This window comes from Polypterus senegalus, chromosome 17 (assembly GCF_016835505.1).
Source record: "Polypterus senegalus isolate Bchr_013 chromosome 17, ASM1683550v1, whole genome shotgun sequence".
Lineage (NCBI taxonomy): Eukaryota > Metazoa > Chordata > Cladistia > Polypteriformes > Polypteridae > Polypterus > Polypterus senegalus.
In genome coordinates, this window is record NC_053170.1 from 64,902,071 (window position 1) to 64,974,159 (window position 72,089).

Here is a 72,089-nt window from a genome sequence, read left to right on the forward strand (position 1 = left end):
TGCTTTATGAACTTATTTTAAAATATTACTGATTAGATCCTGCCATGTTTTGAAAAAGGTCTGTACAGATCCTCTAACTGAGTATTTGATTTTTCCAATTTCAAATAATATAACACATTGGTTTCCCACTGACTTAAAGAGGAGAGTTTGGGTTCTTCCAGTTTATCAGAATGAGTCTGCGTGCCAACAGTGTAGTGAATGCAAACACGATTTGTTTGTCTTTCTCCACTTTAAACCCCTCTGGAAGAACCCCAAACACAGCTGTTCATGGGTTAGGAGGGATTGTGAGTCCAAGGCTGTCTGACAGGTAATTAAAAAATTTTGTCCAGAATAATGTTAATTTGGTGCAGGCCTAGAACATGTGACCTGTTGAGGCTGGGACTTGGTTGCAACGTTCACAGGTTGGATCATGCCCTGGAAACATTTTGAGAGTTTTAGTCGAGACAGATGTGCTCGATATATAATTTTGAGTTGTATAATTGTATGCTTTGCATATGGAGCTTGAGTGAATTCTCTGCATTGCTACTTTCCACTCCTTTTCTGATATATTAATTGAGAGATCTTTTCCCAGTGTCCTCTTGGATCTTTGAAAGGAGGGATTGTAAAAGGATTTTATATATTGTAGAGATGGAGTCTAACTCCTTGAAATTGAGCAATAATTTTTCCAGCATGGATGAGGGTGCAAGATGAGGAAAATCTGGAAGGTTCTGTTTAACAAAGTTCCTGATTTGAAGATAGTGAAAGAAATGTGTAGCTGGAATGTTAAATTTGGAATGTAATTGTTCATAGGATGCAAAGACGTTGTCTATATAAAGATCTCTAAGCAAGTTAATTCCAAATTTTTCCAGATATTAAAACTGCATATGTTTGTGAAGGTTGAAAGAGGTGGTTCTCTTGCAGAGGTGCCACAGATAGAAGCTTCTCCGTCTTAAAATGCTTTCTACATTGGTTCCAGATTCTAAGTGAGTGGAGCACAATTGGGTTATTAGTGTATTGCCGATAACGTGTGTTTATTGGAGCACAGAGCAAGGAATACAAAGAAGTACTGCAGGATTTTACTTCTATTGCGGTCCAAGCCTGTGTATGTTCTTCTATTTGTGTCCAGGTTCTTATCGCCTGTATATTTGCTGCCCAGTAATAAAACTGGAAGTTAGGTAGAGCCATGCCACCTTCTGCCTTTTGTCTTTGTAGGGTCGCTCTTTTGATGCGTGGATGTTTTGAATTCCAAATAAATGAGGTTATTGTTGAGTCTAATTGCTTAAAGAATGATTTATTAATGTATATTGGGATGTTTTGAAATAAAAAGGAGCTTAGGAAGAATATTCATCTTAACAGTGTTAATTCTTCCAGCTAGTGTGAGATGAAGGGTTGACCATCTATGCAAGTCTTGTTTAATTTTTTCCATGCAGACTGCGAAATTTTGTTGATAAAGAGCTTTATGTTTACTTGTGATGTTTACCCGAGGTATTTAAACTGTTCTGCAATGATAAAAGGTAGGGTGTCTAATCTAATATTATATGCTTGAGAATTCACTGGAAAGAGTACACTTTTATTCAGATTAATTCTGAGACCAGAGATCTTTTGAAATTCTGTGAGTGCTGCTAAGACTGCAGGCACAGAATTTTCTGGGTCCGATATATACAGTACCATGTCATCTGCATATAATGAGATTTTCTGTTCCAGTCCTTCTCTGCTAATCCCCTTTATCTGATCAGTATTTCGACAATGTATTGCCAGTGGTTCAATGGCAATCGCAAACAGCAGTGGTGACAAGGGGCATCCTTGTCTAGTGCCACGTTCTAGTTTAAAGTAGTCTGAGCAAATGTTGTTGATGCAAACTGAAGCTTCTGGGTTAGTATACAGTAATTTAATCCATGCACAAATGTTCGGGCCAAACCCAAACTTCTCCAATGTAGTAAAAAGGTATTTCCATTCAATCATGTCGAATGCTTTTTCTGCATCCAATGATAATAATATTTCTGGGGTGTTTGGTTTAGTTGGTGAGTATATTACATTAAACAGGCGTCGAAGATTTGAAGATAAGTGTCGGCCCCTAATAAATCCAGTTTGGTCTTGTGATATTACAGAGGGGAGCACTTTCTCCATCCTTCTGGCTATGATTTTAGAGAGTATTTTAACGTCATTATTCAGAAGTGAAATTGGTCTGTATGATGCACATTGTAATAAGTCCTTATTTTGTTTTGGAAAGACAGTGATTAGTGCTTGGCGAAAGGTTTGCGGGAGAGATTGGTTATCTCTGGCTTCTGTAAATGTTGCTAATAGGAGGGGAGCTAGCTGAGCGGAGAATTTCTTGTAAAACTCTGCAGGGTAGCCATCAGGGCCTGCTGCTTTTCCGCCTTGGAGTGACTTTATAGCATCTAGTAATTCTGAAAAAAGGGCTTTTAAAGGCGGTGATCAGCATGAGCTCAAGCGTGTGCAGAAGGAACTCCGAGTCCAGCTCAGGGCAGCGAAGGAGCAGTACAGGAGAAAGCTGGAGAAGAAATTGCAGAATAACAGCATGAAGGAAGTGTGGGATGGGATGAAGATCATCACTGGCTGCAGCTCGAAGCGGGGTGCTACCATCGAGAGAAGTGGAGAGAGCAAACAATTTGAACAACTTCTTTAACAGGTTTGACTACCCTAACCCACTCTCACCTCAGCATACTTCATCCTCCAACCATCCTTTTGCTGATACCAGCATAGGTGAGACATCCCCACCCACAATTACAGCAGCACAGGTGAGCAGAGAGCTGAGGAGACTTCATGCCAGCAAAGCAGTGGGTCCAGATTGTGTATTGCCACGACTGCTGAAGGCCTGTGCGTTGGAACTGGGAGTCCTCTACAGCACATTTTCAACCTGAGCCTGGAACAGGGGAGAGTCCTGAGGCTTTGGAAAACATCTTGTATCACCCAAGTCCCAAAGATATCATGTCCTAGTGAGCTGAATGACTTCCTGGCTGTTGCTCTGATGTCACATGTGATGAAGACCATGGAGCGATTGCTGCTTCACCACCTGAGGCCACAGGTGCGCCACGCCCTCGACCCTCTGCAGTTCGCATACCAGGAGAAGGTGGGAGCGGAGGATGCCATCATCTATATGCTACACCAATCCTTCTCCCACCTGGACAGAGGCAGTGGTGCTGTAAGAATTATGTTTATGGACTTCTCTAGTGCCTTCAACACCATCCAACCTCTGCTTCTTAGGGACAGGCTGACTGAGATGGGAGTAGACTCACACCTGGTGGCATGGATCGTGGACTATCTTACAGACAGACCTCAGTATGTGCATCTTGGGAACTGCAGGTCTGACATTGTGGTCAGCAACACAGGAGCGCCACAGGGGACTGTACTTTCTCCGGTCCTTTTCAGCCTATATACATCAGACTTCCAATACGATTCAGAGTCCTGCCACGTGCAAAAGGTCGCCGATGACAGTGCTACTGTGGGCTGCATCAGGAGTGGGCAGGAGGAGGAGTACAGGAAGCTAATCAAAGACTTTGTTTATGGTCTGACTCAAACCACTTACACCTGAACACCAGGAAGACCAAGGAACTCGTGGTGGATTTTAGGAGGCCCAGGCCCCTCATGGACCCCGTGATCATCATTGGAGACTGTGTGCAGAGGGTACAGACCTATAAATACCTGGGAGTGCAGCTGGATGACAAATTGGACTGGACTGCCAATACTGATGCTCTGTGTAAGAAAGGTCAGAGCCGACTATACTTTCTTAGAAGGTTGGCATCCTTCAACATCTGCAATAAGATGCTGCAAATGTTCTACCAGACGGAAGAGTGCCCTCTTCTACGCGGTGGTGTGCTGGGGAGGCAGCATAAAGGACATTTCACGCCAGGACAAACTTGTTAAGAAGGCAGGCTCTATTGTAGGAATGAAGCTGGACAGTTTAACATCTGTAGTAGAGCGACGGGCACTAAGCAAACTCCTGTCAATCATGAAGAATCCACTGCATCCACTTAACAGTGTCATCTCCAGGCTGAGGAGTAACTTTAGTGACAGACCTTTGTCGCTGTCTTGCTCCACTGACAGACTGAGGAGATCGTTCCTCCCCTATACTATGTCACTCTTCAATTCCAACCAGAGGAGTAATGCTAATATTATTCAAAGTTATTGTCTCTTTTTACATGCATTTTTATTACTCTTTAATTTTTGTTTTTTTTTATCAGTATGATGCTGCTGGATTATATGAATTTTCCCTTGGGATTAATAAAGTATCTATCTAACTCGAGGCTCGACCAATCCGGTATGGAAATTTATATTTCTGCATGCCCTTCCTGAGATAACCCTCCCCATTTATCTGGGCTTGGGTCTGGCATGAAGAAACACACTGGTTTGTTCATCCCCTGTGGCTGGGTTTTATTATTACATTTATTCATGTACAGTATGTGTTTTATATCCATGCTAACCACACTACCTGTCAAAGACAGGTAATAGAATAATAAAAAAAATTAGCATTCTCTTGCCCTTCAGCACCTTTTCTCTATATTTGCGTGTGTGAATGTTTCTTAACTGGTGCTTCCTCTCTCGAATGTGATCCTGTAAAGACCGCTTCTCAGACTCTATTTTCAAGGTGCTTTTCTTAGTATGGTTTTATACTTGCCGTCTTTGAACATGACACTCATGGCGGGTTTCATTTTCCTTAATGTGTCAAAACCAGCACTCCTTTTTTTGTGAGAGAGTTTTCGTAAAGCCTGACTCTCAGATTATTTTCCAGGTTTTCATACTTTGTCTTGGAAGGAGACTCTCGGTGTGCCTCCTATGCCTTTTACTAAGGTCTCTTCAATGACATTCCCACTCTCAACCATGTTCCTATAAAGCCTGCTTCTCTGACTCTCATTATTTTCCAGGCACCTTTCTTACCTCTTATTTTATACTTACTGTCTTTGAAGGCGTTTTTCTCAGACTGTCTCTTATGCCTTTACTGACATGCCTTAACTGGTGCTCCTTTTCTCATGCTTGTGTTTAGGTAAAGCCTGCTTCTCAGATTGTTTTTGAGATTTTACATTTTCTGTTTTTGAAGACTTTGTGTGTCTCCTAAACCTTTATTAACGTTTCTTCAACAGCACTCCCTCTGACAAGCTTGTTCCTATAAATCCTGCTTCTCAGACTCATTATTTTCGAGGCTCCTTTCTAGCTTCCTGTGCAATTTTTCTACTTGACGCTTGACTCTTTCAGCCAACCTCCTATGCATGTATTCTCTCTCTCTCTCTCTCTCAATCAAAACTGTCCAATCAGATTGCTTTGAGGGACTGGACACAGCCCTTGGTGTTTTATTACATGGTAGATGTTTGGGCAAAACTGAAATGAAAAATTTGAATTAAAAGCTGATCTGACTGAAAGTGGTATCATTTATGGAGATGGGTCCTCATCATTTCAGCTACTGCATCTAAAATGTCTCCTTCTGTCTTTGCAGGTTTTTGAAAGTTCCTTCAGTTTACAAAAGACATTCATATTATGTTAACTGGCAATTTAGCTCCAGTAGAGCTTTTGTGTGTGTCCTGAAGGGGACGAATGTGTCCTGTACATGAAGCTGAGATGATAAATCCCAACTTCCACAGCATGATGATGGGGAAAAACTTTAATACGTAAATGGACGAATAATGTTATTTAACAGTTTCTTTGGAATGACAACTTCTCATGCATATGTGAAAAACATAATACTGCTACATAAAGAGAAAGGGCAAGATGAGAGAGAAATATTTTGTGAAAGTAAGAATGGGGTTCAGAAAACTGCCTTTATTTCCTGTTAGATTAAGCACTTGTCTATTGGAAATACTTTGTCTATTAAACAATGTTAATAATTCTTGGAGGAAAAAAACCCTTACTTTCAGTTGCTTTTCTGACTAGTTACTTTGTGTTTTGCTTTTGGCTTTCCTTTTCTTCAGGGTGACGATCTCATTTCCCTTCTTTTTGGAAAATAAACAATATCTAGTCCATGATCTAAGAGACGTGCACACCCCTAACAAACAGGAGACTGTTAGATATTTTTATTTCTCACATCTCAGCCTCAATAAGTTTGTTTACAACATGTCATAATATAAACAAGAATTTTTTTTGCACATTTCCTGTATTCTAGGTGGAGTGAGCTGAATACAGCAAAGGGCAGGATAAGGACAGAGAAAAGTCAGAATTTAATTCCTGCAATTTATTGTCAAGAGGCAGAGAAGGAGTACTTCATTGTTGTCTCCTTCTTTCAGCTGTTCATATTAGGGTTTGCCACAGCAAATTTTTTTTCACATCCTGTCCTCTGCATCTTATGGAAATAAAATGGACCTGGGTGGATTAAATGCATTCTAAAAGTAAAGTACATTAGTGCATTTTCTGTATCTAGACTTTGTGTTTGTCACTTAAGCATTTTCACAAATACAGAAAACAATTATGTGCAAACAATATATTAAAAGGTCAGTTATGTCAGGCTCAAAATGATGGCATAAGCAAACTGCAGAGCCCAGAAAGATTTTGGGGGGAGAATGAGAGAACTTCCTTGGAATACTAGAGTGCTGCGAAAACAGCGGGTACCAGGAGAATCAGAATCTCCTCAAATAAAGTTTAGGTTACGTTAATAGACCCCTTGGTTGATAGAACATACACAGGGTCCAATGCTTGTAGAACAGGAATCCATATTTTGGAGTTTCAGGCATGGCAAAGGGTTTGTGGCACCTAGAACAACCCAAAAAATAGGTAAAAGATTTCACTTCTTTGCCCAGAAGAGGCTCTCCCTATGTCAACAGCCCTTCAGCTGCTACCTGCAAGCTTTGGCTTATGTAAGCCAAAAATGCAGAACTGGTTTTGAATGTTCAAAAGTACACTCCAAATTCTGAAAATATGTGAAACTGTTTGTCAAGGGAGAACAAACAAGTAAAACTTGGGCTGTAGAGTTGATCCAAAATAATCATTTTAACAGAAGAATGTATTAAAAACTGAAAAAGGAAAATTAGGGCAAAAGGGATTTGCTTAAAAGGTATAAAACCTTTAACCGGCTAACAAATTCTGAAACACTAACCCAAATACAAAAATTCAGCATCGGAAGCAGAATACTGAAATTTCAAACAAAAAACCGTGTAGGTAGAAGGCTGAAATTTGGCAGGGTCATTCCTTACAGATTACTTACAAAAGTTGGGCAGGTTTCATTTCGAAATTCTACGCGTAATGGTCATAACTGGAATCTATTTTTCTCCATATACTGTAATGGACTTCAGCTTGATGGCCGTGGAGGGCGGAGTTGCGTCTTACATCATCACGGCTCCCACGTAATCACATGAACTGACGTAGTACGTAGAAAACAAGGAAGAGCTCCAAAGCTTATTCATAAGTGCAGCTACTGCGGAAACAAAGCACGGTGTAAACTGTAAGTTTAAATGAAGATTATAGACACGCTCACGCTAATGTTTGTCATGCCTTCGACAAATACTTAATTCGCGAGGTAGAACTTTAATAAGAAGACAGGAGGTATAAATGAGACTTTGGATCACTTTGTAACGGAGTTAAAATTGCTGTAGCGAGAAACTTTTAAGTGCCGGGTCTTAGCTAACATTAAATAAAGCCAAACTTCTTTAACACACTACTTCTCCGCTGCGAAGCACGGGTATTTTGATAGTACTGTAATAGAAAGCAGCTCGATAGCTGTGGGAGGCGGAGTTTCGTATTAAAATATTTAACCAATCTCATTTCAGCCGTCATTTGCTGTCAGGCAGAGAGGCTTTCAGAATCTGTTGTGGAGGCACTCTAACACAGAATAAATGTCGATTAACCTATTGCTTCAACCAATCAGATTTTGAGTTGGTGTCAGTAGGACAACTTCACCGTATTCAGACACATTGATTGGATAGAAGCCGATATGAGGAAGTCTACAATGCCATTGAACGCACCACAAACGCTACGAGTGAAAGATCATCGTGTGCACTACGGCCAACTCCATGGCAGGATTCTGGACAATATTATTTGCCAGACACAGACCAGATTTCAAGACCATGAAAGCCTAATGTTTGTCACATTCCTTGAGCCCCAAAAGTTTCGGGAATACAAGAAAAATTTCACGCATGCAGCCTTCTACACTTTAACACAACAGCCACGGAGCGCTTTTTGATCTGTCTCGGCTAAAAACGGAACTGACTGTAATGTATGCTATGGATGATTTTGCAGGAAAATCTTCCACTGATCTCCTTGACTTCCTTCATCAGAAAAATCTGAATGAGAGCATGGGGTGGCTGTTCACATTGGTATATTTGGTGGTGAGCATTCACGTGTACACTGCTTCTGTCGAGCGGACATTTTCAGCCCTAAAGCAAATTCAGACTTATGCCAGGAATACCATAGGGCGGGTTCGCCTTTCACCATTAGCTTTGATGGCGATAGAATGTGAGGTTTTGATGGAACTGAAGCGCTCGGATAATCCGTACGACAGAGTAATTGAACTGTTTTTGAGGAAAGAGAGGACGATGGATTTTGTTTACAAATAATCCGAATTTTTGGTGAGTAAAATGTTGCGATTTTCCAAAATGATATTGCACGTTTATGAGTTATTATTAATGTTTTTTATGTGTCTCGCGGCTGTGGCTGCAGTAGAAAGGAAGTTGCTCATCCCTGGTTTGTCTATAAAATAAAGGCATTTATTGTGGCTACAGGAGTATATATATTTATATATATATTATATATATATACTGTATATATATATTGTGGTCCCCGGCCGGGCTGGAGCCCGGCCGGGACGCCCAGGAGGACCGGAGGAGGGCTTGTGCCTCCTCCAGACCGCGAGGGGGCATCCGCCCTGGTTATGTTGGGGGCCTTAGGTAAAGGGCTTGGAAGCCCAGCCCTGTAGGGACCCGTGGCCACTGCCAGGCGGCGCCCCAGTGCCTGAATATCCTGGGCGCCCAGCACTTCCGCCACACCAGGAAGTGCTGGGGGGAAGATGACAGGGGACACCTGGACACACTGGGGTGTGGCTATGGAGGAATGCCGGGAAGCAGCTGGAGCCCATCCGGGTTTTTATTTAAGGGGCCGCCTCCCTCCAGTCATCGGCAGAAGTCGGGTGGAAGAGGACGGAGCTGGAGGGAGGAGTAGAGGCGCCAGGAGAAAGGCAGTGGAACTGTGTGGCCCGGACATTGGGGGAATCGGTGCTGGAGGCACTGGGGTTTGTGAGTGCACGAACATTGTAAATATTGTAAATAAATGGGTATGTTGGGTGAGAAACCGTTGTCCGTCTGTCTGTGTCCGGGCCAGCGTTCACAATATTCATATATATATACCCCAATTTACATACTGTCAAATAAACGAAACACACGCCGTGGTGCAACACGAGAGGCTACACCTCTAGCGCTGACATCCGTGGTTCGATTCCCGAAACGGGGTGCAGTGAGTTACGCCTGATGAGCCCAGAATTAGGGCGAAACATGTGCTGCGTATTGTTTGCATTATTTGACAGTAAAACTATTTCAGTATATTCAATATATATAAATCAGCGCTTCCCGATTCATTTTACCCTCGCACCCCCTTGGTTTGAGAAGAAGTATGAAAAAATATGAGGTTAACGCAGAAAAAAACATCACCAATTGAAGTTTTATGAATAATGGATACTTTATTCGCCATCAATAATTATTTTGGTAAAGCCATACTCAGTGTGATCCTCCTTCCATGTTCTATTTTTTTCGCGACTAGCCATGATTACATGAACGGTAAAAAAGTAAGAGCAAAACGAGGGTGACATATCCAGTCAGGCAGGTGATAGCTCAATAGCTCGAATTTGGATATAAGTAGGTTTATTTAGTCGACAGAAATATCTTTGGTAGGAATGTAAGTTGAATTTACTCTTTAAATTTCTATGGTGAAGAAAAATTTATGCAATGCTGACTAAAATTTACATTCCTTCCTACCAAACATATTTCTGTCGACTAAATAAAAATTACTTATATTTAAAATTTAAATAGAACTTGAACAGATACGATACTTCATAATACCCACAGAGCACTACAGTAAGTGCACGTAAGAGCAGGAGTCATCTGTTTTTTTTTCATTTTTCTTCCTCGATGGATTCTGGCACCCCCAGCAACAGCTGTTCGCACCCCATGGCCATCGGGCTAACGTCCATTACAGTATATGGAGAAAAATAGGTTCCAGTTATGACCGTTACGCGTAGAATTTCGCCTTCTACCTACACGGGAAGTTGGAGAATTAGTGATGAGTGAGTAAGTCAATGAGGGCTTTGCCTTTTATTAGTATAGATATATATATATATATATATATATATATATATATATAATATATACAGTATGTGTGTGTGTATATATGTGCATATATGTATTTATATTATTGAGTGTCTGGCTATCCTTGTATATATATCAGTTGCACATTTCAATTATATCTGCACTTAATTTTACAAACTAATTTGCATTGCCTCCAGACCAGTCAGACATACCTCTTTAGGGGGTATACTGCCTATGGGATATCCCTGTGACATGCCCCAACCCCCTTAACTGGCTCTTCTTCTCATCCTATCCTGGAGTGTCAATCTAGCAACCTTTCAAAAGAAACATTTCTGCTACTTGGACTAGCAATCTCACTGTTGAGGACACAGATGTGGATTAATAAGTAAAGCGAGAGTCTTTAGACTCAGTTCCTGCTTTACCACCATGGTACAGTGCTCTGACCCTCATGAAAGCACAAGGTAAAAAATGTGCACCCTGCCTAAGACAGGGTTACTAGGACACACTTCTAGAGCCAGGCCTGGGAGTGACGTTAACCTGCAGTGGCTTGGTGGTTGGGCAACCCACATAACCTGGCTGGGCTTAGCCTACATAAAATGATGTGTTTCCAGCTTGTGGTCTTGCCACCTGCAACATGAAGGCAGAGGATTGTAAGCAATGCCAGTTTAGTAGCAGGCCCAATGCAAAGCACTATGTTCTCCAAAGGCCTTTTCTTAGCTTTCTCCTTCCTTGTGATCATGTGCTCTTGGACTCCACTAATAGGAGGCTGGCACACTGAGACTGACTTACAAATATTAATATGGCGGCACTCCTTCATGAGGGGGCAGCGCACTTTTCTTGGAAAACTCTCTCAGGAAAGCGCTGTGAAATGCTTCAGTTCACCCAGTGAGCAAAGCTTTGAACCACAAACCCCACAGGTTTATTCCTAATTCTTTAATCACTTAGCCACACAAATCCACTTGATCTTCTGTAGAGTAATCTGCCCTCAAGAGAGGCCTATATTAGCCACACGGTTTCTGGAAAGGAAACTAACCCCACAGAACATTCAGTGGTGCTTATCTTACTTGTTTAAGATGTGGTAAGTGAACAGGGAGTAATTTCAGTTTGCAGTCTGGGGACACAGATCTGTCCTGCAGGAAGAAAAACAAAATAAAGACATCTGCCTGTAAAACAGCACTTTTCTTGAAGGCAGCGAGTCAAGAAACAGCAAATGAAACATTTGGCAGGGGCCTGAACTGGTGTCACTCATCTGGTAAATGCATCTTCTATGTGGCTGAGAAGTGTGTTGCTCTGTTACAAGTTAAAGCTGGGAAAGTTTTAACTTAATGTGCAAAGTATGTTGTTTCTGTTAATGCAAAATCCATGCTATTTTTACTGTAACACATTTAACATGACTGATAGTGCCCAGATTTCTCCAGAATGCAAAAAAAAACAATAAACAGTGGGCCTGCATGGAACAACCTTCAATCCATCCATTTTCCAAGGCCATTTTGGTGTCATGTAAAGTACAGGAAGATTCTAACAGTATTGGGGCTATTGCAGGAACCAATTGTAGAAGGGATACCAGCACAAGGACCTGTGTATGTGAATGGAATATTTAAACACCTGCATTATTACTGGGTATATAAGGCGTGTCGAACAGAATAGTAAAATAAACAAAATACATTTTCCAATTGACTTCAATCAGTCCTTTTCCAAATTTATGTGTAAGCTTATACCTATAGTTTTGGAGGCTGGATGCTACTGAAAGGTCCCAACTTTAATAAACAACTTTTAACCTTCATGTGTATATGTTTTTTTCCATTAATGTGGTTGCTCTTCCCTTTCCACATGTAATCTGGAGACAAGATATCAGTTGTGCAATGTTTTGTTTCTTCACACCTCAGTTGGAGATTTCACTTATTGCAGCTGGAACAACCCTGTGATCCTTTTTGGTCATTTTCTTTTATGTTTTTGTTTCTGTTATTGTTGAATTATTATTTTTCATGTCCTTTTTGTTTTTTATGTGATTTTGGTTAATATTTCTTAATTTAAATACTAGCTATGCTACCCGTCATGTATAAGTTGAAATCTAAGTATTCAATTTAGACCTCAGCATATTCTGCATTAACATTTGCACTGCACCATTTATTGTGTAGTAATACAATGTAATAGTAATACCATGCATTAACATTTTTCATTCCAACAAATGGCTCATCACAAACAGCACTCCTTTTACAAATCCCACACCAAATGGCATATAACAGAGATGGAGAAACAGGATGGACACATAGATATAGAGCAACACACACCAACACTTATCTCAACAATCCACCTTAAAAAAAGGATATTATGTATAGTATATTATCAAACATGAGCACTTGAGGATCACCTTCCAGCCTCTCTTGCTGGGGCAAGAGAGTATGTCAACACTAACAATACCATCTCTTTTCTCCTATGTAGCTCAGACAAGGGCACCTAAGCCATGCCCACCAACGGCACACCCAATAGCTTATATATTGGCACATAAATATATGTACATAACCCTTCACAGAGTGAACATTTATTTAAATGTAATCCATAACAGATATTAAGAGATTTGGCCACTGTGACATCACTGCTTAGGCTGAGGACAGCAGTAAATCTGGCAGCAGTTCACTGAGATTCATAAAGTGCAGATCTTTTGTAAGTACTGTTTGGCTTTTTATTGTATTGGATTTTGCCTTGGGTTTTCCTTAACAAATTCTATCATATCTAATATTTTCACTTTTTCTTGTTTATCCTTTTTTGATTTTCTTACACATAAAAGTTTTTTGTTAATGTTGCCCTGAAAGCCAGAGGTTTGTGGTTTCCCTCTCCTTTGAATGACTTTTTGTTTGTGTATTTTGAACTTTTAAAAGTCTGGGGCCCATTTTGGGCCTGTGTAGAACCTTGATGCCTGCCTGTTGAATTTGGAGTCAGGCTGTCTGGAATGAGAGATATTTTTGAGGCAGATTAGTGAAGTCCTGATCTTGCCTGAGTGATTTTGTGAGTTTTCACCCTTTTTGCCATTTTGTGTGATGCAGCTCACCATATTTTTAGCCACAACTTAAATTTAAAAATACGTGAAAAGACTAAACAATGATGTCACAGTTACCTCTAAACTCCACTCCAGCACTTCCTTTCACTTGTGCCTTATGCTAGTCATCATCACTATTTCCTGCCCACTCCTTGACCTTGCCTTTTTCACGAATGAAGTGCTAATTTATTATATCAGTGCTCATTCATTGTGCATTATTGTCTTTAAAGAGTCCTTAGTTCTTTACCTTGCTGTACTTTGGATTTTTGCTATATGATAAAATGCGTTTTATGTTCTGTTTTGCTGGAATCACTTTCCTGTTTTCTGATGACCTACCTGACTACTATAAATAATCCTCCAGCCCTTCATTTCCACCCTGGATAGATTGTGGGGCACACTCATGTACACACCCACACAGAGTTACACTGGAACCATTTAGAGTCAGCATTGAATATAAAACTTGTGTTTTTGCGATATTAAGTAAAATTCACAGTGACACAGGGAAAATATTCATATTTCCCACAACCTGAGTTGGGATTAAAATGTAGGATGTGGAGCTATGAGACATCTCTGAGTCACCCAGTGTATATAAACTCGCATAATTCTAATTGGATGTCATGAATCCTTTCAACCGCGGCTCCAATTTGACCTGACACCTAACGCATAATCACAAATGTGAAGCACATCCATCACTGCCCCATGCATTGCCATATATTGTATACTGATTAAAAAAGTAATACAACACTGATTGTTGGACTGAAGTTTCAAAATTCATTGATGAAATCAAATCAGACAAATAAGAATAGTAGGAAAATGTAGTATGTCAGTAACATAACAGGAAAATACATTAATAACTGTGAACATTAATAATTGTTTTGTAGTCCTTCAGTATATTGTGTGACTGCCTCTTGCAGCCACCGCAGCTAGACACTTCCAGATTCAGTAAGTCAATGGACTTTTAAATTTGTGGTTGATGGATGTTATCCCATTCTTGCAAAGGGCTGGATGAAATTCTGTAGGAGAGGGTCATATCTCTGAATTTGTTGATCCAGGGCCTCCATTATAAAGGTGTTCTATGAGTTTAATGTCAGGAGAGAAGGCAAAATAAAACAGCACCTGCACACCAGCATTTCTCAATATAATCGTGATCACCGCAGATATTCGTGACATTTTACCGTCAGGTTGAATTGCTTCCTGGACTCTATATGAGCTCTCTGCTACTGGCTTTTAGGGTTTGATGAAATGTTCCTTCAGAAAGTCACAACCTAGGGGCTCCGTCCTGTGGTGTGCTCATAGGTGTGAGAAAGGAAGGGGCGGAGCCAATTAACCTCACTGGGTGTCTTCTTAGCTCTGTGGAGGGAATAGAAGAGGACTTGATTAGCTCCAGCACCCCATCTTACCCTGGAGTGGTATTATGTACCTCAGATGAGCCCGGAGGGTGATCTACTGACATGCATGTGTCAGTCATAAATATCTCACAAGTTTCTGTGATTTCTGTGTGATCATTGTATAATATGCAAGGCAGCCAATAATGTGGGCCCAGGTTAGAGTTCTTGTCCGGCCACTTGCTGTTTTTTAGGAACTTGTATGTTCTCCCCATATCTGGATGGGTTTTCTCCTGCATATTAAAGAAATGTACAGTATATGCTGTAAGAAAAGACAAAAAAGAACACATAAAATATTGCAGTGCATGATGATCATGGTCATGTCATTCACAAACAAAGAAAGAAATAGAAAAAAGACAACATTGTGTTGGCAAATAGGGAAAATAAAGTTGTGATGACAACACTGGTGTGTCTGCCAACAAGCTGGTCTTCAAAATTACAATGATTTCCAGTTATCATTTAATTAGGTGGAAGCAGAAGGGGAGCAGATGACGGCAGGGCAAGAGTGCTGTCGTTAATGACAGAAATCACCAAAAAAAAAAAGAACAAAATCACCAAAAAGAGTACAGTCCTTTCCTTGATGCAGAAGCTAAGCCAGATGTCTGTTTCCTCTTAGCAGTCTTAAAATACAACTTCACAGCTTTAGTCGGAGTAGTAGAAGAGCAGGTGTGACACACTTTGCATTTAAGAACACATAGTGCTTACATAGTGCATTTCACTGTATTCTTCTTCTTCTTCTTCTTCTTCTTCTTCTTCTTCTTCTTATTATTATTATTATTATTATTATTATTATTATTATTATTATTATTATTTTTATCATTATTGTCATTATTGCCATGGATTAGGCCAAATTATTTGCTTTCTATCGACCTATCTTCTAATAAGCAGATTGTTCCAGTTGACATCCAAAGCCTATTTTTCCACTATCCCTTTACTATATATGGATATCTTTCGTTTACTGGGGTAAAACAGTAATGTATTGAGTTCATTTATACTGTGTGACAGGATTAACTGTTGCAAGCAAAATTAGACATCTGAGCATAATCACAAAGTACACATTTATTTTGGATCGACACAAATCCATAAGCAAGCAGGTTATACGTAAATATGCATTATGCACACATATTTCATATGCATAGCACATACAAACACTAATTATCCATACAGTGCATACATTTCAATTTTTATATGTAACTGGTCTGATTGTTAAGTGAAAAGTTTGACACAAGCTTTCAGGCTTCATTTCCAAAAAGTATCTTTAAATGAACCTACCACATATTCATATTAAAAGGAAAAAAAAATAAAGTCAAATAGCATGGGACCATTTAAGCATTTGAATATGGTCCTTTTGAGGCCTAGCTACTGAAACCAGGGATCACAGGAAATTGGTTGGCTGGCTAACTGTTGAAGGATTGAAATGCACGCATGCCGAGAAGGATGGAACTCCAATCCATCTTTTCCCAACAGTACTGAAAGAAAATCAAACATACAGAGAGAAAGAAAGCAAGAGTGAATTTATCTATAGCTAAGCGTGTGCTATGTTCCTGTTTTTTTTTTAGCAAAAAAGAACAGACGTGTCTTGATTCTTGAAAAGATTGTCCAATAAATAAACTGGCTTGGGGAGAAACACCATTTATTAGGCCATTTCAAAACATATAATACATAACTTAGGTGTTTTATGTAGATTAATTTTATTATAGAATGCCAATTTAATTAAAGATCACCAATTTCCAGTCATGTATGTTTGGCAGTTTTAATTCTTGCATGAGACTGTTTGTCTCTTGAGTTGAAAACACGTTCTGGCACTACTCAGGACTTAAACAATGAAACAAATGAGTAGTTCACCTTGAAAAATGACATGAAATGCCCTGAAGCAAAACCATAGTCCCACTTTTTCTCAAGTCTTTCATGTGTTGTTTGTCTCTAGCTGTGAAGCTTAGTTGCAGTTTATTGGAAATGGCAATTATTTTGTAGTCAAGTTAAATATATTTACACCAGTTCTGAGCCATCACATAATGCCCAGTCATTGAATTGCTTGGTCTCCTGTCAACTTTCTTGTTTTGTCCCATTGTATAGTGTGAGCCCCAGACTCAACACAAATGTACATGCACAGTCAAAGGTTCAAATATTGTACCTTTTATTGAACAATATATTTTATCAGGTTTTTTTTTCTTCAATCAAATATTCACAAGCACGATTACAATAACAATTCTCTACTCTCCACCAGGCAAGCCTTATCCTCCACCTCCCAAATCCTACTCCCTTGGTGATGTCAAGCACCTTCTTTTATGCCAGACATAGGAGTACTTTTGGTATCACATGATTACACCCCGGAAGCACTTCCAAGTCAGGCTGAACCTCCTTAAAATGTGAGAGTTCTCTCCTCACAGCTGCCTCTGGGAGTACCCACGTACCCCAACAGAGCTGTGCATTAGGACTACAGTTCCCACGGTGCCCCGCGGGCATACAAATGGGAGGTCTACTCAAAAGGTGCTGCCATCTGGCATACTGGGGGACTACTTGGCCCTAAGAGACAGTCCTTTCTATCTTTCCATTATATCCATTATATATCCTTCCATTATACTTCCCAGCCAAGAAAGGTACCTGCAACCAATCTGACCTTATGGTGTCTCATCCAAGTAAGGAACTCCTGGTTGAAATGGTAGTCTATTAATCTTGGCATCTAATATACATTTTGGTCTACTGATTATTACAATGTCTAACAGTTTGGATTTTTAACTTTTTCTTATACTTTTGTCTATTTGTTTTTTTTCTGCTTTGTATCTCTACTACCATGGGATTTGAGCAGGTAGAGGCAAGCAATAAGGGCTGGGAGATAATTCAGTAAAACAAAATGAATAACAATACCAGGAAGACAACATAATTATGTGACTAAGTCAAACAAAACCCAAAATCAAAATTACTTGGCTGAAAAGGTAGAACCCAGGAAATATAAATAGAACACTATTGAAGGTTTATTATACATAATATCTGCAAGCTTGGACAGCAAAGGATGCATGATGCCACTTTTACTTACCACTGTGCAAACTGCAACACACAGAACAACTTCTGGGAGTACACTCCTTAGCAATGGTTTGTCATATAATAGCAACCGACCTTCAAAATGCTGGTGCCTGTGGTGTGTTAGAAGTCTGTTTTCAGTAATTTTTTTTTATCTTTTATTAATTTAAATCTTTTTTTTTCTGGACTGGGAAGTTGATTCTGAAATCATTTTTTGAACTGATTTGTAATTTAATTGTTCAAAAATTTTTTGGGCCCATTTCACTACCATTTTGGTTATTTAACTGTGCCACCATTTGATGTCTAACATTATTAGGACCATGGCCTGTGTTGTTAGGGCTGTGTCCTCAGAGGTCAAGACATCCCAGTCACAGTGTGACTGGTTAAAATGTCATATTATTAAGCACATCCTCATCCAAATTTGCAGATAACAAAACCCTTTTCCTAACTTACATTTGACAATTTCCTCCTCAAAGTAGTTTCTCACTTTAACTAAGCCTTATAATTTTGGCTATTATGTGTATCGCTTTGGCTTTTGATATGGTATTGATTGACCTCCCAGTCTAGATTTTTATTACTGTTTCCATGTCTTCTTTTCCTTGTCACCATAATTAAATACTATTTGCTGGTGATTCATTCATCACAAAATAGGAAAAATGGGAGTGGCCCCCTAAAAAAAAAAAAAGAAATAATGTTTGGCTCAACCAAGCAAGCGTAACTTTAAGTGAATGGGAGGCTTCAAATCCCAAAACACAAAAACGGCTTTTAAAGTTCAAAAAACACAATAGAGTCTTAGATTTAATATTGTGTAACATTTTAAGAAACTCCTAAAATCCCGCATTTTTTAATTATGCTTTTTAATAGCTTAAAATTAGTTCTGCTCATAATATGCATAGAATTTTCATACTCTTCAGTGAATCTGAAATTGTTGTTAATGTCTCTGTTTTCTTTTCCGGGTATTTTGTGGTGGTGTTCTATGCCACCAATACCTGATCAAAGTCCTGTGCAGCCTCCTGTGATGTCTGAATTAAAGTAGATAAATTCTGTAAAACGAAGCCAAGAAAGAACTACTTAAGTACATTTATGTCAGACAGATTTCCCAGTTGGGGATGGGTGGTCTGTTGGCCTGGAACACCTGCAGATTTTGATCTTTTCTCCAACTTAAATAGAGTTTTTTTGTCCAACCTGGCCATCTGACCTTGTTATTGGACTGTCATTTGGAAACTTAAAAAAAATTCTCTATTTACAGACTGCTCCTATTAATTATATATCTTCCTTATATAAATGTGTATTTATCTGTTGCATAGTATTTAGTGATTATGATTCTTATCAAAATGTAATTTCTTTCTTTGCATGTCCTTTGTTGTAAAGCACATTGACCTACATGTTTTGTTTGAAAAATGTGCTATAGAAATAAATGTTGTTCTTGTTGTTTAACTTTTAAATGATAATTTGCATGCTTTTGTATTATGTAGCATTCTAACACATAACAAACTCACCATTTAAGAGCAAAAAGTGAAGCGATACTATGTAAAATATAGTTGCAATTAATTCGATTTGGGGTGGGACAGTAGTTAACTCTAAACAATTTGATTTGGAGTGGGATAGTACAGTAGTTAACTGTAGTACCTCATGAGTTCTGATCACTGTCTATGTAGCGGTAGCACACTCTGCCCAAAGTCTGTGCACGGTTAATACATTTCAAAGAAGTATGTCACATTGATTGATCACTATAAATTCCTTCAGTGTGTGTGGCTGCTGGCTGTGGTACCTGTCCATGGTTGGTTTCACACCTTGCGCTCAGTGTTACCATATAGAATTCAGGTCCCAAGAATGGATTACTAGATTAGAAAATGGATGGTTTACTTGCATTTTATAAAATTTATATGTCCAAGGACTGCTAAATGTTTTTGGGCTAATCTTATCAGCAAGGGAAATAGGGCAGTATTTAAAGCTGGCAGGCTGCAACAGACATTTCTTAGCTGTGACTGGTTCCGAAACACAAAAAGCCAGTGGCATGGACACAGTCTTCGACACTAATTGGTAGTTTGAACTATGCAGCTCATGTGCTTTTTGGCTGTAAGGTGCCATTGGATAGTATAGACCTTAAGATACAAACCAGGTATACACAAGGAGTGATTGCTTGATGTCTGGTAAAAGCCCCCTCCTTTCTTGACCTTAGAGGCATGAGAAGAGTTTGTCAAAAGCTCATTTCTATTAGTAAGAGATGCTAAGTCCTTAAAGAAGGTGGGGCAGAATGGGGATGAAGGGTAGACAGAGAGAGAGTAAATGTGTTTTGATATATGTAGGACGTAGTAAGGACCCTTCAGCAGGCAGTCAGGGAAGGAACCTGTATAAAAAGGGTAAAATTAGTAGCTTTGTGTGTTTGTTTCACCTTGTGTGCCTCTTAGGATCGCCCCTTTTGTGTGAAATTATTCAAAGTGTGGGTAACATCATGGTTTGTTCTCCTGTTACAAATTTTATACAGTTATGTCCTAGGATCTCTCAGGGCAAAATTAATCATTTGTTGTATAGCCAAACCTAGCCAGTAATAAGCAATTTAGATTAGTCAGTGAATATTATTTCATGCATCTCTTATGAAAGCTACATTTAAACTTAATCAATAATGACAGCCAATTCTTCATATCTGTTAACCATGTTACACTACAAAATGGGAGAAAAAAAGGCTAAAATAGTTTTCTGTCTGCTTGTACTCCTAGGAAAAATGCACCTTCTCAGCTAATCATTTTGTAAGTTCCTTTTCAGGAAATGAAGAATGACAGTTGTTTATCTTTGCAAAGATTCAATTGAATTCGTTGATCTTTCATAATATAATGGAGTCTTTCTTCAAACACAAAAGAAGTGCCTCATCATAGAGATAAGAATCCATCATTAGAGTTATAAATGGGTAAGCCTTTACTAAAGAACATAAAGTGCTATAAGGGAACTAAAGAATGCTGGAACTGAGAATCTAATGCCTTTCTGGGTAGAGAAGAATGCTCACAAAACCATTAACTCAATTGGTTATTTTAGACTAAATTTTTAACATTAGAAATGGTGATTTTTGCCATTTTAATGGAGATGGTCTCAACTTCAGGTAGGTAAAAATGTGCAGCAGAGTAAGATCATGCATATCTATCCATTGAAAGTAAAAAAGCTAATGTCCAGTTGAAAAAAGGAATGAAACTTTGAAAAGCAGTGCTCTTTAATGACTTCATTTACGAATGAAATATGACAGTTCTTCATGGATGTTCATCTTTCTTGAGCTCCAGGTCACAACTGACACCATTCTCTTACTTCCTGTGGTTCTTATGGAGTTAGAGGAAGGAAGAGGTGGAATGATGGGCGGAAGTTAGGTCAGCATCACTCAGGCAAGTCCTCCTCCACTCTAGGACAAACAGAGATTGGGTTAAAGCAGGTGGTACATTCAAATTCTTCCCTGTATGTTTAACAATTCCCATAACCATAAAGCACACACTAAGCTTGTGTGTCTGACACCATTTTCAGAATATTTTTATAATGTTCAATGAAGTTAAAGAATGCCAGGGTTACCAACCTGGGTCATTTATTAGTTTGTGCTCCTTTTCTATGATATGAAAAGAATCAAGCATTGTGTGCATAACTGTCACCTGTGAAAGAGCCTCAGAAATGCGCATTCTAGATGGTTTCATGCTGTGGGCAGAGCATTCATCATTTTTTTTAAGAGAATGAAATTTGGACCTTGAAAAGATCCATAGAGAAGGTCAAGGTCTCATATTGATTTCTTTGCTATCCCTGATCATGAAATATCACTGATTTTAAAGTCTGATTGACACTTTTGCTGGGTGGGACATTTAGCCCTTCAATTCTGCTGGCGGTCCTGTCGGCAGTACAGGAATTTTAACTGTGCACCGCATTTGTTTTTCAACTGGAGTGAAGGAGTTATTGGGGGACAAAGCTCATCAACTGTGTTTCTTTGCTTAGCAGCATGCTGACAGCCATTGGTTCACAGGGGTCTCAAATCTCTCAATCCCCTCGATCATTGATCATGTGTTATTTCCTTGTGGGGCTTGATTCTTCACAGGATACCCCAACCTCCAGATAGTCAATCAAGTGTCTAAGCTTCACAGGGGAGGGGGCAAACATTTATAAGATTAGTGAGATTTATAGAGGTGAATTGCTTACTTTATTTTTATGCACTGAGTTAAAAGCTTATTTCCTTGAGTTCATATATACTATATCATGTAGATATATTGTAACCAAACATAAATTTGTGTGGTACAGTAAATAGCTATCCCTATTCAACTATTTCAAAGGCTCTTTCTGTATCCAACTATAGTAAGACCTAAAAATAATAAGATTCTTTAGGAGAGTATACTACATTTGTACATTAAGTAAATTCTGAAGAATGGATATGACGTATCTACCTTTAGTAAATCAGAATTGATTTTGCAATATAATAGAGGGAAACACATTCTGTATTCTTTTATGTAAAACTTACACTAGGATCTTGACACCATTATTCACCAGTGAAAGAGGTCTATAGTATATGATATACATTTAAGCAAGTCTTTTATTTTATAAAAAACAGTGATAAATGGCTGGCATAGTCTTTTGGTAGAATTAAATTTTCTCTAGCTTGAATAAATATTGTTAGGAATAATGGTGTCAAGTTGAAAACCTTTTATAAAATCCATTTGTAACTTTACCACTTTGCATTGAGTTTATAATAAGTTAAACTTCAGAGAGCATCAAAGTTATTTATCAAGCTCTTCTGCTCAGACATAAAAGCACAGTTCTCCTCATATAACTGTTTAAGGGGTTTCCAGACTATCCCCACAAAAAGATTCCAAGAATTAATAAAATAACAGTGGGAGGTTGAGCTTTTGGTTACAGAGCCCTTAAACTGTGGAATGGTCTGCCTGCTACTATAAGAGACGCCCCTTCGGTCTCAGCTTTTAAATCCCGGCTGAAGACTCACTACTTCAGTTTAGAATATCCTGACTAGAGCTGCTGATTAACTGTACAGACTGCATCTCTGTTGTTAGTCATTAGCACTAAAACATAACTAACATGATAGTTATAATTTGTTACTAGCCCTCACCTATTCTGTTTTTCTTCTTGGTAGTCAAATGTGGCACTTGGTGCCACGGCTCACCTGCCAAGTTGTTTTGCCTGCCTAAGATAAAGTCATCCCTGTTGGAGGATTACAGGAATCGTGGGGTAGAGGGGTCCTTTCATCAGATTGGCTGGTCCAGCACTGATTCAACTGTGGAATGGCCAAATGGGGGGGCAGCTTGTTGGCTGAGGTCTTCAGGCCTCTAAATAAATCCAAATCATATTATGGGATATCATGTACTGCTAAATTCTGCTCCATACTTGTAAATTGTTTATTTTTTATACTGTATTGAGGATTTGTTCAGTGTATTGTATTGCCCCCCTTCTGTTTGACTCCCACTGCACGCCCAACTTACCTGGAAAGGGGTCTCTTTTTGAACTGCTCTTCTCAATGTTCCTTAAATTTTTTCCCTACAAGGGTTTTTTTGGGAGTTTTCCCTTGTCTTCTTAGAGAGTCAAGGCTGAGGGACTGTAAAGAGGCAGGGCCTGTAAAAGCTCATTGCGGCACTTCTTGTGTGATTTTGGGCTATATAAAAATAAATGGTATTGTAATGTATATACAGAGTATCGGTCCAACACAGGACTCACTCATACACACACCCACGCTCATCATAAATCACCCTGACATAATGTCTTTTGGGATGGGGCATGAAAAATAGAATACAGTGAAACCTCGGTTCACGACCATAATCCGTTCCAAAACTCTGGCCGTAAACCGTTTTGGTCGTGAACCGAAGTAATTTCCCCTATAGGATTGTATGTAAATACAATTAATCCGTTCCAGACCATATGAACTGTATGTAAATAAAGTATATATATTTTTTAAGTTTTTAAGCACAAATATAGTTAATTAAACCATAGAATGCACAGCGTAATAGTAAACTAAATGTAAAAACATTGAATAACACTGAGAAAACCTTGAACAACTGAGAAAACTAACACTGCAGTAGTTTGTGCTATAGCGCTACCAATCGCTGGCTAAAAACCTTTTTTTTTAATGAGTTTTAACCACTGGGAAAAAATGAACATTTGAAAAGATCCGTAATTTAATAAACCACCAAGAAACGTAACATTGCAACAATGCACGTTATGAACCGATCGCTGTAAACAGAAGTGAAAACAAAATCAAGCCCAGTTCATTCTTTAATTGCCTTCCTACCTAATGCGTCCAGCTCTCTCTCTCGCGCTGCCTGTGTGTGTGCGTTTGTCTCTCTCTCATGCTGCCTGTGAGTGTGCGTCTGTCTCTCTCGCGCTGCCTGTATGTATGTGTGTCACACTCTCTCTCTCTCTCTCTTGCTCGCTGCACAGGAAATGCACAGGGAGAGACTGAACATGTACAAACCGAATGGGAAACTGGCTTGTTCGTATACCGAGTGTGTGGTCGTGAACCGAGGCAAAAGTTTGGCAAACTTTTTGGTCATAAACCGATTTGTACATGTACCGAGACGTTCGTGAACCGAAGTTCCACTGTACCTGGGACAAAACTTAAACAGATATAGCGAGAATGATCCAACTCCACACAGACAATGACCAGCCATGGTATTCAAGCTAACTGGATCTATGAAACAATTGCTCCACTTACTGCACCAGCCTCAAACATTAGTACTTTAAAAAGACCAAAAGGGCTGTAAAGAGTCAGAAGAAGAAAATTTCTAGCAAACAATTAAGTGTTTGAAGGTGCACAGCCAAAATGACAGTTTGGAGAAGTCAGAACAATGGCTGGTATCCTTGAATGAATTTTAAATGTAAAGTGGGATAAAGTTAAACCTAATAAATATTAACATTTTAACAGCTAGTTGACTGGCCAAAAAAGCTTAAACTGGTTAAAGATAATAAATATTCAGACTCCAGGTGCCACACAAAACATGACTTTAGTGGTGCCAAATGCTAATGAATTACTTCTTGCAGACTTTGTGTGAAACAACAAAAAACAATGGTGCTGTTTTTAAAACAGTGTATACTGCAACAAAGAGGCGACAATTTCTAAATATGTCTCAACAAGAGAAGTTGGAACAATAAATCTAAAGATTTTTAAAGTAAATGGAGATTTTCCTTTAACTCACAGTATCAAGTTATAATATGCAGAACAACTCTCTGTTGTACATTGTTCTTTTGTAGTTTGTGTTATTGAGAACTGGGTTGTTTATCACAAAAATCTTTCAAACAAACTCAGAAACCTACCAAATACGTTAGACAGTTGTCTCTGTGAAGAAAAGTAATAGTGATGAATAATGGATGTCAATGGTTTGAATGAGCATGTTCTTTGTTTCTGCTACCAGGCATCAACAATAGAGGTAATTTTGAATAAGACTGTGAGAGCACAATAGCTTACAAATTAGAACATATGCCACAACTTTTGGCAGCTGCAACTAAAAAATAAAAACCTCATATTACAAACATTTAATACAACAATGTGTCATCAAGGCAGAAGAAGACTTGGATTAGGGAGGAGTAAAGCTCGCTCACATGGTAATCTATGAGAAAAAAAATCATACAAAATTCAGAAAAGCATGGCAACAGTAATAAGGAGGTTCTAGACATGTACCTTACAATTAAAAAAAATCTCTGTTCAGTAACACAAAAGCCCATATGTCGGTCGAGACTATAAAGCCAAATTTGCTAAAAATGTAAGCCATAGGAAGTTGAAAACAAAGACAAAAAGATGACTGGGGCAGTATACTTTACAGAATTATTTTTAAACCACTCACAGCTTCTGATCATCAGAAACACAAGTGATAATTGAAGCAAGGTGATGATCAGGTATTGAAATATTTGAAAATCAGTTCTAAGAATATATGAATGGGACACAATACTGTGGATCAGACTGTGTGCCCTAGTGGGAGACCCAGTATCTGGTTATAGAATTGAAGTTGCAACTTGTTTATCTGCTATAAACTGACACACCCATTGAAGCTGACTTCAATGGATTTCTATGGAGAAAATCATTCTTGTTTTAAGTAAAGCAACAAAATTGTGAACGTTCATTGGGCAGAAAACCTTCATACATCCTGTTTTGTTTAGCACTGCCTCACAGGACCAGTAGTTGTACTAGTAGTGCAGTATGACAGGGTGGGAAACGCAAATGATGTGGACAGAAATTTGTAGAAATCCTATTCTTTAAGTTTTAAATATTGTTAGTGCATCTGGAAATAAACAAGAAGGAAAAGTAATGCCAAAGACCTAGTCGAGTAGTTGAGGAGCAAGAGCAGGTCCTTTATTTGTGGTATTGGGAAATTGACTGGCTCACTGCTGCTAGCACTGTGACAACCGCTGCGTATGGGCATGACTGCTAATGAAACTGGAACGTAGTGGTAGCTGGTTTTCCACACCTTTTGAATTTTGACAGGGTATAAAAAAGACACCAGACTATCAGTGGACATTTAAGTAAGGGGTTCTTAACTTAGGGATCAAAAATACAGTTATAAATAAATGAAAAGCCATTATTACCATCTCAGATAAATGTTTATATTACAAGTCTTCTTATCTTATCCAAATTGCAAATCACAGATTTATCCATTCTGGCCCCCTAATCATTTTCTGTCTCTAATTCGCTATCTGTCTCACCCATTCACCACCTAATGGCTAATTTGTGGTGAGTTTACTGGAGCAACAATGGCCAACATTGCATCTTCCAGGTGGGTACTATAAGTTTGAAGTAGTTCCTCTCTGTCTATGTAACTTGCTTTGAGTAGCAACAAAAGTGCAATATAAATGTAAATAATAATTATTATTATTCCGATAGAGATATTATGGCAGAAATAAGAATTTAAAAAATTGGCAGGCTTTGTACATGAAGTAATTGAAGCTCTTCTTGTGTAATGGACATTAAGGGAAAATAAGATAGAAACTTCTGAAGTCTAAGAGAATGAGGCCTGCAATAATTAGGAACATGCAGAAGTTGTACATCCAAGCAAGTGTGTGCACTATTCCACTTTTAGAATGCAAATCACATAAACTGCTTCTAATAACTCTGATACCTGAGACTTTGAGGTGATTGTGTTCATGGCACCAAAAATCAAGAAAAAATAGGGTCTAGTTAGTTATATGTGTCAGATAACATTGGAGAAAGAACCTACACAATGAGATACCACTGCATCCTTTGGAGAAACACTTTTATTTAAAAATACTTTTCCTTAATTGATTATTACTCAAAGGTGTTGTAATATTAATCATTCAAACCATAGAGCTCAAGTTTGGTCCTAGAAGGCCACAGAGGCAACAGGTTCTTGTTCCAATTCACTGTCAGAATTAGAAGACAATTATTTGTACTGCAGTAGTTTTTACTCAATTAAAATTTATGTGCTTCGTTGTAGTTTGTCTTGCTAAGATCCCCAATTCTTAATTGCTTCTTTTAGTCCGATAAAGATTTATTCAATGTTTTTAATTGATTTTTGTTTTCTTTACTAGCTGCCAAATAGCAATGCGGTGTTACAAATTTTTCTGCCACTTACATCTGTGTGCTTAATCCTAACCCTTTAAACTCAGGCACATTGTTTTGGACCCACCAGCAGGACCAAACAATAATATAAACCTGTTTAAAATCGGTTAGTTCATTGTTGTTATAATTATAATGCTGTGTTTTGCCATTAAACTGTCATATTGCATACCCAATACGATGTTGCAGTGTTTTTTCTTCTTGCCTCAAAGTTGTCTGAATTGGCTGTATAACAGTAACAACTGCCCTAATTTGGCCTTATTGAACGTCCTGACTCAATTGTGTACAATTGTCTTTAAACTACTAAATGATTCTGATTCAGTTTCTGTAGCCGAGGATCAGACCGCCAAGGTCCCCGCCTTCGGCCACCACCCAACTCATATTGCACCCAACCTCCATGGCCCCTCCCATAGGTGGTGAGCCCATGGGGAGGAGGACCCACGTTACCTCTTCGGGCTGTGCCCGCCAGCCCCATGGGTGCAGGCCCGGCCCCCGGGCGCTCGCCATCGAGCCCCACCTCCAGGCCTGGCTCCAGAGGGGGGCCCCGGTGACACGCGTCCGGGCAAGGGAAAACGTTGTCCACAGTTTTTATTTTTCATTGGAGGTTTATTGAACCGCTCTTTGTCTCATCCCTCACCCAGGACCAGTTTGCCTTGGGTGGCTACCAGGCATAAAGCCCCGGACAACATAGCTCCTAGGATCATTGGGACACGCAAACCCCTCCACCACGATAAGGTGACGGTTCAAGGAAGCAGAGCCTGGGGACTCTGAGGTGGGCTCTCCCATCTCTGGGACTGAAGTCACCGAGGTGGTCAAAAAACTCCTTGGTGGCAGGGCCCCGGGGGTGGATGAGATACGCCCGAAGTTCCTTAAGGCTCTGGATGTTGTAGGACTGTCTTGGTTGACACGTCTCTGCAACATCGCATGGACATCGGGACAGTGCCTCTGGATTGGCAGACCGGGGTGGTGGTCCCCCTCTTTAAAAAGGGGGACCGGAGGGTGTGTTCCAACTATAGAGGGTTTTCGTCCTGGTCGCGGAACAGTGGACCAGCTCTTCACCCTTAGCAGAGTTCTGGAGGGTGCATGGGAGTTTGCCCGACCGGTCTACATGTGTTTTGTGGACTTGGAAAAGGCATTCGACCGTGTCCCTCGGGAATCCTGTGGGGTGCTCGGGAGTATGGGGTACCGGACCCCTGATAAGAGCTGTTCGGTCTCTGTACAACCGGTGTCAGAGCTTGGTCCGCATTGCCGGCAGTAAGTCGAGCCCGTTTCCAGTGAGAGTTGGACTCCGCCAGGGCTGCCCTTTGTCACCGATTCTGTTCATAACTTTTATGGACAGAATTTCTAGGCGCAGCCAGGGTGTTGAAGGGGTCCGGTTTGGTGGACTCAGGATTGGGTCACTGCTTTTTGCAGATGATGTTGTCCTGTTTGCTTCATCAGGCCGTGATCTTCAGCTCTCTGGATCGGTTCGCAGCTGAGTGTGAAGCGGCTGGGATGGGAATCAGCACCTCCAAATCCGAGAGCATGGTCCTCAGCCGGAAAAGGGTGGAGTGCCCTCTCAGGGTTGGGGGAGAGATCCTGCCCCAAGTGGAGGAGTTCAAGTATCTCGGGGTCTTGTTCACGAGTGCGGGAAGAATGGAGTGTGAGATCGACAGGCGGATCGGTGCGGCATCCGCAGTGATGCGGGCTCTGCATCGGTCTGTCGTGGTGAAAAAGGAGCTGAGCCGTAAGGCAAAGCTCTCAATTTACCAGTCGATCTACCTTCCTACCCTCACCTATGGTCATGAGCTATGGGTAGTGACCGAAAGAACGAGATCGCGAATACAAGCGGCTGAAATGAGTTTCCTCCGCAGGGTGTCTGGGCTTTCCCTTAAAGATAGGGTGAGAAGCTCAGTCATCCGGGAGGGGCTCAGAGTAGAGCCGCTGCTCCTCCACATCGAGAGGAGTCAGATGAGGTGGCTCGGGCATCTGATCAGGATGCCTCCTGGACGCCTCCCTGGTGAGGTGTTCCGGGCACGTCCAACCGGGAGGAGGCCCGGGAAGACCCAGGACACGCTGGAGGGACTATGTCTCCGGCTGGCCTGGGAACGCCTTGGGATTCTCCCGGAAGAGCTGGAAAAAGTGGCCGGGGAGAGGGAAGTCTGGGCATCTCTGCTTAAGCTGCTGCCCCTGCGACCCGACCTCGGATAAGCGGAAGAGAATGGATGGATGGATGGATGGATTTTGATTCAACATTTTGAAATGAAACCACATTTTACATTTCAGAAATTCTTTTTTGTATTGACTTTTTAAATCTTCAACTATTGCTATTATAATTTCTTTATCAACTATGTATGTTCTGACAGAGTAAGATGTACCTTTCAAAATGATACATAGGCAATGGGTCTTTAATAATGGACATGTATGTTATGGATACTTTGTAGGAAATAGTAAATGAATCCTATTTTTATACTGCTTCAGAACAGTAAAATTAGACATATTATGAGACATATAAAATTAGACATATTATTTATATTCCAGACACATTCACTGACTATTTTATAGTGTTTGGAAGCTTATGGAAATAAGAACAACATTCAAAGTGCATTTTTTGGTAAAAACATTTGACTTTTGCTTATTCTGCTGTAACATAGAAGTACAACATATATAAATTATGAAAGAAAAATGTCTGGCCTTTATTTTGATGGGTGGAATATGAATATTGAGTGATGGAATAATGTTATAGCCAGTAAAATTAAAGCAGATGAAAATGGGAAAAAAGGGTTAAGAAACTAAAGTATCTGTTTCCATTAAATATTTCTATAAAAAAGAAAGAAACAGTATGAAGGATTGAGAATTATTAACCTGCTCCTGGCCACACATCATTTGCGTGATATCCCTAGAAAGGCAAACATCTAAAGTATAAGAATATCCTGATAGATACAAATGCTAATAGGTTAATAAAATATATGAAAAAAATGAGACATCATTGAGGATTGGCTTCTAATTAAGCAATTGGTTTAGAACAAAAACATGCACTGGCTGTGGCCCTTCAGGACAGAGCTTGAGGATTCCTACATTAAACATCAGAGATGGGCATTACATTAGAAATGCTAAGCACTGAGTTCTAAAACTGGAGAAAGGTAAATGAGTATAATATTAAAGACAGAAAAATAATAACTGCAAAGGGTTTAAAACTCTATATTTCTGTTATAATGAACACTTTTTTATTGACCTGGGTTGACTTGGCATTTGTAGAGTAACATATCTCTAAACCTTTGCTACTGACTTACAAAGATGAGAATTCACACACTTCATAATACTTCATCACCATGGCCTGCTTCATTTTCACCTGCTAGACACATTAAATACTTTTGCTCTGGCATTTTCACTGTTCCAAAATCTCATTATGCAGTTCTCAGCAAACACTCATTTATCTTTAGGAATCTCTCCTTAAGGCTGTCAGTGATGATCTATCAGTGTTTACTTTCAAATTCCATTTTAAAAATACATTTTTATGTTTTGAATCTTAACTATTTATACCATTATTTCTTTATTTTTCTTATGTTCTTTAAATACTGACCCTGATTCTGCAATACTATTACTGTTACATATCATATTAGTTTATGATTATTTGCAGAGGCTCTTTCATTTCCTTTCATGTAATTACTGATTAAATTTATACTGTACTTTGTAGTTACTTTGAATTGTTCTCTTGATAATGATGTGCTATGTAGAGGGTGCCATATTGAGTAAGTATTATTTAAAAGAAAGATAAATAGGATGACACAGTGGGTAGTGCATCTAGCATCATGGATATGGATTTTTTTGGAGTCTGAATTTTTTTTCTCTGTCTGTGTAGGTTTTCCTTCCCCATTTTCATAGATGTACAGGTTAAATGAAGAGCTAATTCCAAACTAGCCATTGTGTGCATAGGTTGGATGAATGATGGACTGGAATCCAATCCTAGGCTTTTCCTGGCTTACACTCTGTAACTGTTAGCAAATGCTCCAGCCCATCGTGCCCCAAAATTAGGGTTTTTAAATTATACTGTATTATGAAGGAAAAATGTCCAAAATTAAGAATTTGATATAGATACATAAATTACATTGATGTATAAAGCTCCATAATTTTCAGAATTCTAAATTAGGATAGTTGGGAGGTGAATGATCCATTACTGGTAATATCTATCGTTTGTCACAGATTTGCATCAGTTAGCGCTGATGCTAATCTTATCCTCTGTTTTTTCCTCCACAGTGCTGCCCACTAAAAATCCTGCAGTTCCCAGAAGGAGATGTCACTCATTACAAGAATGTACCACATGGCAGTGCTTCTTCACACTGCGACTCTCCCAGTCTTTCTATATCCACAGTCTCTCCATATTTTCAAACATTTTTGAGGTCACAACTCCAGCTGTTTAAAGTGTTGCATCCCTGAAGTCAGATTCTGCCTGTGCCAATGGGGTGACGTTGCAGAAAAGCTAACCAAAACAACAGTGTCCTGTAAGACGTGATTATAATTTAGAACTTAACTATTGGGCATGGACCATTTTTATTAATGCTTAATGATTCCCATATGAAATAACATATAAATCTAAATATAACTATATTAATTCTGAAAATAATTGAAAAGAATAAACAAAAATGTGATCACAACAAGTTGTATATGTCTACCAAGCCATGCCCCACAATATTCTTTTTATCACATGAAGATGGTAACCAATGAATGAATGAATGCTATTATTGGGCAGGACCCCTGGCCAGTGACTGAAGTAGAAAGTGGGTCTGCAATTCAAAAGCTCAATCTCATTGCAGATCATTTCACAAGATGGAATTTTTGTAAAAGGTTTTTAACAAAACGAAACAAATGTGGACAAAGCGCCGTCCATTGCTGAGATGAAATGTGCATTAATAACACATTTAAGATTTTCTTCAAAACTTTAGAAACAGACTTCCTTTAACCAACAACAGTTTTAACAGCAAGAAATTTAACACAAATTCAAATGTTATAAATAAGTAAGCTGAGATTGAAAGAGAGGATAACGTATGGTGTAAAACTGTGTGCACAACCAAAAAGTCAGTAGTTAGTCAGTTAGATGTAGTAAAACCCAAGATTGAAGATTTTATTTATTTGTCACATGTATGCACTCAAGTTTACATAGTGAAATGTAGCTCAGTGAGCACCCTGTACTGTGTAATTAAATTAAAAAGTTTACATTACAAATAGATCTATACTAAAGATCTAAAGCCCTCACTCACTCACTCACTCACTCACTCACTCACTCATCACTAATTCTCCAACTTCCCGTGTAGGTAGAAGGCTGAAATTTGGCAGACTCATTCCTTACAGCTTACTTACAAAAGTTAAGCAGGTTTCATTTCGAAATTCTACGTGTAACGGTCATAACGGTCAACAACGTCCACCATGTTAAACTTTCTTATTCATGGCCCCATCTTCACAAAATGTGGTAGGCGGCTTCCCTGCGCTAACCGAAACCAATGTACATGCTTTTTTCGGTGGTATGACGCCACTGTCAGCCTCCATATTGAACTTTCCAACGTCACTAATTCTCCAACTTCCCGTGTAGGTAGAGGCTGAAATTTGGTACTTATTTCGGTGGTATGATGCCACTGTTGGCCGCCATATTGAACTTTTCAACAGTCTTTGTTACTTATGGGCCCATCTTCAAGAAATTTGGTACGCGGGTTCCCAACGTTAACTGAATCCTACTTATGTACATATATACGTCCATAGCCTGCAGCTCGGTCACCGTGTGAGGCGGCGTTGGGTCCCCCATCCCAACACCTCCCATGTTGTTGGCTGCCTGCTTATATAAGGCCGTCCATCGCTCCAGTCTCTACATTCCCTTCCTTGCTTCGCCACGGGATTCACGTCTCCCTGCTGATAACTACAGTCTTTTTATTTAATCCACGGCTTCTCCGCTGTTTTATTGTTCATTTATTACGATTATAGCTATTGTGTAGGTATTTTAGACTTACTTTACATTGTTCAGGTACCCATTTCTTTTATCATTCCAACCGTACCCCCATTAACATGTCTATCGAGGAGATCACCATCGATCAAAGAACAGTCACTTACCGAGTGGTTTCCATGCACGGAGATGGCACCTATCTTTTCCATTCTCTTTGTTACATATTGCACGGCCATATCAGGCTCACTCTTGATATCCGGAGGAACATTTTGTCTTATGTATTGAATGACTGGGACAGGTTCAAGGTGTGGACTGATGACGGTACAGGAGATAATTATTCTACACAGGAGCACTAAAAGAGTTAAATGCTTAAGCCCTTCACCTATGCATCTGCATGTGAATTGATGGCTGCCGGTGAATTGTTCAGTTGTCACTTTCAAGTGTACCGAAATGGCCATATATTTTACACCTTTCGACAACCACCAATGCCTCTTAAACATCTTAGATTGGCAGGTGACAATTTAAGTAGTGGACACTTTGATGTTTATGAATGTTTAAACTCTCAAAAGCTGGATGTGAAGTTATCGATGAAACCAATTGTATACTTACAACGCTTGACACATGCCAAATGTCTCTTCAACACAAGCCCTACAAATGCTGTCGTAATTGAAACAAACCATGAAACTCAAACCGATTATGACAGCAGCAATCCAGGCTGTGAGATTTGAGGCAAGATTACTGTTCACATGGCCAACTGTATGTTGCATGCTCAAGAGTAAGCTCAGCGCACAGCTTGGTCATATTACAACCGGAGGGCCGAACTCACAATGTGGTATACAAAGAGATTCTTAACAAATATTTATTTGTACATTTTCCCTCAGTTTAAAAAGGTTTAATTTTCTTCTTAATAAAACTTTTAAGGCAGTACTTCGCCGCTGCAAAGCATGGGTATTTTGCTAGTTTATAATATTTAAAAGTGCAGACAGGGGTAGAATAATTGTTAAATAATAAATAATAGTTAAAAAGTATAAATGACCATTAGTTATTTTTATTGCTTGGGAAATTAAGCTCTTTCTTAGTCTCACTGTTAACTGATTTGAGGCAGTGATGGTGCCTGCCAAATATAAACTAACTGTGGAAAAGGTTAGAGGAGTCCTTCATGATTCTGGCTAGCCTGGTAGTGCACCTTTTTTATACAGGTCCTGTAGGGTTGATAGTGATACCCCATGATGTGCTCAACTTGATGTGGTGCCCCATCCCTTTATCTTTGTTTGTGTCCTCATTTACAATCCACATTAATTCACATTGGGTTAAATTAGAGCCATTTATCAATTCTTTGCCATAATGTATAGTAATTCATCTCAAGCCAGAAGAATATACCAAATAAAAGAAAAAACATTTATAAGAGAATGGGGGTCGTAAGACACCATATAAACCGTGCACAAACTAAAACAAATCCATATAAAACAAGAGTATACATTAAAAACATTCTGTACACATATCAAAGTAATTTGTGATATCATATAAATATGAATACTTAATGGGAGCAGCCGAAAGAAGAAGAAGGGATATTCAGTTGAGTAAGAAGTAAATACCCAAACTGTCAAAAAGATAATCAGGACACAAGATATTATGTTTATTATTCAGGATGTATCATAAAGTATGCCATTATGGTAGCATCATATAATACAAAACAACAGGGGATTTTAATCTCTTTACTTTCCTGGGAGCATCTGGGTATTTGAGAAGAAATGCTACAGGACGATACTGGGAGGACTTGTTAGTATAACATGGTCAACCTCAGCACTTAGCAAGGAAAGCTGCATGAAAAATCAATGAATAGAAAAAATTAACTCTTACACTTTTAAATGAACATTTAAAGAATTATACAGGTAGTACCTATAAAAAGTATTCACCTCCTTGGATGTTTTCAAATTTTATTACTATAAAATGTTGAATCCCAGTGGGCTCGATTTTGGCATTTTTGGCATTAACTTAAAGAAAAAGACTTTACTGTGAAAGGGAAAACAGATCTCTGCTAAGTGATGCAAATTTATTACAAATATAAAGCACAAAATAATCATGCAAGTATTCAACTTCTTCTAGTCAGTATTCAGTTAATACAGCTTTGGCAACCATAACAGCCTTGAGTCTATGAACAGCACTGCCATGTTTCCCGATTCTTCTTTGCAAAATTGCTCAAGCTCTGTCAGGTTTCAAGGGGATCACAAGTGGACAGCCTTTTGTAAGTTCAGTCACAAATTCTCAACGTTATTAACATCTGTACTCTTGTCTTGCTGGAAAAGAAATATTCTCCCAAGGCACAGGTTTCTTGCAGACATCAGTAGGCTTTGCTTCAAGATTTCCTAGTATTTTGTATTCATTTTATTCTTTACCTTCAAAAGCCTTACAATGCCTGCTGCTGAGAAGTATCTCTAGAGCATGATGCTGCCACCAGCATGCTTCACATTGGGGATGTTGTGTTTCTGCAAATGTGCAATGTATGGGTTATGCCAAATATGGCAGTTAGTCTAATAATGAAAAGACATTTTTTTCTTCCAGCTGATTTCAGAGTCTATCATGTGCCTTTTGTGAATTTTTAACAGTGCCTTTCTTTTTGCTTTACTCCTTGGTGAACACCTGACCAGCAGCTATTGTATGCACAGTCTCTCCAATCACCTTCATAGTTATCACAGGTCTCTTGGTTGCCTCCCTGACTAGTTTTCTGATTGTATGATGACACTGTTTTTGTGCATGGCCTGCTCAAGGCATATTTAAAGCTGTGCCATGATCTTTCCATTTATTAAAAGATCAGTACAGTATTGTTCAAGTCAGTTTCTTTTCAAACATGGAATATATGCTTTTGCCGCACAAAATTGTGTTCTAAATTCTAAGTTCGCTTTCCATAAATTGGAACATTACAATGGAGGGTATGGGGCATGGAGGAAAAGCTTAAAAACTTATCAGATCTCTCCAGACCATGACAGTTGTTAAGTAATGATCTGCATCTTCTCTTTCCAATGTATGTTTGTGCTCATTTTATCACATAATCCTGGAACTATTTTTCTTGTGTTAAGAATACGTCTTCTATTTGCTTGTTAGAATTCAGAAGTACAGTGATACCTTGGAATCCAAACTTAATCCGTTCCAGAACCCCGTTCGAGTTCCAAGACAATTTTTCCTCTTTAAAATAATAGAAACTGGATTAATCTGTTCCTGGGTCCCACGTACTTGAATTTTCAAAATAATTTTAACAGTAAATACACTGGATCTTAAGCTAAAATATTAACAAATAATAATATTTGAATAAAAATGTAAATTAATAAAATTAAAAATTGTAGTTCTAACAGCTTTCCTCTTACTCTTATTTTCCTCACTACACTTTTTAGGACCAATGGCGAATGCACTAAGTTGGTATTATATAAAAAAAAATAAACAGAACAGGCACAAAAGCATAAAATTAGCAACGAAAATAGCAGCGAAAATCACACAAGATTCTTTCACTACGGCTTCAAACAGCGAACTGAACAACAAAGCATATGAGTGGCCTGAGCACTGGGGAAACATACACACAAACACACACGAACAATGTGCTGTGCGTTCAAATTCCAGGGCAAAATTTTCTTGAATTTTTCATTCGGATTCTAAGTTGTTCGAGTTCTGGGGTGTAATACTGTAAATCAAATATGGAGTTAGATCAAAACAAAACCAACCATGTGCCATGAAAAGTTTACTGTGATATAGAGTTTTGATAGTGCTAGGGCAAGTAAGATTTTTTATTAAATTTATAGAAGGTTATTAACTATAGAACATAATTTTGTGTGACAAATGCACATATAGTGCATTTGAGAAGAATTAACTTTGATTTGAAAATGACTGAACTTTAATTACTGATTTTACTGAATTGTAAGGGATATTTTCTTGCCTCCATCCGCTGACTTGTAATTTTCAATCATGTTTTCATAGTGTTCTTGGAGTGTTCTTTTGTTTTTATTGTGTAGGTTATGCTACCATACTGATACACTATATGTTAGCCATTTCATGCAAGGTGCATTTATATCACAATCACATGAAATCCCAAGGCAGATGATCTCCTTTGAACCAACCAAGGGTTTGGATGTTCCTCAAATCAAGGCTTTGAGGACAGATGTTACATTTTTTGTTTGAAAGCATTAACTGAGCTAATCATATTGACCATGGTTTTCTCTTTTCCTTGCAGTTGTAAATTAAGCTCATTCAACATGTTGGTCAGATCGGAAAATAAATGCCAAGTCTAGTGGCCATTGATCGTCATTAAGTTGCTTGTATTCTGCATGTTTAATGATAAAGAGAAACTCCTTTTTCTCCGGCCAGGGGTCTTGAAATCTCAGCAGGAATTTCTCCCTAGCCACCTGCCTCAATGAAGGCATCCTTTATCAACTCTCCATCTTGGAAGGACTTCTTATGCTTAATGATTGAGTGACTCACCCGGAACGATGCTTTGGTGTGTCTGCCTTTGCTTTTGAATTCAGCCAAGTGAAAAATGACGGCTGTCCAATTAACTGCGATTTTAGTTCCCTCTCCTTTCTCTTTCTCAGATTGCTTTTCGGAAGGAAGTCAGTTTCGTAGTTTTTATGAACAGTTCGAAAGTGCCTTTCCACATTTTCCTTCTTTGGAATAGCAATGATAGATTGAGAGTTCAGACAAATGCACGTCGATTGTGACATTGTGAGAGACAAAAGTCCCCTTCCAATTCCACGTCCAGCCCATAAACATTTTTTTTTTAAATCCCTTCTTTAGTCGATATAAATTGGAAGGCTAACTAGACAACTTAGATAGCCAGAGTTTTGCAGTAGCTCGTGCGTTTGATTGTGCATGCGGATCACCAGTGTGTTAGAAGAAAAGGGATCTCAGACTGGCCATCCTGTATGTCAATCAAGTGGCAAATGCCATAGGGAGAATATATGATAGACTAACATTTAAAAAAAAAATTTTTTTTGAATGCAACGCAATCTACCTGCACTCTCTTTCCCATTAATTTAAAGTTTGGAAAAGTGCATGTTATGTGCATGGTCATCTTTAAAGGAAATGGCACCCATTCCTAAATAAGCTGATGTGTGCCACACCGATAAGCAATACATCACCAACAGTCATGAAAGAACAGGGACATACTGTAATTAAATGTAAAAAAAAACACAAAAGAATGAAATCAAATAATATTCTTAAAATCTCTTAGTCCAATTTTGGGTTGCTGGGGTGCAAAAGCTTATTCGTGCTAAGAAATGTACCAGCAATAAACAAGATGAAAGTCACTTGTAAGGTCCACTCAACACAGACACCCAGAATCTCAAGAGCCAATTTAAAATCTCCAGTTAACTTAACCTACATATTTTTAAGTATGTAAGTGGAAAACCGGAGCATCTGGAGGAAAACCAACATGAACACTTAGATAAAGAAGGAAAGCCCACATGGAAAAAAACTATGAAATTAAAACTCAGGACAGTGAATCTGTCACAAGATTTGTTTTTAAACTAGTTGATGTTAAGAATGGTGTCCCACAGGCTTGAAACAAGGACAGATCAGTCAAATACCAGTCAAAGACGTCAATCTAGACTCCTGGGCATGAATCAATTAACTGACATATTCCCTTAATCATCATTTATTGTTTAAGACTTTACCAGCAAGTTCTTGAGGAATGTGCTGTTTATTTTTCCTAATATAGAAATCTAACAAAGATAACTAAAAGAGTATGATAGAATTATACATGTCACTTCTATATTAGCATATCCAGCTGTCTATTCTTTTTGGGTTTATTGTTACATGACAGTGAAATGTTTAGCTTGAAGAACAGCTTCCTGCTATTTCTTTTTCTACTTAGAAGCCTAATGCACTTTCTTATATACAAAAATGGTCAGAACAAGCAGTGCACATATAAAAATAAGCATTTACTTTATGCATTTCTTCATTCCAGAAAGAGAAAATCAGAGGTAATGATTTCTGCACAGTACAGCTTACTGAGATGATTGCAAGCAGCATAATGTTGTTCATATTACTTGAATATTGAAATAGGTTGTTTAAATAAATATTTGATTGTAATTAATTTCAAATTTTTAGCCTCCATTTTACATATTATCCTCACTGTAAAAATAATTTGAAACTAATACATGAATTAGGACATTATTAAATTAACCAGAGAGTGGTTCACATTTGTCATGCATGTAGGTAAGAATTTCACTGTAGTCTGTACACTTGGCAGTGCCACTGCAGTATGATTAAGTGCAATGATCTTGCCAAAATTTCAAATAGAGGTAACAATGGGAACAAAAAGGGTTAGGAGGTTGCATGAGGTTTTAAGTTAGTTGGCAGGTTATGGTACTGTTATATGGTATATGTCTTTCTTGATGGCATCTTATATACTTTAGTGATTGGATGACTATTCATATTAAATTCAATAAATATTGGTTAAAAAATAACATATTGTATTTAAATCCACAATATAGTATATATGTGTATAACACTTCACTATGTATTACTTAAAACTACAATTCCTGAAGCTTTCGAAAAAACTCGTAATCCCATCCCACCTCAAATCCCTTCACACCTTTCCTTCATCAGAGGATACCACATCCTATGGACTAAAGAGGAGAGGGACCATCTGGGTTGTTATCAGCGCTCTCTTCAAAAGCCTGCATCACTGATATTATGTGGGTACATTAGTGCCCATGGAATTGGCAGCTTGCATATCTGGAAAGGCACCATGCTGAAAGGTATATACAGGTTTTAGAGTAACATATGCTCCCATCCAGATGACGTCTTTTTCAAGGAAGGCAATGCATATTTCAGTAAGACAATGCTAAACCACATACTGCATTAATTACAACAGCATGGCTATTGCCACTGTGTAGTAGACAAGTCCCTGTGCTGAATTGGCCTGCCTGCAGTCCAGACCTTTCACCAATTGAAAACATTTGGCAAATCATGAAATGAAAAATACGACAAAGAAGAACCAAGACTGCTGAGCAGCTAGAATCCTATATCAGACAATAATGAGACAACATGCCTCTACCAAAAGTGCAGCAACTGGTCTGATGTTAAAGGAAGACGGGGTGTTAAACAGTGTTCAACGTTGCTGCCATTAAAATCAAAATAACCTTATTCTTTTCTTAAAATGGTAAATTTTTTCAGTTTAAAAATTTATGTTTTCCATGTTTTTTTGTGAATAAAATATGAGTTCATGAGATTTGCAAATAATTGCATTCTGTTTTTCTTTCCATTTTACTCAGAGTCCCAGCTGTTTTGGAATTTGGGTTTGTAGGTTCTTGGGTAAATCTATCAGGAATGTTTTCATTTTGAAGAAAGGTATTTAATTGATTAAATGTTCAACACACTCTCTGGTAGGTGAGCAGCAAAGCAGAGAGGACTTTGGAGTAAAACTGGTGCTTCTTAGTAATGAAAAGTTTAGGTGGGCTAAGCATGTAGTTAGAATGCTCCCTGTGCGTCTATCCTGTGAGGTGTATCAGATAAAAGCCACGGGAAAAGACTCAAAAGCAGATCCACTGAATGGAATAATTCTCTCAACTCATCTGAGAGTGTGTGGGGCATTCCCAGGAAAGGTTGGAAAAAGTTTTTGAGAAGACAGGTTGGCTTGATCTGTTTAGCCTGACATGAGGACCCCATGATCTTCATGAAGAAAACCGAAGAGAAGTATATAAATGCACATAAATATCTATCTATCTATCTATACAAAACGTATTTAGACCACCTTCACTTTCTTCACACTTTATTGTTTTGTACATTTAATTTTAAATGGATATATATTTAACATTTTGCCCATCAATCTACACTCAGTAATCCATAATCACAAAATCAAAGCTTGTTTTCAGAAAGCTTTGCGAATTTCCTTAAATTCAAAAACTGAAGACCCTTGTTCATATGAGTATTTTGTCTCTTTACTGTCGCACCTCATATTGTGGTCAAGTGCATCCTGTTTGCTTTAATTTTTCTTGAGTTGTTTTTAGAACTTCATTGGAGTCCATCTGTGGAAAATTGAATTGATTGGACATCATGTAGAAAGGCATACACCTATGTATACAGTATAAGGTCCTTCAAGTCGCACTATTTGTCAGGACAAAAACAAAGTCATGAAGTCTAAGTATGTCTGTAGAACTAATATAAATTGTAGTGAGGCATAGATAAGGACAAGGGTATAAAACCATTACAAATGCTTTAAGTGTCCCAGGGAGCAGAGCAACCTCAATAACTGAGAAATGAAATAATTTTGGAAACTCCAAGATTCTTTCTAGAGTTGATCTTCTGGCCGAACTATGTAAGTAATTGGGCATGAAGGGTTTTTGTCAGAAAAGTAATCAAGTATCCAATGGTCACACTAACAGAGCTTCAAAATTCCTTGGTTGTGATTTGAGAAATTGTTAGAAGGATGACTATCTCAGCAGCACACTATAAATCAGGCTTTTATGGTAGACTTGCTAGACACAAGCCAAACAGCTTTTAAAGGACTATGACAGCATGAGGAAATATTATCTGGTTTGAGAAGACAAACACTGAACTCATTGGACAGAACTTCAAGCACTATGTCTGGCACTGCTCTTTAGCTGCCTAATACCTTTTCTGTGGTGACACATGGTGTTGCATCATGCTGGGGGTGTGTTTCTCAGCAGCAGGGACTGGGGAACTGGTCAGAATTGAGGAAAGGATGGATGAAGCCAAATACTGAGAGGATCTTGAAGAAAACTTGCTCCAGAGTGCACACAACTCCAGACAGGGGCAACTGTTCACTTTTCAGCATGACAATAAACAAAACAAAAGCATACAACCACAACAATGATGAAGTGGCATCAAGGCAAGTTCTCTGACTGACCTTGAGTGGCCCAGCCAAAGCCCAGACTTAAACCCCTTAGAACATCAGTGGAGAGACCTGAAGAAGACAGTTCACAGACACTTTCCAATAATTCTAATGGAGCTTGAGAGGATCTTCCAGGAAGAATGGAATAAACTGCCCAAACCTTTTAGAGACTTACCCAAGAAGCAGTAGTTGCTACCAAAAGGGCTTCTACCGACTACTCAGTTAAGGGTGTGAATACTTAAATGAATGAGAGATTTCAGTTTTTGATTTTTATTAAACATGTAAACCTTTCTATACATGTGTTTATACTTTACATTATGGGTTATTAAGTGAAGGTTAATAAGCAAAATGGGAAACTTATTAATTTAAAATTAAATCTACAACACAATAAAGTGTGCATGAAAGTGAATGGGTATGAATACTTTCTGAATCCATTGTGCCTAACTATGTGTTTTAATTTGTTTTTTGTTCTGCTGAATACAAAGCAAAGTTCAGTTCTTAAGAGCCAATGTGTAAATCTGGAAAGCTGAATCTCTGCATTACTAAGAATAGCTTGTCTATAAATAGAAATATAAGGAAACCAACTTTGTATAACCTGTGTGGATCTATTGCACCACTTTCTAATGGAAAAACTGTTTTTGCATGAATGCCAAGTTATCCTTTTTCCTTCAAGGAACAGTGTGGGGTGCTACATTCTCATAACTTGCCTTGTCGCCAGCTAAGCAGGAACAACTAATAAAACAAAGGTCAACACAAAATATCGTTGACAGAAAAAGTACCTGCTAAAGTCTCTGACGTCATACTTATCTAAAAATAGATCTCAAAAATAAAACTCAGGAAACCACTTACATATTACTGTGGCTTGAGTAACTTTCTCTTAAAAAAACAGGGATTGGCTAAATCAAGAGCTTAATGTGAAAATAATTATCATCCAAGCCAATTTATAAGCCTATGATGATTTTGGAGTACTGAAAAATGGAAAATCATGCATATGAATAAATTATGTCTTGACAAGGGTTAAATATCTTTCTGTCCATCCACTTACTGAATGTGCTTAGTCCACTTATAGTAGGTTGCAGTGAGGTGGATCTTATCTATGCAGTGAGCAGAACTCTGCCCAGGATGCCAGTCCATCACAGGGTACATTCACAAGCACACCTATCACCTACCTATGCTTACTCACACCAGTCCATTGCAGAGTCACACATGTTTGGGTTGTGTGAGGGTACTGGAGTACCCAGACTAACAACCCATGAGGACATGGGGAGAACATGCAAACTCCATACATATTATAACTGGTCTGGAATTTGAGCCCTTTATTATATATATATATATATATATATATTATATTATTATATATTATATATATTATATATTATGGAATTGTGACACAGCAGTGCTGCCCCACTGTGCTGCCGTGCTGCTCATAGGTTAGATGCAGTGTAACATTCAAAAGTAGAATGTTTATATTTGTTCTGTTGTTGTGCACATCATATAGCTCATTACAAATAATCAAACTTCTGCTCTAATGGACTGAAATAATTACTTTCACTTGGTTGTCGTTTCACTACTGAAAATTGAATACTAATTTTTTGGCTTTTTGACTCACTAACAGTAGCTTGCATTGTTCCTCCAACCATAACCAGGGAAGTATACATTACCAACACTTGTTAGACATTTGTCTTATGAAATACTTTCACGTTAATTTTTTCAGTGGCATGTCAAACTGTTAAACTGCCAGTGTTGTCTATGAAGTCTGATAGAAGCAGCTGTGACACGTACTATAGCATAAATTTGTGCCACCCTTCCTTATATCCAAGCTCTTAATGAAAATTATTGTACACTTTAAATTAATGGTTAGGCTAACCATGGAAAGAAATAACTTAATGTAAGAAAAGAGTCAAAACAAAGCAAATCCTTTAACACTCAGAAGGCCTATGGCTAAGCAGCAGTTTGATATCCCAATCCCTGGAAACTCTTTCTGAAACAGGAAAACCCACCAGTAATTCTGTGGTGTTATCCACACCAAGCCCTCTCTCTGCTGGCTCAAATGTGCAGTTCAAGAGCAAACCATACTTGGTGGTACAAATGATATCTGCTCTGAAAACTCCACAAAAGATCTCCGTCTGCTCCATACAAAGGCCCTCTGCTGATGTAGCACATAATTACATAGACATCCAATGATTTCCTAAATATATTACCAATTTTTGTGCAGCTGCTGCAAACCCATTTTATCATTATAATACATGTGACTTCTCCTTTTCCTAACTTATTAGGCAGGCTGCCTTCTCTCAGTTTTTTGCCCATACTGTCCATACTATGACGAACTCTGTTACTAAAATCCAAGCTGTCTGCCTCCTGTTATCTTCCCAGTTTGCTGACCTTTTCATTCCTGGTGCTGCCTAGCGAGCCGGGCACCCTGTCATGCAGTATAAAGTTAATGGCTTTTAAATTAATCCCAAGCATTTTTGATAAGACTGAATCAAATATTAGCAGTTATATTAGAAGTAGTAAAGTTTTATTATCTTATCAGATTTATGTGCTAGTTTAGTGGAGGAAACAAGAGTTTGATAGCAAGCTGGGAGAGTGCTTCAAAATATTCCTTAATTTCTGCCTTACAGCACTTGATACTTTACTGTTTCAATTCCAAACTACATTTGTAATTTATTTCTAGCTATTCTAGTGAAAGTTTTCAAACCAACATCTCTAAATTGTGCAAAATGCTGACTTTCTATAAAAGTATTCACTGTTTGAAAGTTTTCACATTCTGTTATTTTCCAACATTTTCCAAACAGATTTCTGCAAAGCAATCTAAAATAATTACAAATATAAATCACAAAGTAACTGACTGCATTAATATTCACTGCCTTCAAGTCAGTATGTACCATGACAGCCTTGAGTTTGTGTGCACAGGTCACTGTCTGCTTTGCACATCTGGGGCCTCATCTATAAACAGTGCGTACACACAAAAATGTTGTGTACAGTGGTGTGAAAAACTATTTGCCCCCTTCCCGATTTCTTATTCTTTTGCATGTTTGTCACACAAAATGTTTCTGATCATCAAACACATTTAACCATTAGTCAAATATAACACAAGTAAACACAAAATGCAGTTTTTAAATGATGGTTTTTATTATTAGGGAGAAAAAAAAATCCAAACCTACATGGCCCTGTGTGAAAAAGTAATTGCCCCCTTGTTAAAAAATAACCTAACTGTGGTGTATCACACCTGAGTTCAATTTCCGTAGCCACCCTCAGGCCTGATTACTGCCACACCTGTTTCAATCAAGAAATCACTTCAATAGGAGCTGCCTGACACAGAGAAGTAGACCAAAAGCACCTCAAAAGCTAGACATCATGCCAAGATCCAAAGAAATTCAGGAACAAATGAGAACAGAAGTCATTGAGATCTATCAGTCTGGTAAAGGTTATAAAGCCATTTCTAAAGCTTTGGGACTCCAGCGAACCACAGTGAGAGCCATTATCCACAAATGGCAAAACATGGAACAGTGGTGAACCTTCCCAGGACTGGCCGGCCGACCACAATTACCCCAAGAGCGCAGAGACGACTCATCCGAGAGGTCACAAAAGACCCCAGGACAACGTCTAAAGAACTGCAGGCCTCACTTGCCTCAATTAAGGTCAGTGTTCACGACTCCACCATAAGAAAGAGACTGGGCAAAACGGCCTGCATGGCAGATTTCCAAGACGCAAACCACTGTTAAGAAAAAGAACATTAGGGCTCGTCTCAATTTTGCTAAGAAACATCTCAATGATGGCCAAGACATTTGGGAAAATACCTTGTGGACTGATGAGACAAAAGTTGAACTTTTTGGAAGGCAAATGTCCCGTTACATCTGGCGTAAAAGGAATACAGCATTTCAGAAAAAGAACATCATACCAAAAGTAAAATATGGTGGTGGTAGTGTGATGGTCTGGGGTTGTTTTGCTGCTTCAGGACCTGGAAGGCTTGCTGTGGTAGATGGAACCATGAATTCTACTGTCTACCAAAAAATCCTGAAGGAGAATGTCCGGCCATCTGTTCGTCAACTCAAGCTGAAGCGATCTTGGGTGCTGCAACAGGACAATGACCCAAAACACACCAGCAAATCCACCTCTGAATGGCTGAAGAAAAACAAAATGAAGACTTTGGAGTGGCCTAGTCAAAGTCCTGACCTGAATCCAATTGAGATGCTATGGCATGACCTTAAAAAGGTGGTTCATGCTAGAAAACCCTCAAATAAAGCTGAATTACAACAATTCTGCAAAGATGAGTGGGCCAAAATTCCTCCAGAGCGCTGTAAAAGACTCATTGCAAGTTATCGCAAACGCTTGATTGCAGTTATTGCTGCTAAGGGTGGCCCAACCAGTTATTAGGTTCAGGGGGCAATTACTTTTTCACACAGGTCCATGTAGGTTTGGATTTTTTTTCTCCCTAATTAATAAAAACCATCATTTAAAAACTGCATTTTGTGTTTACTTGTGTTATATTTGACTAATGGTTAAATGTGTTTGATGATCAGAAACATTTTGTGTGACAAACATGCAAAAGAATAAGAAATCAGGAAGGGGGCAAATAGTTTTTCACACCACTGTAAGTCTGTTTCCACGTTCAAATCGTGATGTATAAAACCTAAACTTAGTGTAAAGCCATGCACATTTCCACGGTAGCTCATACCCTGGCATATGCAAGTTCTGCGCTTGGTGTCAAAGCAGTGCTACTGTTCCTATGTGGTTACCCTTTCTTTTTTAGATCCATATCCTTGACGTAGCTTTATAAATACACTGAAATTAACCACATATTGTTTGTTAGTTTAATGCATCTGATTGTAATTAGCCTGTAACAATATAATGGTCCACGGAATGACCAAACTATTTCAAATACCATAGCTGCTTTAGCGTTATTACTGTCACTGCACCTTTTCTTTTTTCAGCTGCTCCTGTTAGGGGTTGCCACAGCGGATCATCATTTTCCAAATTACTTTCACTGCACCACTCGGAGCAGCTGATCGGAAAGAAATTATCAGTACACAGCATCAAGCACGTCCTGCCTCAGTCATGTTGCCTATTTGAACTGCTCTCACACGGCAAATGCTTTAAAACCTTTCCTGTAAGGACCTCGCGGTTCAGAAACAATTTCATCCGAAGAACTATAAACACACTCAATCAGTCCATCAAGTTCTCCTTGTAGAACTGTTTGTACTTATAAGTACAATCATCTCACTGTAAACTTGCACTACAGTTATAATATTGCACAACCTGAGACACTTTATAAAGCCCGTATTTACATATGATGACGATATCATTTTTGAAATGCAGCAAAATGTTTATTATATTATACAGATGAAACTTTAACTTTATTTAAATAATCTATATTGTTAATAATTAAACATGTGAGGACACGGTGTCGCTGCGCTAGCAAGGATCTGGCCCTCCGTTCACGGATTGTTCCTGCCTGTATGCTTGCTGGGACTGGAGTGACACTGGAAGGATAGAATAATTAAATAAGTACTACGAAGATATTTCAATGTTCCTTAAAAGTTTTGAAGAATCTGCGTTCTAATCTTACAGATGGCTTAACATCTATTACAGAGCTGATTGTATAGTGATTGGGTATTTGGAGAAAGAAAAGGTTGCGCACAAACACTGTGCCACCGTGTTCCCAAGTTTAATAACATGCTTTAAGTGTTCATTATGAAAATTATATCAAGTATACATCTCAGTATTTTAATTATTCAGAGAGCTGTAATATTATGAATGTAATGCATTATGTGTCCTGTCATATAGCACATAGAAGATCAAATACAAAACAAAGCATTTAACGTGCTACTTTAGTTACGATGGGATTTGAGAGTAAATTAAACAATTTTAAGATGAAGTTTATGATGTTCTAGTTTAATGACAAAATAAACTACGTGATTAAAGTGGAAATATCGAGATTAAAGTTGACATTTCGAGCTTTTTCCCCCACTGTGTGCCTATTTTTTTTTTTCTCTGTACCCTAATAAGCTTTCATATGACTCTCAGACGGTGGGCTACAACTCGCCATTTCACGGCGACTTTGATATCTGACAACTTCTTTTTTATTTCGGGCACTGTGCAAGCTTGTGAACTTGAACTTTCGAGTTTCTCCGACACTCTATGTCACTCGATCAACTTGCTTTCGTTGTTTATACCACTGTTTAAACCAACAAATAGTACATTTTTCCTTGCCTCCACTTGGTATTCGCTGAACTTCTTCTATTCCCCCTGCCCCTCCCCGTGCTTTTGCCATTGCCTTTTCACAGAGGACTGAGCTTAAGGGCTATTTATATTGATTTGAATATTCAAAGAGGCATAATTCTTGGAGGAGTTGGGGTTGGGGCAGCAGGCACGTGCACGTGCATTACTTTTCACACTGATCGGGATTTATGTAGCGGAAGAACGTGGAAGTGGGCGAACGTACAGATTTATGCATCTGGATTTTTCATTTCCACTTTTTGTGTTCACGTCATGCTATAGTGTGAATTCTACGCACGGCGTTATGCATGAGGCCCCTGGACACTGCAGTTTTTCCCAGTTCTTCGTTGTAAAAATGTTCATGCTCTGTGAGGTTGCATGGGGATCATAAGCAGGACTGGCACCAACATTAAGGTGAATTAGGCATTTGCCCAGGGTGCAGATCATAAGGAGGAAATGTGACCGTGGGACCCCATAGCATGGGGCTGACCCCCACAGAGGTAAAACCCAGCCACATGGGTTAGCTACCCAAAAGTCATTTAGTGCACTTGTAAGCTTGGCCTAGAGTGCAAAATAACCTAGCACCGGCACTGATTACATGTGAACAGCTTTCTTCATGTTGTGGATGATGGACGGCATCCTTACCCGGCAGGGATGCCCTTAGGATGATAGGACAGGGGGAGACGGCTTACACAGAGATTTATCTGCCCCAGGACGCTAGATTGCAACAAGCACCGGTTTGGATTCACACATGGATGCCCGCAGGACATGTCAGGTATTGTAGTCTCAAGGGACAGCCCTGTTGAGTCCTGTGGGGGCTGCAGGACTGGGAAGCCCCTACGTTGTGGGATTTCAGCCTCACCCGGTAGTTCTTACAGACATGTACAGATGATCAGGAGCACTTTTGGGGTGGCTAAAATAAAAGGAGCTGTCAGCCTCGCATCATAGAGACAGAGTCGGGAGGAGGTTGGTAAACTTTGTGGGGAGGCATAGAGAAGGCAGTGACCAAGAAAAGACACAAAAGACAAAGTATTACTGCATTATGCTATTTATTGTGCTTGTGCATACTAGTGGCTGTGGTGGGAAACACTTGGGGAAGAGTTTCCCACAAGAAAGACTATTTATCTTTTAACTTGTGTCTTGATCCTATTTGTGTTGTATCTCCTACTTTCCGCAGTGTGCAGCCAAAAATTCTCAATTGGATTAAGATCTAGACTGTGACTCTGACTCTGCCTCTCCAAGGGTCTCATTTATAAAACTTTGAGTGGAATCAAGTGTGAAAACATGTATATACCAAAAATAGGAAAAAGCAGATGCCTAGAAAAAAAAATTATTAAACCTGGCATGCAGACATTTCTAGGCAATTTACCTTCATAAATCACAGTCATCTTGTAAATGTGCATACGTAAATGTGACTTGAACTCCATCTGGTTGCTGCTCTGAAACAACTATACATGGAGCATGCTATTCAACTGTATACAAATGGAATCACAATGCTGCAGAGCTTCATTAGCTGGTAAAGCAGCCCCTCCTTCCTGACCTCTTCACATGCATTCATAAGTATCAGGGTGCAGCATTACATTGCCTCTCTTCTGTGTTCTGGGGATCGGGAATATGCATAAGCGGTCAGCAACTGTGTGGGTACCTGGCATATGTGATGACATGATTGTTGTTATGATGAATAACTACACAATATAAAAAACTGAGGATTCAGCCAGTTGCCTTACCAACAAACCATCCACCACATACAGCAAATAGATACTTTGCCTCACAATAGATGAATCATGGGATGACCCAGCCCACAGAGGCATGACATTTGTCAGTCTCATCTTGGCATCACAGATGACTCATGCGTTATTAGAATGTCATTACATATCATTAACAAAAGCAGCTTCATTCTTACTAGGTGCCATTATTGCAATGTAAGTGCAGTTAAGTGGTCTGATTACATTATGAAAATAGAGCACTGCTGTAAATTCTCTTTTTACTTTGGCTGAGAAAATGCTGCAAAATTAGCTCCAAGATGGACCAGCAGTAGTGAAGATAAAACTGGGGTGTATAAATTACCAAATTAAACGGGTAAATAGGTGCAGATGTGACTGTGAATGTAAATGTGTGGGTAGGGTTATGCAACCAAGCTACATAAACTGTGGGGAAAGGGTTAATATATGTGTGTGTGTATACTACATATATAATATTTTATTAGATAGTTCTTTTCTGGTTACTACTTATACTCAATAGCATTTATTGTGGAAACTGGTCCTTTATGGAGCATACCCATTGAGGAATTCTCTGTTGACATTTTTTACAGTTGCATGGATGGCAGAGTAAGTGTTTTTTTGCTAGAAATAGGTTCTCAATATGGACTAACTTCAGACAGTTGGAAGGCATGCTGTTAGATCAATTGGAGTGACTAATTTTGCCCGGTGTGAATGCCTCGGAGCACCTAAATAAACACAGTATATAGGTAGTGTTGCCTGCCTTCTGCCTGTAGTGACCTACAGTAGGAGATGGAGCTAATCTGTATTAAAAGGAAAGGAAAATTCATGTAAGTGAATTCATTTTTTTTATATTTGATCGGAATGTTTTAAGAGTATGATAAAATGCTAAGCAATCAAAATTTATTATTTTAGCAATTCATTTTTTCACAGCACATTTTGGGAAGTGTGTCTCCTAAGTGAAGAATAATAATAGCAATCACATCTAATTAAGTAAACTGGCTCAATAATGAATGGCACGTGTGACACGTGCATCTATGGATCACCATCAAGACTCCTCTAAGGTATGTGATACCACTCCAGGCTGAGAAGGGGCGCTGTTGCTAATTATATCCTCTCTTATTCCCACAGCACTAAGAAGACACCCAGTGAGGGCACCTGACTCTGCCCTTTCCAGTCACCCGCTAAATAGTGATAAGTGGTGTTACTCTGTGAGTAGAGCACATCGCAGGAGGGAGCTCCTGTGCGATTCACCTACCTGAGAGACGTAGAACATGGCTACCTTTTCAGTTATTTTCGTTGCCTCCATGCCATTAAAGACTTGTACTTTTGTTGCTTTTTGGTTTGAAGTAAATGGGAATAACCGGGTTGGCGCCCCAACATTTGCTGGACAAGACTTGTAGCTTCCCACTCGACCTCAGCGGATAATAATCATAATACTTTGTAGTAAGATATCCCTGGATTTAACTTCCCGACATGCAGTTTTGCATGATCACAACAATGGGGTGTTTGGAGGTGAATAACTTTTTGATTGGCAGATTAGAACCTATGTTTAACATGTAAACTGCAACTAAGAAATTATCCATTGTTTGCAAACAACAGTGAGGAGCTAAATGCATTGCTAGTGATTTAGGGGCAACTTGTTGCGCACAGGAATATTTTGCAATACACTGAACCAAACAGAAAGCACATTGAACAAGAAGTGATAGTCTTTTTGACTATTTAAGGATGTCCTTGGTAGTTTTTTCATTCATTGATTTTTTCCCTAACATATACTGTAGTACAGCTGCAAGAAATTCAAAGCTGTTAATAGTCAGAAAAAAATGGAATGTTTTTTCTTGAATTTCTGCTTAAAAAGCGTATGCCTTCATACAGGAACCCAGCACCCAATTGCTTTGCACAACATGGCTCATTCTCCTACTGCAAATCTCTGTCAGGTTTTTATTAAAGTCCGTCTTGCTGCATGCATGTTCAGATTCTAATGATGATGCAATCATAATTATAAATAGCACCTTTCTATAATGAGTGGCAAATTGAAGATGCTTTAGAATAACATGACCTACAGTGCAGTTGTTTTCTTGTTTCTGAAAACTGGAGTATTGGAAAGTGGTGTGACTTGCTTCATACAGTAACAGGTATTTAACCACTGACCTTGAGACCTGAAATCCTTCTGCCATTATTCTTTATTGCTTTCCTGTTCAGTAAGACAAAGAGATATGGTAGAGAACACGTGTTAAAACCTGGCTGAATTTTATTCTTTTATATGCTTGTCATCAAATGAGCTAACCCCGCCCCTCACTGTGTCAGCCAACAAAGGCACACCATGAATATTCCATCAAACAAGGCATTGTCCTATGCAAAATGACAATTACAGTAAGCTCTCCAGCAAATTATAGGCACAATTTAAGTGTTCAGTACTCTCCACTAATACAAGGTACTATGGTAATCATTCATTTTTATTATTATTGCCACTACAAGTGGGAACATAAGACAGTGTTGTTTTCACACACTGCACTCCTATGGTCATAATGAAAATTGTGAGATGCAGAGTGTCTTCCTGCAAAAGTATAACACCTTCTTACATTATACCAAGTAAAAAGAAAATCTGTGGAAAAGAATACATTTTAGAAAGAAGTTCTCTGCTGAAGCAATGAAATGAAAACACCACATCCTGTGATTTTGCATAGGTAGAGTATTTTGTTAGGACCAGTAATGAGCAGTCATAGCCCAGCGCTCACATTACAATGGTATTTTTTTCCAGGTACATATACCATGCTTTATGTAGTGTGACCAGACAGCCATGCTTAGTCAGCTGGGCAGCTAATAAAAAGCCGCACATAAAAAATCACAGCATGTATAAAAATAGGACCACCAGAAAACTAGGCCCCTGAATACATTTCTTAAAAGCTCATTTTCTTCCTCTGAGGGGAGATTCCTGCTTGAAAAGCAGCAAGACAACAAGTTTGAAGGTTTGAAGGTCTAGAGATAGAATAATTGGACAAGCAGCAGAAATGACTTAACTGCCAATAGTGAAGCTCATTGCACCCCAAAGTGGCTCCCAGAGGAAACTTAGGACCCTCATCCCCTTCCCAGAGAACAGAATCTGCCATGAAAACAAAAGCCACAGGGAAGTGGGAATCTCAACAAAATCAAAGCTCTTAGGTACAGACTAATTAATAAGACTGACACATTTTTGTTGTTTAAGAAAGTTCTTAGAAGATAACAAGGTGGTGTTGTTTTATTAATGCTTAAAAAAGGTTTTTTTTTGGAAGATGTTACTTTGCAGTATTAAGTAGAAACTTACAATCCCCAATTGTTTACTATTCCTCATTTATGTAGGGGCCAAAGTGAAGAACACATGTTACAGCCGCGGTGAGCTAAAGAGTGCCAAGAAGCCATTCTTTATGAGATACTAATAGAGACCAAGGGGATAACTGTCCTCAAGTGTGTTTCAGTTCAGTAAGCAGTGTCTTAAAATGTGAAGTTAACCTACTGAATAACAGTAAGCAACTGCTGTTTGGGACTCTCCCTAATAGTAAATATCCCCACCCAGTGGTTCTGCAAGACCTTGTTTTTCTTCTAATAACCAGGATCATAAGTTTACATTATAAGTAAAAGTGGTTTGGCTGACCAGGTATAAATGCAAGACAACCTCCATAATGCAGGCAGCATTGTGTGACCCTGAGCAAGAAAGACCCTGAGTGGATCTAGTTGTGTCATAAATGTTGTGATTTGCCTTAGATAAAGGCGTCAGCCAAATATGCAAGTATAAACCTGCAAATTACTACTGTTCAATTTAACTTTTTACCCCAGCACATTACACAATAATTACAAATACTGTACAATATACAACTTATTTTTGTACAGCTCCCTTCACTGAGTGCAGGCACAGAGCACTGTGAACAAATTCTCAGATAAAAGACAAGTATAGATTATATTAATTAGAAAATGCAAAATTTGTACATATAGAGATTCAGATTTTTTTTAAACCACAGAAAACAAAGTAGAAACCAATTAACATAAATATGAAAAGGTGTAATATATAGACATAAACAAAGAAACATAAAAAGCACAATATACGAAAACATATATATATATAAAATATATATCCATATATATACAGTACATACAAAATAGTTTTACATCCATTACTACTTTTACTCTTACTGTATTACATACTATAAGTAATATATTACTGTTAAGTATATTTAGCCTTATTAAACAGGCTACATAATAGCACTCTAATGACAAACGCACTGTCCTGTGAACTCATTCACTTTAAGACTGACTATATTTTATTCAGTTAAATATTGTCATATTTGTGGTTAACAATAGCAACACTTATATCTAACTAAGAAATTTGTGAACAAGTCACTACTTCTAAAAATGGCACTTAGGTTAACCACATGGCCACCGCTGTATATTTGTTTTTGCCACTGCCCCTTTTACTGCCAGTCACAAAAACTGGAGCCTATGTTCACACCCCATCCTGTGTCTTGTTTCAGCAACAGGTGACAGGAGCTAACAAGAAATGATGACTTCAGCCCTCAACTATGATGTCAACCTGCTGTGAGTCTGCTTAACAAAACAGTGTCAATTCCCCCAATTAGACCTCTCCTCACTGGCGTCGCCCACCTTGTGACTCAGTCTGCGTAATGAGCACTGTCTAATTTTTTCCAGCCACCCCACCCCGGCACTGTGTTTCTTAAACCTGTTGACAAGGAGGCTCCGAAAGGTTCCCAAAATATTTGAGGTGCTGGGCAATGACATAGACAGCACAGTTTTACAATCCATGAGCACACTGTCTAGCTTTCACTATAAACACTTAGAAATAACAGTGGTGTTGAGTGTTGGGAGATTTTTCTTACAGCCATAAACCTTTCTTTTTCCATTACAGTGACACACTTTTCCCTTTAGAGCCATCATCATACCTTTTACCAATATGGCTGCAAAACACCTAAGTTAATTGAGTAGCAATTTATTAAAAAAATTGGTTATTACCAATTATATTTTAGTTCACCATATTTAATGGTACAGTGGTAGGGTGTTTATGTACATTCAATATATCTAAAAACCAACATCTTTCTCAATTAATTTATTTTTATATAGATTAATTTCCAATTATGAGCCCAGAAAACTATACAGAATTTTTCAACTAAATATTAATTTGTTCTTATATAGTTCTCTTCTCTAAATCAGGCTAAGAGTGTTTATGTATATTTATAAATATACACTATAAAACAGTAACAAAATGTGAAAACAAACCCATTTACTTAAATTATCAGCTACATCTGTTTAAAATAGAGGAACAGCTTTATACCATGATCAACATATTTTAACTTTTCTCGAATACTCCAAAATATAATTTTACAATATGAAGAATAGGCCATTTCATATATTGAAATAAGTGGCCTTGGAAAAAATAAATAAATAATGAATAACTATCAAATCACTTAGATGCAGAAACGATTTGAGAATATTAAGGAAATCAAGTGAAAAGTAGATCAGCCCAGTTTACATCATAGGAGAAGAAAACAATAAATACACTTAACAGAATTCTTAAAGAAAATAACCTCACCAGGGAGGCACCTGATCAGATGCCCGAGCCACCTTATGTGACTCCTCTCGATGCGGAGGAGCAGCGGATCTGCTCTGAGCCCCTCCCGGATGACTGAGCTTCTTCACCCTAGGCCCAGACACCCTACGGAGGAAACTCATTTCAGCCGCTTGTAATCATGATCTCGTTCTTTCTGTCACTACCCATAGCTTGTGACCATAGGTGAGGGTAGGAACGTAGATTGATTGGTAAATTGAGAGCCTTGCCTTATGGCTCAGCTCCGTTTTCACCACGACAGACCGATGCAGAGCTTGCATCACTGCGGACGCTGCACCGATCTGCCTGTCGATCTCACGCTCCATTCTTCCCTCGCTCGTGACCAAGACCCCAAGATACATGAACTCCTCCACATCGACACATTTACAACACAAAAGATGCTGATGGAGAGGTGCAAAGAGATTTAATGTGGGCCTGGATTACGTTTTTTCGTAGGCTTCAATAATTCTAGTGTTAAATGTGCCTGAGGGCTCACAAGTGTCTTTCATCTAAGCTATATTCATTATTTTGGCTAAAAATGTGACGTGAGCTGTGAGGCATCACTGCTAACCAGTGCTGGAACATTTCTTCAAGATAAAAATACACAATACTCAGAGTCTTTAATCTCTCTCTGTATCTCCCAAGCTCCTATCACTACACCTGATTAATACCCACAGAGCCTGTGATGTGGGAGTTCATCATTATATACAGTATACAGTATATATCCCTATCATTCCTCTATCTATATTAAATATTGAGGAACATAACCTGCTTAATCCAGAAGTGAAGAGACAACATGCAATTACAGAACAGCATAGTATTTTCATTATGATTAGTTAATATACTCCTAATTCTCTTTTTTTCTGATCAGGTAGGGACATCACGTATGTGTATAGGCTATAAATTATTCATACATTTGCAAAGCAGATTGGGTAGTGCTGTGAAGAAGTGTGAGGTGCAGTATGCTTACAGTATGCATGCATGAAAGTTCTACACATGCACAATGCAAATCAGCCAGGTAGTACAGATTGGATACTGGCATTTCCATCCAACATGACTGCTATAACTCTGTTATACCTTGCTTAGCTTCGCAAAAGCATCAAAGGGACACTGGAAAAAAATGTGTAAGCCAGCTGGACAACAAATTTTCAAGGACATATTAAGTTAATAGGTTCACTGATGTACCTAGCAAATTTTATGCAAAAAATGCTTTGGTAAATTTCGCCGATCAGCACTAGTTAAGAGTTCCAGTAGGACTGGTAGAATAAGGTTCTTTAATGAGTGATGTTATTCTTCAGTGCAAAGTATCTATATATATAATTCACTAAGGCAAGACAACCATGGAAAGCACGCCGGAAGGGGTGTGGATTCACTTAGCCACCGACAAGTGAGACACCTATGGTGCACGCAGGAAGGAGCCACGCCCACCAACTCCAAGACCATTGGATACGACAACAACTCGCAGAGCCATGCCCACCAACTCAGATGCGACGGCACAGAAAAAATGGCATCATTTATATTTGTCTGTCGTAGAGGCAACATGCAGCTCCAAACCAAGCTGACTGTTCATTAAGGTATGTTTCTCGCGGAGGTGAATCACCATATGCAGCGTGTAAAACGGTTTACGAGGGGTATCCCATGGGATCCTTAAAACATTCCTTCACAACTGAGGTTAATACACAATGAAGTAAGCAGTCTTTAAAAACCGGGTTTTCGGTTACGACGCACGAACACGTGCACTATAGCACACTGTTTTAAACGCTACATACAGCAATTCGCTTCCGCGACAAGTATGCGTCTTCTTAGATGCTCCTGCACTTTGTACACACCCCCCTCGCTACCTGTGCCTCTGTTTCATTACCTACCGTCTCACCTGCTTCACCAATGCAGGCGCTGCAACAGTCGAGATGCTTTCTCAGCAGCTGAACTTCTCTGTGCCTGACCGGTTCACACAGAGGCACCACACGACGCGGCAGGACTATCTAAGAAGAGGCATGTTTGTCACGGATGTGAATCGCTGAATGCAGTGTGTAAAACAGTTTGTTTGTCGCAGATGTGAATCGTTGTATGTGGCGTGTAGAGCAATTTGGGAGGGGTATTCCATGGTCTTACAGTTGGTGGGCGAGTCTCTGTTAGTTGCTCTTGTGAGCGGGCACATGACCAGGCAGTGTGTGTGCTTCGAGAGCGTGGGTGGACGCGACAGCACCATCTAAGAAGATTCATATTTGTCGCGGATGTGAATCGCTGTGTGCAGCGTGTACAACGCTGTATTGTATGTTGCCCTCTCCAGAGTTATATCTTTTCATTCACCTACAGTCGTATACACAATGAAGTAAGCAGTCTTTAAAAACCAGGTTTTCGGTTACGACGCACGACCATGTGACCATAACAAACTGTTTTACACGCTACATACAGCAATTCGCATCCACGACAAACATGCATCTTCTTAGATGCTCCTGCACTGTACACACCCCCCTCCCACCTCGCTACTACCGTGGTCGGGCGTCTTGGTGGATTATATATAGAAAGGCAGCCAAAACCGCACAGAGCAATGAAAAGTCTACGTGAGTCACAGGTACATCTGGACTGTGCAAAGACAATGAGCAGGCAGTGCATACTGGACGAGAAATCAGCAGACTAGCATGATGGAGGGAGCGGGGTGGATGTCCTTCTCCTCTCTTCCCGTTCCACCCTCCGTGCCTGAGTGGCACACGGACGATTGTGTGTTGGTTTGTTCCATGCATTGTTACAATGTTGCTTTTCTTGCTGATTTATTACATTACCAATTTTTCAAATGTTAATTTTCTCCCTGTGCTTAAAAATCATTAAAAAAATGGCCTGATTATGCGCCGTATGGTACACCGCAGGTTGGCTAATTTTTTATATTTTCTTAACACAATGACCACATTGTCTCTATTTTAATCTTTTATAATATAACAGTTAAATACTTATTGTATTGTTACTAATTCTTAGCAACAGTGGGGGAAAGAAAGAAAGAAATGTATCAACATCGAGGCCTGGAATGAGAACAGTCTGAGCTCATAGGCCATTACTGAAATGAGCAGGGTCAGTGCCAGCTGCCAGTGAAGTCTATAAAAATGCAAACCCACCACAGCCACAGTGTTACCATATTAGCACAACACAACAAGCAGTCTTTCTAAGGAAAGCATACTAATTAAAGGGACAATAAAATGAGTGAGAATCCATTTAGTTGCTACAGGCTGTAACAATGTTTTGCGACAATATATTTCTTTGATGCCCATAGTGCAGTGAGTATGCTATCTTAAATGATTTTGATTGTGTAGTAATCCTGCACCTAGAAAGCTTATAAAAAACTTTTTGCATAGGCTACCTCTTGCCATCCACTCTAGCAATAAACAGAGTGCAAACTGAGTGATAGAGTATTCAGTTGCAATTAAGTAGTCTTTATTGTATAGATTGTATTTCTTTGTATGGGAAGTTCAAGGAAAGGACAGCCCACCATTAGGCAATCGATCTTAATTAAACAATAAATGTCAACCATTGAAATCTGGCCAAATGTTTCCTTGCCAATTTGTGTTTCATGCATTCACTGGAACATAGGAAGGGGTTGGTTAAGAATGATCTGATCATTATCACATCCTCATACATTTCTCATTGTGATTGAGACATTTTTGCTAAGTAGTAGAATTTCATACTAGGCATATCATTGTGTTGCTGAGCAGATTACTGAAATCCTACTACTGCATATGGTGCATATGGTGGATTATGTTCTGATCATCCACTACTACCAACTGGAGTTAGCATGGGGATGTATTGGCATCCATCTTCAACTTGAAAAATATACATAACATACATAACGCTTTTCTTAAAATTAGTTTTTCCAAATCCGAACATTCAATTATGGTTTTTTTTTTTTTTTAAATAGTAAAGGTTTTTACATTGAATTGGTTACCCATATGTGATAATTCACAGACTATAATGCACCAATGCTTGTTTCAGTCAGTAGACTAATTGCTTTGTTGTCAGGCTTTGAGGTACATAAGGTGCAGATGTGCTATTTTTTATTCACACCTGTCTTAAATAACTATAATCGTAACTTAAACTTAAACTTCAGGTTTAGTCTATATAAGATATGCAAGAAAAATGTCCTACTTCAAAAGAAGGTCAGTATGTAAAAAATTAAAAGTTTCAGTTCAAAAAATAGAGAAAGTATTTGCCTTCAGTTTTTTCCAACAAATCTCACTAAGAAATGCACATACCAAAGATGGCAGATTTTCTGGTTATGAGGTTTTCTGGTAGGAAGAGATGGGTCTAGTTCAATGAACACTGGAAGTGATGTCAGCAGTAGAAAAGCCATCAATCTTCTGCTCTTTAGAGGGATGAAAAAAGGTGATATTGCAGAATGGCAACTCCTGGAGTGATGGAGAATTACCATTACCAGAACCTTTAAACTGTCCCCTATGTGCATGTATGTGACATTTTATAGGTTTTTTGTTACTTTTAAATTTATTAATAAACAATGTAAAATATGCAGAAAGAAAGAAAGGGTTGGGATTTCAGGAAGAAAACCCTTTCAATACTGGTTTTGAAGATGGTGTGCAAGGACACTACCAGAGCTTGCTGAAAACAAACACTGAAATGAACGATTCTTCTTCCACTTAAATGACCCCATATCTCCCGAAGCTCCTTTAAAAGGCATTGGTGTAGTGATGATTGGCAGGGATCACAGATCCTAACCTGGAAATATGGCTTTGGAACTAATAAAGAAGAAAATATGTATACTTGCTGGCTCCTGTGATTCCCTTTGCTTAGTCACAATGGACTCATTTGAGGAATTCTACCCTTGACAACAGAAATGAAGATTCAGGACCATTAACCAGACAATCCAGCAGTTGATGAAGGATATGACTGTAGCACACACATACACACACACAAAAGCTATTAATAAATGGCAGATTTTTTTTTAATTAATGCATGAAAAGTTCATGATTTGGCAGTATGAGTTTTTTTTTGTAAAAGACAGCTAGAATCTTGAATGATAAGTAGCTACAAATTAGTACAGAATACAATAAATAACTAATACTCAAACATTATGAAATGTGTTGTCATATATGTAATATTATTTTTTCTTAGATTTTTGCTTTTGTTGCCATATTATTTTTACTAGTAATATATATTACCCATTACATATGTATTACATTAATTAGTAACCAAAAAAAGAAAATTCAGAACTGAGAATTATAGATGCAGCAACAGAAATATGATAAATTTGCTTGTTTTGTTTTTTTTTTTTGTTTTGTTTTTTTTTTACTCTAACTGGTTGTCTTTTAAAATTCACAGTAGTGACACCAAAACCCCAAACATGAGTAACATCTGCTATACAGTGATCCCTTGCTGTATCGCGCTTTGACTTTCACGGTTTTGCTCTATCGCGGATTTTATATGTAAGCATATGTAAATGTATATTGCGGATTTTTCGCTGATTCGCGGATTTCTGCGGACAATGGGTCTTTTAATTTATGGTACATGCTTCCTCAGTTTGTTTGCCCAGTTGATTTCATACAAGGGACGCTATTGGCGGATGGCTTAGAAGCTACCCAATCAGAGCACGTATTAAATATTAACTAAAACTCCTCAATGCTATAAGATATGCCTCCTGCGCGGTGCTCGATTGTTTGCTTGTCTCTGCCTCTATCTCACCCTCTATGACATTCTCTGCGCCTGACAGAGGTGGTGTGAGCAGAGGTGCTGTTTGCACAGAAGCTGTTTGCTTAGAAGATACGGACGCTCCTGTAAAAAATGCTGAAAGGCTACCTTCGCATTGATCCCTTCATTGCCGCTGCTTTATCGCGGTGCTTGCATACTTAAAAGCGCAACAGCCCTATTGATTTTTCATTGTTTGCTTTACTCTCTCTCTGACATTCTCCGCTCCTTAAGCGCACTTTGAAGAGGAAGATATGTTTGCATTCTTTTAATTGTGAGAAAGAACTGTCATCTCTGTCTTGTCATGGAGCACAGTTTAAACTTTTGACTAAAGGGTGTTATGTCATGTCTAGAGGGCTCTAATAATGTTAAAAAACGTATTTAGAAGGTCGTAAACAGGTTTTCTATGCTCTAACTGCGAAAATATTAGATTTATAAATAAAGAATCCTACTTCGTGGAAATTCATTTATCTGTCTGGAGCGGATTAACCGCGATAAACAAGGGTTTACTGTATAACTGCGGAGAATATTTATAAACAGTGTGGGAGAGTTTCTAAGGGCTTAAAATATATAAAAATAATCATACAAACATATGGTTTCTACTTCGCGGATTTTCACCTATCGCGGGGGGTTCTGGAACGCAACCCCCGCGATCGAGGAGGGATTACTGTATAATAAAACACTCAGGTTTGTGCGTCCAGTCCTTCTATGCTATCTGATTGGTTTGTTTGGCTTTGGTGTGATTGGTCAGTGTTGCTTTGGTGATGTGATCAAAGATGATAAGAGTGAGTGTGAGACGCATGAGAAGGAGTAAAAGAGTATAAGGCACGCTGAGAGTCTTCTTCAAACATGTTAAGTATAAAACCGAACAGGAGGTGAAAAAGGCAACTCAGAAATAACGACAGAGTCTGAGAAGCAGGCTTTATGGAAACATGCTTGAGAGAGAGAGCACCGGTGAGCAGACGTTCAGACACATATTAATACAGAAGAAAGGCACTGAAGGTACATATAGGGCAAGAGATAGGAATTTTTTTTAAATTATTCTATTACCTGTCTTCAACAGGTACTGTGGGTAGTTCTTTCTAATGATGAGGAGGAGGAGGTTGGGAGCATGTGCTGATGAGATATTGTATTAGTTACCTTTGGTATTAATAGACCTGCAATTATTATTACTTTTTACCAGTGTCGTTTAAAGCCTCAAATTATGCAACATTCTGATCTTTGATGCTGTCCTGTGCATGCACATGAGAGAGGATAATTCTCTACTAATCCAGGGGCTAGGGATCTTTGGTACTGCTCTGTCTCACCCCCATCTGCAGACCAGAAGAATGACAACTGTCTACCACCACCATCACTTCTGGTGTCCATCCACCTAAACTTGCCTCATGCTGCATGGCTACCATGTAACCTGAAGATCTGCCATCTTGTGCAATCACAATAGGACTCCGATCTGAGAAGACTCAATTTTTGCATTGTCATGTGCTTTATTTCGGAAACAAAATATTTTCAAATATACACGGTATGTAATATGTTACAATGCTTCACCCTTGTTCACTGGGTTAGTTTATCAGAAATCTTACTAGTTCGGGTGCGATATGCCCTATTTGTTTTCATTGTTTTTTTCTTTTTTTCAAGCACCATGCCTTAAATTACTTAATGCAATTTTATGATCCAATAGCCATTAAAACTCAAATCGAAAAAATTACAGTGAAGCTAAATTTGTGTAATTGAGAAATCAATACATTTTTCAAGGTACTGGTTATTGTGGCTTGTATTTTTTCAATTTGGCTTACTGTGCTGTCTACAGGATTTCCCTGGCAGATATAGATCATCTGTCTTCATCTTCTACTACACCATACGTCCATAGCTTAAGCACAGTGCTGTACTGTATGGTTTCTACACTAGGGATGCTATATTCAGTCATATAATAGCTCAAAGTGTTATCTGTTGTGCAGTAAAAAGATAGCTTAAAAAGATTTTGATCATTGCGTCAAACACTGCTCCTAAACAGAGAAATTGCCATCGTATTACTTGAGGTGTTACCCAGAATAAAACATGACCTCACTACGTCTTTCTTAAGCAATATTAGGTGTGATATTTCTTTGTACTGTATATTAGTACTTTAAACTGTGGCACAGTGGTTAGTGCTGCTTCTTCACTCGTCCAGAAGACCAGAGTTAAACCCCAGCCTGGTTTCTGCCTGTGTGGAGTATGCAGTATTTCTGTGTGGGTTTTCTTCCAGGTTTTCTGGATTCTTCCCACTTCCCTAAAAGGGTCTATGCCAGATTTATTTGTGACTCCGAATTTCCACAGTATGAGTGAGGGTTGGAGTAGGCCTATGAGCTTGTATTACAATTGGCTGGTTCAGCCTCTAGGAATTCTGCCTTGTGACAAATGCTGTCAGAATAGGCTTTTGACTTTTCAAGACTCTAACAATTACATTAAGTGGTTGTATGAAATCATATGGCCCTACTCTAACCTTCTTTGGAATTTGACTAATCCCCCACTGGTGCTTAACATTCTTCAAAGGCATACCTCGGTTTCCTTGTCATTAGCTTCAGGTGACGACCAAACAATCTAAAAAAATTCAGGTAGGCCCAAGCTTTCCTAGGGTGTCATAATGTTTTACTGTCTCTTCTCTCCCCATGTCATCACTAACTGGTTTTCCAAAACAAATTCCCCTTCACTCATTTGCTTACTTCTACCTCTTCTGATTTTATAGAAAATGATTTCTGTTCCACCTCCTCCAATCAACTAGAAACCATTTCTTAAATGGTCTGTAACTCTTATTTGCTGGAAACCGTCACTCAGGATTCATCTACCCAATGCAGCAAGACTGAACATCCACATCTGTATGGAACAATTATTACGCACTAATACAAAACAGAAGAACCTTAATGTATGTGGTATGGCTACAACTTAAATGAATGGATTGGACTTTAGTTTGGAATTGCTTTCAGAAGTATTATAATTGTACAGATAATGACACTAATTTTATTGTGAGATGTTTAAATGTGTTACAGTGCATAAATAAAAAATCTCATTCAGGTAGAAAACCGGGGTTTTAGAGGTTATGCTTAAAAACGCCTCTGCTTTCATCTTTCTTTCAAAAACATCTCATCTTTCTTGGCCTGAACCTTGTGCCATGCATCTTCTGTTTTCATAACAGTGTCTCTAGTTGGCCACTGCAATAATATAATTTTAAAGGAATTTGTCTTAGTGCTCTTCAACACCAAAGAATGCTCTGTAAGTTTTAGCTGTGCAGAGTGACACTCCCTTCATTTTTTTGCATTATTCTCATCAAACTGTATTACTGATAAACTGCTAATTAACTTCTTAAAGTTGTTCCACATAATTTCTTCAGCCTGTGCTTTGTTTCCTTTTAATACAGTGTTATTCACCATTTGTGAAGGTTATTAAATTTCCTTCTTAAACAGGGCAATATACTAAAGAGGCTATATTAAATAGAAATCTTTTGACATTATCTGTATGACAGTTTAACAGCTCTTTAAGAACCTCACCCAGCCACGTTCCTCACATAGCCACAGCCTGCAAAATGATCTGCTGCTGTAAAGTTGTCATGCTCTTTGCAAAACAAGTTCTGTCTCAAACACCATCTTGACCCCAACTTAACCGTCTGAAAGCATTAATTTTTTTTTATTAATTTCTGTCTGTGGTTTAGTCAACAATCTTATTTACTAAGCCTCCACTTGGCAGAGATTTGTCTGGCTCTGCCTGTACCTGTTATTTGCATGTTTCCCACAGCCAGACTCATTTTGCAGAGTGATATGCAGATAACACCTTTGAGCAGGAAGTGTGCCCTCCATGTAACTGTGTTACGTCATTCTGGTTTCTTCTTTATTGAATTTTTAATTGACTTCACCCAGGGACATCATCCTGTCATTCTGTGTTCCTTTAGTTTTACCTTATCTCCACATCTCTGTAACCAAGTTGTGTCATCCTATTTCCAAATTATTAGGTGACTAAAATTACTATTTTTCACAAGTGTGTTTTTTTTAACTGCTCCACCTTCCTTGGCTGTTGAGAAAAACAGACAGATCATTATTTAAAAATTAGCAGAATAGATTAAAATTACTTGTCAATCTCTGCTTCAAGTCCAAGTTAAAAATCAACATAGGAATAAAGTTAAAGAAATTTCAAAAGTCGCCCCAATATGTGCAACTATCTTTTTATGTGATCTACAAAGACTTCTAATGTTTAAGTCTTTTCTAAAGCAAAGCAGTGCAATTTTGCTTTATGTAGAGGGTTGTAGGTCATCAGAGTCTATTTTAGCAACATAGACATTGTGTGATGCCAAAATCAACCTTGCCTGTCAATCCCAGGACACGTTCACTTGTACAGGACTCATTTAGATGAAATTTAGTACCCAGACACATGGATAGGGAGAGCATAAAGTCATTTTGCACAGTCACTTGGCAAGAATTTCAACCTTCAAAGTATTAAGCAGTGGTGTTACTGACTCTAATAGTATGCCACCTGAGGCTAATTGCATGTATAGGAATGACAGAGAGAGATGGAGAAAGTGTGTCATGGACTAAGTGGCCATATCTATTGCTGCTAATGGGAGATTTCCTTTTTTCAAGAGGTAGAAGTGGACTCAGGATTGGGTCACTGCTTTTTGCAGATGATGTTGTCCTGTTTGCTTCATCAGGCCGTGATCTTCATCTCTCTCTGGAATGGTTTGCAGCTGAGTGTGAAGCGGCTGGGATGAGAATCAGCACCTCCAAATCCGAGACCATGGTCCTCAGCGAGTGGAGTATCCTCTCAGGGTTGGGGGAGAGATCCTGCCCCAAGTGGAGGAGTTCAAGTATCTCGGGGTCGTTCACGAGTGAGGGAAGAATGGACCGTGAGATTGATAGGCGGATCGGTGCGGCATCCACAGTGATGCGGGCTCTGCATCGGTTTGTCGTGGTGAAAAAAGTCTCAATTTACCAGTCAATCTACGTTCCTACCCTCACCTATGGTCATGAGCTATGGGTAGTGACTGAAAAAATGAGATTGTGAATACAAGCGGCTGAAATGAGTTTCCTCCGCAGGGTGTCTGGGCTTTCCTTTAAAGATAGGTTGAGAAGCTCAGTCATCCGGGAGGATGACTCTGAGGAGTCAGATGAGGTGGCTCGGGCATCTGATCAGGATGCCTCCTGGACGCTTCCCTGGTGGGGTGTTCCGGGCTTGTCCAACCAGGAGGAGGCCCAGGGGAAGACCCATGACACACTGGAGGGACTATGTCTCCCAGCTGTCCTGGGAACGCCTTGGGACTCTCCCGGAAGAGCTGGAACAAGTGGCCGGGGAGAGGGAAGTCTGGGCCCCTCTGCTTAAGCTGCTGCCCCCGCGACCCGACCCCGGATAAGCGGAAGAGGATGGATGGATGGATGGATGGATGGATGGATGGATGGATAAGTGGTGGCTTGTAAGCCCAAGATGGGACAGATCAAAAGAGAGTACAAGCATCAGCACTGTGTGATTCCATTCTGGTGACACCGACTTTCAGTTTGACCATGTGGAATTGCGTTCATGCCCATTGTAATTGCATTTGTCGAGGTTTTCAAAACTGTTCAGAATAGTTCACATCCAGCTACCAGAAGGACATTCCAGCTATAGTGTGACTTGTACAAAAAACGTTAAAGATTTTAGTGAAATCCAAAGAAATCAGTTCACACAAAACATGTTAATAATATACAGAAAACAGTGAAAAAGTTAAACTTCTCGTCTATTGTAGGTATCTAGGTTATATTTCTTAGGGTTTTTATCTGCTGCAGTGGGCTAGCGCCCTGCCTGTGGTTTGTTTCCTGCTTTGCACCCTGTGTTGGCTGGGTTTGGCCCTAGCAGACCCCCGTGACCCTGTGGTCAGGATATACTGTAGCGGGTTAGATAATGGATGGATGGATGGGTTTCTATCTACTATTTCATTCACCACACACATGTACACATGGTCAGATAACTGTGTACCCCTAATTCCTAACAGTGTAATGTCTAAAAGTTCATGGTTCTTTCTAGTTGCCTAACTTCATTCTAAGAGCTAAGCTACTGTAACATAGAACAAACATTAAGGACATCCCATTACTTTTAGCTCAGGAGGTGGAACAGAATCTTCCATTATCTATATTAAAGATACATTATATTCACATTCAAACTAAGCAAAAACTATGGTAAATTTACCATTAACATTAACTTAAAGGATGTTGGCTCTTACACCCATTAACACTACTCCTGAATAAGGAGTAGCATTGCAAATGTCCTGGAGTGGCATTGCACATGTATTTTATTAGGAAAATAGTACATATTTTGGAAAATATCCCAGTCATCCCACAGGAGAAAGACTGTTCAAAACTGGTCATAAAGCTTATGAAACCGTTTCTGGACAAAGGCAGAAACGTAACAACAGTTGCGTAGACTGCAACAGGAGCTTCCACCTGCAGCTAAAGTCACTTTAATACACATGTACTTTGTGAGCATGCCCTTGTTGATCGAACACAGGAAGATCTTCAGTCTACGTGTGATTTTACGCTGTAGAAAGATAACTAAATAAATATAGGTAAATAACATTCAATGTGGCTTTCATACAACTAACATATACATGATTTTCATATAAAGGCCATCACAAAACATAATCACAAGCAGAACTTTGCACGATACCTTGGTGAGCTCTGTAAGCCATGCTGTTTCATTGAAGAACATGTGTGTGTCAGATTCACTGGAAGGATGACACCCGACCTGTTGCTGCATCCAAATGGCACCATCTTTTACCTTCATGTGTAGTGCAGCTGTATTGTTCTTATGTGTGAGTGGACATTTCTCATGGGGCGGGTTTCTGTTCTCTTTTTCTGATGTAGAACTCTCATCCTCATCTGAGTTCACCTATGTTATAGCGCGTCATTATTTGCAAACTAGCAGTGTCAGATCAGGGCAAGCATGAACGTGACTGAGAGAATGAAACTGAATAAAAAAAAACAAATGCTATCTACAAGTACCATATATGTACACCGACGGTTACAGACTCAAATCAAATGTATGTTTTTACTCTGTAATGGTAACAATAAGAGCAACTCACTACTTAAAATGCAAGCGCCTGGGTTTGAACCGGGAACCTCTTGATTACAAGTTAGCAGTTCTTACTGCTGCACCACCCAAGCAGTCATGACAGTGTTGTACCCTAATCTGATTTATTTTTCTACAGTTATATTCTTGAATAAAAGTGCACTTGTTTTTTTTATACTTGTACCCTTTGTGAAAGTGTTTATTTGATATTTGGACAGTCTTCACACATTATACACTTCATGTCTACATTTTGTCAATTATTACTAAAACATGAAAAAGTTTCTGTTTTAATGATGTTTACATAGATCGTTGTAGACATGGAACACACATGAAATGCATGTGTTCCAAATAATATATTATTTACCCTCTACAATTCCAGGCACTAAACACAACCAGATATTCAGACTTTAGCTCTGAGAATCTTCTTTTCAACTTGTGATGCATAGGTCTTGGGGAAGAGAGGCAAGGGGATGGGATAGCAAGCTGCTTGCTACTTGTGCTGATCAACACATTTACAAAACAAAAGATGCTGATGGACAGGTGTTTATGATGGGCTGGGATTTTTTCGTAGGCTGCAGGGATTCTAGTGTTAATAGATCATGTAAAATAATATATCATGTATGGAGCTTGGCCCGGACAGAGACAGGCGGACACGTTGACGTCATCAAATACACGTTTATTATACATATTTACAGTTAAAGTGCACCTTAAAACCCCCAAAGTCCTGGCCACAACACAAATGCCTTCACTTCTCTTCAGGCCGCCTCCTCGCCTCCTACCAGACCTTGTCTTCCTCACTCCCAACTCCAGCCATCGAATGGAGGGAGGCGGCCTCTTTTATAAGTATCAGGATGTGCTCCAGGTGGGCTCCGGCAATCTCCCACCGACACGCCCCAGTGTGGCGGAAGTGCTGGCTGTATCTCCGGAAGCACTCCGGGTGTCCCTGCACGTCTTCCCCCCAGCATTTCCGGGTGTGGCGGAAGTGCTGAGGTCCAGGGCTCCCAAGGCATTGGGGCGCCCCCTGGCGGTAACCACGGGCCCTTACAGAGTCGAGCTTTAAAGCTCTGTACCCATGGTCCCCATAGCAACCAGGGTGGTCACCCCGACGTGGTCTGAGGTGGGCGTACGCCCTCTTACAGCCCTCCAAGGCGTCCCGGCCAGGTCGCCCCCCTAACCATCTGCCACACATGCAAAGTAAAAATTATTTTAAAATCTGGAACAGACATGTATCAAAGACTATTTAATCAGAGTGACTGCAGTAGTAAAGAAACTTTTTATGTGCCTAGTAGATCTTGCTTTTAGTGACAGGTAACGTTTATGGTTACCTAGTGAGTTAATTATATTTTCTGCACATTTTCTGACTTGTGATGTATACAAGACTTAAAAGAGTCTTTTCTGCTGTCCAAATGACATGCTGTATCTTATGTTTTGAGTAAGTAAATGAAATGCCATACCAGACATTTATGGAAGAACTGACGACTCTTTCAGTGATAGCTTGATACAACTGAACCAGCACTATTTGAGACAGGTTAAACATTTTACATTGGCAGAGAAAACATATGCTCCTGAGCTTTTTTTTTCATAAGAGAAGTTATGTTTTCATCCCTGTTCAGACTCTAAGTAATAGTGCTTCCAAGAACGTTAACTGATTCCACCTTGTTGGCAGTGATCATTTTTATCTTGGGAAATAAAAGGGAGGAGTGCCTCCTAAAATCTACAGCCATTTTCACTGTTTTCAGAGTATTTAAAGATTGCTGAGGATGTACCAACTAGCCAGCCGATCCACCTCCTTGGCCCCATCTGTAGTCAGGGCAGTCAGGGTGGTGTTGTCTGCAAACTTTATCAGTTTTACAGATTGGTGACTAAAGGTCCATTCAATGGTGTAGACGGAGAAAGGGAGAGGAAACAGAACACAGCTTTGAAGGGACCTTGTGCTCAGGATATTTGCCCAGCTTCACTGTCATTCATATGGTCCTTAAAAATCAGAGATCCAGGGACATGTCTCAGAGCACAAGTTCATACTGAGAAATTTGCCATAGAGATGATAATTGTGTTAAATGTAGAGCAGAAATCCACAGATTATATCCTGGCATAAGTAGTTGGGGAGTCTAAATGCTGCATGATGCTGTGGAGAGCCAGGAATGATTGTTCTATGACCAATCCATTACCCATCCTGCTTCAACTAATTCATGGTTTCAGGGCCAAGAGCCTATCATTGCAGCACAGCAAGCAAGGCACAGGCTACAATATATTTATGTAAGTGATTCTGCATTTGCTACTATAGATGTTTTATTTTCTGTACGTATAAAGCTTAATGTTTTAATGTTTTAAACTTAGTTACTGTGAATACAGTTATTTTACCTGCCTGTTCAAAAAATACACACAACCAGATCTCTGTTAGAAAGGCACTATATCACTATTTTTTAAATTAATATGTAATTTTCTATACATTGTAAAAAGCAAATATTGTGTGATTGTGCTAAACATTGAATTTACAAGAAGACATTAGTGCAGCTTAGGGATTAAATGAGCCCTTAAGGTTACATGGAGACATTTCACACTTCTCTCAATTGAAACACACACAGTCGACTTTATGACAACAGCTTGTTCTGACTCAGCTGAAAGAGACAGGGATCCCAGTTACGTTATTTGTTGTTATTTGTTACTGCATAAAGACTTCATTATGATTTTGTCACACTTAGCTCAGTTAATCCATTTAAAGGAAGGCGGAAACTGGTTATTAGTTATTACAGTCTCTTTAGAGGAACTTAAAAAAAAACACGTTAGTAGTGCAATTTTTGTAATGCTCAATGTGTGTTTAGAAAAGGTGCTTAATTATAGAAATACTGTATACCTGGATTTACTATTCAGCAGTCTCTTGTGGCTAAACTTTCATCAGCATCAAGGGACTTCCTTCTACCACATCGACACCTTTTTGAAAATGTGTGGCTGTTCTTTGGGTGGCCCGCATTAAAATCATAATGATGGTGAGCAGTGTGAAATACTCTGTAGATGCATTCATGTAAAGAGTACTGTATGTGTGTGATCTTAGGCACCATGGAGAGAGCTTTGGGCTGACTACTTTTTATACCTGTTGTTGTGCATGTCTATCATGAACAGCACTATATATTGTGCCTTAAAGATGAGCTGTGATAACTTAGTTGAAGGAATGTTGGATACTATACTATATTCTGTATAAAATAAACAAGAAGATATTTCAAAGTCAATTTCTTTATGTGGTAAAAAGTGTGAATATGTGACAAGTTAAAATATGATTTTCCAGGCTCATTTTAGCCCTAATTAAAGCAGAATTCCTTTCTTTTTTTCTCCATCAACTCAGTCACTGCTAATCTAAACATGTTTCTTTAAGAGATGATTGTAAAAATTCTAAAAAGATTGTTATTTGGACCTCATTAATCCAATTACTACACCAGAGGAATGGTGTTACCTATCAATGCCCACTGCTGTGGCCCGCTCTAAGAAGAGAATTATCACCATTAGGCTACAAATTATAATAATAAGAGAATCTGACATGCCTCAGTGGAATATAAAAAAAAATAAGATAACATAAGTCTTGGTGCCAAGGACAGGACAAATTATGAGAAACTATATATTGACCGCTAAAACAGAAACAATGTGAGGTTACTCCAAATTGCCAAATGTTTTAAAAACAAAAATAATACAGCTTTCACATTAGAAAAAAACTTGTATATGAACATTATACAGTATTTCTTTGTATTGCTGCATTGCTAACTTGTATTTCTTATGGGCTTTTATTTGAGTTATGGCTAGGCATCAAGAATGAAAATGGAGTTTAACATATTTCTTTTCTTTTGTAAATTTTGTAATTGTCAGGTTTTTTTTTTTTTTTTC